The sequence below is a fragment of the Periplaneta americana genome, chromosome 8 (genome assembly GCF_040183065.1).
Source record: "Periplaneta americana isolate PAMFEO1 chromosome 8, P.americana_PAMFEO1_priV1, whole genome shotgun sequence".
In the NCBI taxonomy this organism is placed as follows: domain Eukaryota; kingdom Metazoa; phylum Arthropoda; class Insecta; order Blattodea; family Blattidae; genus Periplaneta; species Periplaneta americana.
The window spans coordinates 31,441,479-31,513,567 of NC_091124.1; the positions used below are offsets into that span (position 1 = coordinate 31,441,479).

General features: G+C 33.5%; 3 protein-coding genes across 4 annotated transcripts; 2 read left to right on the forward strand and 1 right to left on the reverse strand.

The window, feature by feature from the left end:
• The first annotated feature begins 8,518 nt into the window (after nucleotides 1-8,518).
• LOC138704289 (uncharacterized) lies at nucleotides 8,519-38,157 on the forward strand. Of its 2 annotated transcripts, XM_069832153.1 has the most exons (4): nucleotides 8,519-8,615; nucleotides 17,803-18,056; nucleotides 29,540-29,650; nucleotides 37,511-38,157. In XM_069832153.1, the coding sequence occupies exons 1-4, from the start codon at nucleotides 8,604-8,606 to the stop codon at nucleotides 37,761-37,763; spliced, it is 630 nt and encodes a 209-aa protein (XP_069688254.1). In that variant the 5' UTR covers nucleotides 8,519-8,603; the 3' UTR covers nucleotides 37,764-38,157. The 2 variants fall into 2 exon arrangements, with proteins under 2 accessions (XP_069688254.1, XP_069688255.1); XM_069832154.1 differs by lacking the exon at nucleotides 29,540-29,650 and having other exon boundaries at nucleotides 37,511-37,944.
• Nucleotides 38,158-39,239: 1,082 nt separating this feature from the next.
• On the reverse strand, nucleotides 39,240-45,181 carry LOC138704626 (uncharacterized). Its single transcript, XM_069832711.1, has 2 exons — nucleotides 45,088-45,181; nucleotides 39,240-39,974 (listed from the first exon to the last, which is right to left on the reverse strand). The coding sequence occupies exons 1-2, from the start codon at nucleotides 45,160-45,162 to the stop codon at nucleotides 39,312-39,314; spliced, it is 738 nt and encodes a 245-aa protein (XP_069688812.1). The 5' UTR covers nucleotides 45,163-45,181; the 3' UTR covers nucleotides 39,240-39,311.
• A 379-nt stretch (nucleotides 45,182-45,560) lies between these two features.
• Nucleotides 45,561-49,973, forward strand: LOC138704625 (zonadhesin-like). Its single transcript, XM_069832710.1, has 2 exons — nucleotides 45,561-45,607; nucleotides 47,767-49,973. The coding sequence occupies exons 1-2, from the start codon at nucleotides 45,596-45,598 to the stop codon at nucleotides 48,838-48,840; spliced, it is 1,086 nt and encodes a 361-aa protein (XP_069688811.1). The 5' UTR covers nucleotides 45,561-45,595; the 3' UTR covers nucleotides 48,841-49,973.
• Nucleotides 49,974-72,089: the final 22,116 nt, after the last annotated feature.

Here is a 72,089-nt window from a genome sequence, read left to right on the forward strand (position 1 = left end):
AAATCTCATTTCTGCCGCCGTTAATCTTTGTGAATCAATATTACGAATCGTCCAAGCTTCATTACCAAAACAGAGTATAGGTCTGGCCAATGTTTTATAAATTCTGGTGCGCGTGTGTTTTTGTACTAAGGTTGGTATGGATATCTGATTAATTATCCCCATTGCTCTGTTGAATTAATAATTTTCTCATTCAAATCCTTTTCTTCTTCATATGAAATTTGGTAACCGAGATAACTAAAATTTTTTACTTGTTCGATGATCTTATTATTGATGCAAATTTTGCTAAAAAAAAAAGCCATCACTTTAGATTTGTCAGTTGAAATTTCCATATTGAAACTTTCTGCCATTTGATTAAAGTTGTAAACCAAACGTTGTAAATTATCTTCTGAAGTTGCCATAAACACAATATCATCAGCAAATAATAAAGTATCTATTTGGGACAAACGACTTATCGGTATACTTCCATGTGGTTTCAATCTCCATTCCTTAATAATGTGATTCATGTGACACGGTACAGGTATATACTGAATAATAAGATTTAGAATTAATGTTACAGTCCCATAACTCGAGACCCTGACGTGCTATGATAAATCTGATTACAGATATGAAATTTCCTCAGTAGCAGACAAAAAGTTTTTTTAAGACCGACCAGTGTTATCACTTATCACTTCTCCCATGTTTTGAAAGCAGTAGTAGTGGGTAGTGGATAGTGCTAGTGGTTGTGGTAGTATTGGTGATAGTAGTAGTACAGGGACATCATTTTATTTTTACTAACATTTTTAATATTAACCTGGCTATACCTTTGTATCAACACCGCTTGCTACCCCTTCCACGACTGGAGTTTGATGATACTGGCGTAATATACAAACAAATCACTTTGCTAGGTATAGGAGGGAAGAAAAGTAGTTCATCCATTTACGTAAACTAGGAGATATCGCGCTTTTGAGTTTCATAATTTTCATTAGGTTTTTGTTTAATCAAAATACAGTACTGTATTAACAATGAGTGTTTTTACTCACGAACTGAGCTGTCCATGTGGACGTATTCATTATGCAGTGTATATTATACTGTCTAGAGCACATTAGCGTACAATGTAGAGAATGAAGTTAAATTGAAAAATAATCATAATATGAATATTTAAACACATTTTTGAAAATGGTGGCCGTTCATTTCGATACAGGCTTCAGTTGTAATGTGCATATTATCGCATTATAGACTATTGTACCTAATCCCAATTACCAGTTTCGTTCTTCGTACTAGTAACTCAAGTTGAAATAATTCTGTGCCGTCCACACCTGTGGAGTAACGGTTAGCAAGTCTGGCCGTGAAACCAGGTGACCCGGGTTCGATTCTCGGTCGGAGCAAGTTACCTGATTGAGGTTTTTTCCGGGGTTTTCCCTCAACCCAATATGAGCAAATGCTGGGTAACTTTCGGTGTTGGACCCCGGACTCATTTCACCGGCACTATCATCTTCATCTCATTCAGACGCTAAATAACCTAAGCTGTTGATAAAGCGTCGTAAAATAACCTACTAAAATAAAGAAAAAAAATCTTTACCTACTCTATAAAGGAGTACCTTACGTACTGTAAATTCAATCTTCACTTCTGCTCGATCCGAAAAGATAAAATTACTCAAACATACTATCTACTGTCCGTCCAAATGGTTATATCGTAGGGTCGTAGAAAGGGAAGAAATCACGTGACAATTAATTACTTAAGGAGGCCCTTTTATTTAAGTTATTTTAAACACTTTAATAATATTACGTAGACGTCCAATTCCTAACAGAAACTAATGTTTTCAGAAAAGAACTAAGACAGCCCAGCTACTAGACTTAACAGAGGGGCGAACAGAAGCAGGTGGGGGAAACCGGGATGCGACATAGGGAAACGGACGACAGTACCCGTACGAAAATATGATTCAATATTGAAAGCTCTTTCGTCACTGGAAAACGTGAACATATTTCTGAAACGTACTATACTCAGTAACTCAGTACTGCTTACGCGCCCTCGGCTCTGTGTCGTGAACGGTTGGAAGTTTACTAGTAGAAGGGGTGGGAGTGAAGTACATTCCAAAACTCAGGTACAATAAAAATTGAAGTAAAAATAAAATGATGTCCCTGTATTACTAAGCTCGTAGTAGTAGCAGTAGTAGTAGCAGCAGCAGTAGTAGTGTAGTATTTTCAACGACTGTTTCATCTTTGATGATTATTCAGTATGTAGTTCCCCTCGATAGTCATATAAGTCCTGAAACTTCTCGCAGGCTGCCATCACGACCCGTGCGCCATGCGTAAACACTTTCTACACTAGCCTATTCGTCAGCTGATGCTGATTTCGCGTATCGGACGTGCGAGTCTATCGCGTTTCACCTTATCGGTGGAGAAAATGACCCGCGTCACCAAACATTTCAATGTCGCACTGGGATCGTAACTTGAGAAGTTTTTAACGCTATAAGAAGCTTGGCTTATACAGGGACTTCATTTTATTTTTACTTCAATTTTTATTGTACCTGAGTTTTTGTATGTACTTCACTCCCACCCCTTCTACTAATGAAGTTCCAACTGTCCTCCACACAGAACCAAGATCGCATATGAAGAGTTCGCGGGAAAAACGATGAATGTCACATTTCTGTTAAGGATTAGATAATGATCTAATTGAGTCTGTAACTGCAAGATGTAGTGCTGTTTCCATAGAAAATAAAGGAAAGGATTACTGTATTCGTGGTGGTAATTCTCCATTTTACCATTTTTCATAAGAACAACATTAAATTTCGCAGTGATCCAATGAATTAGATAATGACATCAACCTTAACAAAACTGTGACATTCATCGTTTTTCCCGCGAACTCTTCATATAGTACTGAGTTAGTGAGTATAGTACGTCTCAGAAATATGTTCGCATTTTTCAGTGACGAAAGAGCTTTCAATATTGAATCATATTTTTTCACAGGTACTGTCGTCCGTTTGCCTACGTCGCATCCCGATTTCTCCCACCTACTTTTACTCGCCCCTCTGTAAAGCTAGTGGCTGAGCTGTCTTGGCTCTTTTCCGAAAACATTGATTTCTGTTGTAATATTATAAAACTACTTAAAATAACTTAAATAAAAGGGCCTCGTTAAGTAATTAACTGTCACGTGATTTCCCCTCTTGCTATGATCCTGCGACATAACCACTTGGACGGACAGTAGATAGCATGTCTGAGTATTTTCGGATCGGGCAGAAGTGAAGATTGAATTTACAGTACGTAAGATATTCTTTTATAGACTAGGTACAGAATTTGTTCAGCATGAGTTACTAGTACGAAGGACGACACTGGTAATTGGAATTAATGCAATAGTCTATAGTGCGATAATATGCACAAAAAAACTGAAGCCTGTATCGAAATGAACGGCCGCCATTTTCAAAAATGTGTTTAAATATGCATATTATGATTATTTTTCAATTTAACTTCATTCTCTACATTGTACGTTAACGTGCTGTAGACAGTATAATATACACTGCATAATGAATACGTTCGCATGGATAGCTCAGTTCGTGAGTAAAAACACTAATTGTTAATACTGTACTGTATTTTGATTAAACAAAAACCTAATGAAAATTATCAAACTCAAACTTGCGACATTTCCTAGTTTACGTAAATGGAGAAAGTATTTTTCTCTCCTCCTATACCTAGTAAAGTGATTTGTTTGTATTTTACGTCAGTATCATCGAACTCCGTTCGTGGAAGGGGTAGCAAACAGTGTTTTCTGTTTTCAACCGTTAATCCAAAGGTATAGCCAGGTTAATATTAAAAATATTAGTAAAAATAAATTATGTCCCTGTATTACAGATTTTTTACTACGTTTCATCTAGTTTTAAGAATTATAGACTTACAACGTTTTATAAGCGGAAATTCGTTGCTATGGCGAAGATATTGGTAACAGGTGTATATAAAGACTCAATTAACAAAAAATGAAAAGGAGTATTGTGTTTTTCAACAAGATGTTGCAACCTACCATACATCCAACCAGAGTATGGACAGTATCAGCGAAGTGTTTATTGAAAACATGCTTATCAGAAAAAAAACCTATGGCCTCCACGATCGCCGAACTTAACATCCTGTGATTTTTATTTACGGGGAGCTCTGAAAGGCAAAGTGTATACTAACAACCCTAGGATGATAGACCAACTGAAAAAAAAGAAAACATTACAAAATAATGAGATAAATGACATCTCACTTCAAGAATTACACCATTTTAATCAGAAAATTGTCGTATGAGCGCAGCCATGGAGAGCACTTTTAGCATTTGTTACAAACCGGTAAGTCTGGCCTATGCCATAGGAAGTTGGTTGTGGAAGTAATATAACGTAATAGATTGACACATGCGAATGGCAATGAGACATACCGGTTTTATGGGGAGCACCCAGTAGAATAAAATAAAATAATTTTTTTAAATAATCGTGGCCAGTTATGTAACACTGATCTACACGTTAGCAATAATGTACAGAAAAAAATAAACTAAATAAATAGGGTAAAGGTGCCTAATTCCGTGATACCCCTAATCCCGTGAAAAAATTTCAATTGACTGTCATGGAGTTGTGGTCTCTGACTTTTAAGGCCCAATTGTATAAAACTCCCCGACTAAAGATCAACTTTGATCGAAGATCGAAAAGCAAACCGAGTTCAGACACTTCTTCTATAGTATAAAACTTTTCTGCGATCAAATTACCTTGGTTCAAATGCAATCTAAGTTCACGTGAAAAGGATTTAGCAACATCGCATAAACAGGTGAAATACGTGATGCGCGGACCATGTTATACAGGTTTGTTCAGTGTTGCCAACCTAGCGATTTTAACTCTTTTTCAACAACAATTTCTTTCAACTTTTATATTGCTTAAATAGGGATTTAGTGACCTTCTTAGCACCCCATAGTGACAAAATTTAATCTTTCTTTGTTGATAATGAGAAATCCAGCGACTTTACAACTACTTTTTCGCGACTTTCCGTATTACACTCTATTGGAGACACTGTTTTTTTTTTTTGCAATGTAAATAATGGCGGACAATAAGAAGAAGGTTGACTGTTCTCCAAGTTGTTATCATGTTATGGTGTTTGATACTGCTAAACATAATAAAGCTTTATAAAACGACAATTTTCGTTTAGTAATACAGTTAATTGAACATTTATGAATGTACCTATCATATCCATTAATAATTAATGGTTGTTATAAACATAATATAATTATAGGTTATGTTATTTGATACTGCTGAACACGATAGAGCCTTATAAAATATAAGAATGTTTGTGTATTAAAGCAAGAAATTGAAAGAAATATATATAAATGTGCCTAACATATCTATTAATATTAATAATAATGGATATTTTATTTGCACAATCTGTCACTCGTATATTTTAAACAGAAAAGAAATAACTGAACTTGGATCATCTAACTTAATCGGAGAAATTTCTTCAGTCAAAGTTGACTTTAGTTTGAGACAAATTAATCTCAGATTAGACTTTATACAACACAAAATTCCAAGTTCAGCTGAAACAAGGATCAATTTAACCTCTGATCTAAGATTAAATGGTTTATACAATCGGTCTTTGAAATACCTAACAAATGCCAGGAGATGTCTTCTTTTCAATTCTATTGACTACCCGCCTTTGGAATAGAAGCAGTCGACTGCAGAAGCTTTTGTTCAATGAAAGGTGGTTGACCAGTAAGTTTTTCTTTCTCTTGTGACCGCTCCTGAAGGAACATTTTATATTTGAGGTAAGAATTAACATAGCATTATAAAAATGATATATTACTGTAGGTTATAGTCAGCTGAATCAATGTGCATGATTATTTAAACATTGTGAGACAATAACAATGCTACAGGAGCTTTCCCATTTTCGGATTTATTTTCATATTTCTCCTTCCTGGCTCACTCGACCAGTGATGCCAACGCTAAATTGTGAAAATTAATGTCTATGAAAGCAAATAGTTCGTGTGAATAATAATAGAAATAAGTTATAGAAAACATCAATTATGATTATAATAAAATAATAGGGCATATATTTGACTTAATTACTGCTGTTGTTAGGAAGGTAAATAATGAGAAATAATTATATTATAATTCAATTTATTCAAAATTAATTTTGTATTGAATTTAAGTTTCAGTTTATTTTGTTTATGAAATATTAATATGTAATATGTATTCCTGTAGTTACACAAGTATTTTCTATGAAATTTGTCACTTAGGCTCCTTTTCTATTTTGTAATTTCTTGCTTAATCCATATTCAAACAATATACCATGACTTTAAAGTATTTTTCCAAATACACATTTGTTTTCTGAGCAGTTAATGAGGATTATTTTTGTATCACGGAATTAGGATATCACTCACGGAATTAGAAAACCACTATCACGGAATTTGGATCCCTGTCACGGATTTAGGAGTCACTGTATAACAATGAATAATCATATATTATATACCAAACTTGTGAAACTGTTGACACTGAATGTTGTAGAAACTGTAGTTAAAGGTCCAAATAACGTCATTTAGGTGTTATCTGAAAAATTTTACTACAATTTTGGCATAAATAAAGACTTTATTAAATATGTCACGGAATTAGGCGACCTTACCCTACTATTGATACTCTATATAAAACTCTAGTTAGGAGTAAGCTATAGTATGCGTCTGTAATATGGTCCCCTCAGTTCCAGTCCCATCAGATGCAAATAGAAAGGATACAGAAAAGATTTTTACGTTATTTATATTTTAAAAAAACATCACGTGTCGTCTTGTGACAAGCAAATTTCATATATTGTTACTTTTTTAATTTAATTATAAAACTTTAAAATCTCGACGATTAATAAATAGCCAAATTTTACTCTATAAGACTGTTAATGTTATATTGAATAACTGTGATTTTCTTAAATTCCTTCAGTTCAATGTAAAAAGAACGGAATTACGTCATAGGCAACCTTTTATTATTCCTGTTCCTAGAACTGTTTTCTTCAAGAACTCTCCATTGTTATGTGTAATACTTACAACTCTCTGTCTTTAAACTGTGATGCTGAACTAGATTTCAGTTTAACAGTTAAAAAATTTCATACAATATTAAAAAGAATTGTATTTCCTTAGATATTTAAATTATGAATAAGTGTATTATAATGTTTTTACTCTAGTTTTTAAATAATTTTGCATCATTATATTGACATTTGGCACTATATTAACTGCAATATTATATTCTAGCATCTATTACCGTTATGTATTTTCTTTGTTTCGTTTGTGTTGTTTGTTTTGTTTTTTTTTTTTAATTTATTTATTTTATGTCGCTTTAACTTAGGAAGTCCTATCGCGACAATACATAAACAATTCTTACAGTTTACATAGAGTTTACTGTATTACAATAATCATTTTAGATACATTTGTAAATGTTTATAGCTTTCAGAAATTTAATTAAGTTTGAACTGAATGGTGGGTTGTTTAGAACTGTTGATAAGTCTGTTGGTATATGGAATTGATCTCGATGAAGGTGATATAGTGGACATTCAGAAATTAAATGGCGTACAGAGATCCTACTGTGGCAATTGGTGCATGTTGGAGGAAGAATTCTGTCTAGAAGATTAGAATGTGTAATTTTGGTGTGGCCAACTCGAAATCTGGTGATTATTACTTGATCTTGACGTTTAAAATTCTGTAGTGGATATTTCATTCTGTAATGCTGTACTATTTCGTGAAGTTTGCTGGATGATGACTCTGTCCATGATGTTTGCCAATGGTTGTGCAGTTTTCTGGATATGTATTTAATGGCGTCTGTATGAGGAATAGACGTTAAAAAATGCAATGGAAGTCGTGTAGCTTCATTTTTTTTTTATAATTTTGTATTTTGTGTACATATCTATGTAAGCCACCTGTAATTGGAAGCCTGCTTCTGTTGGTGGTGGATTTAAATATATAAATAAATAAATAAATAAATAAATAAATAAATAAATAAATAAATAAATAAATAAATAAATAAATAAATAAATAAATAAATAAATAATTTAAAATATCTGTGAAACGGTATCTCATTATGTCCGATTTTGTGAATTTTAGCCTTAATCTGGCTATGAAAGAACAAACGAAGTTTCTTAACTAACGAATGTATTGCGAGTTGCATTGACGCAACTCCCATAAGGGGCGATGCTGAATTTTTTTAATGGTACACAGAGAACAGTTCGACGTTAAAAATTGAGAAACAAATAAATGGGGACGAAGGACAGACTGATGAGAGGAGAGCTGAAAGTGAGAATGAGGAAGAAGGATAACAATAAGAAGAAGGCCAAGAAAGAATGCAAACAAGGAAGTTGTAAAAGAGGCATGAAATAAAGATAAAAAAACAAAAGAAGGCAGAAGATTCGAGAGATGGAACAGGTCATGCCTCTGTACTCGATCTTCATTTCCCTTTTAAGGGGGCCCACGGCTCATCGGCATTGGTGTGGCGACGCGTGAAAGTGTCTCATCCATGCCAACACGATGCTCAGCACGTCGTGAAGAAAGCACGTGTATATAAGACGAAAACACTTTCTACGCGTGCCACTCCATTTAACACTGTAGCCTACGTCCAGGACCAACTGCCAACGATCGGACATTCGACATGGCCCACAGAGTAAGTCATTACAGAAGTGTTGATAGTGTAAGATACACAGATTGCATGACTAGCAAATTAAGTTCATTACTAAGACAAAAAAAAGACAACCTATGAAGTAAGGAGACGGAGGAAAGGTACTTGGCATGAAAACTACAACCAGTGGTGGTTCCTGTAGAGGAGAAGGTGGAAATATGGGCTACCATTTTTTCTGAATAATTTCAAGTTAGAAATATGGTCGAGCATAAAAAGTCGTATGAAACTTGCCTATAATAGTAATTAAGACGCTCGTATGAAAATTATGAAACGAGCGCAAGCGAGTTTCATAAACATACTCGCGTCTTAATTACTACCATTATAAGCTCGTTGCATAATGTACTATTAATCATTACTCTTTTGAAAAATTCTGTTCTATTAGAAGGCTTTAGAGCACGAGATTTCAAACCCCATTAGGTAGCTGACTTCCTTACATTTATTTATCTCATCTTTCTCTTCCTGGCTATGATTTAAGACATGTCAATTCCTGGCGTTTAACAGTTCGTTGGCACATGATATTGAATCAGTTTTTCTGCAATATTATTATTAAATGAATAACTAATAAATAGTTACCCTCATCTAAAGATTAAGGAGATTAAAATTGAGATAGAACCTAATAATCTTGTCCTTCTAGGGAGAAGATCTAAAAATATCAATATTCATGCACGTACAGAAGAATTATAGAAACATATACCTAGTGGTCAGTAAAAATAATAATGATAATAATAATAATACATTATTCAGCAGTGGCAATTAATGTTTCGGTAAAAACGTAATACGGCGAACGCTAAGCTCCGCCCACGACCCCTTTCCACTTTTCCCCTACAAGCTCATCAGACACTCTACGTGATAGGCTAGTGTTGTGTCGAATGTACATTTCATGTGGGTGGGGATAACTTCCCCTACTGGCGTTCGCAGTATTACGTTTTCACCAGTGTTTCTATATGCTGCTAATTGAACCGTTGAGCAAAGTAAACACATTACATTTTGTCCGACAGAACAACAAAAAAATTCTCCTTCTTATTCTTTACAAAACTACCTCTCACTGCTTGTAGAGACAGAGTTTGTAGAGGGACATGATACCGCCACTGCTTGGCTTCAGTACGTGAATGAAACACACAGCAATGTACAGGAAACTCCTCATACCCGTTTGAATGTCTGTGATTACACGATGTAATCACGACACCCGCTTTGGTCACAGCTGACGTAGACTAATGACATAATTAAATAAAATAAATAATATGAAAATAAAGGCGTTACATATAGGGGAGAGTCGGATAGTATCGGACATCGGGTAGTATCGGACATTGCGTTTCTTTCATCTACTACCATATGGTAGTACCTAAATGACATGGTTACGTTTCTCTATGTGACATCACAGAAACGTAACCATGTCAGTCAGGTACTATCATCGTGTGGTAGATGAAAGAAACTCATTGTCCGATATTACCCGATGTCCGATGCTACCCGACTCTCCCCTAGGCCTAAATGTGATATGACTAAATTATTTAGTTAATACGAAATTTAATGAAACAAAATATTATGTAAACATAGATTAAATCTGTTTCTTTTACATTCCGGAAATATGTAGAATCCAATATTTATTTTTTTGTTTCGTTTTTGTCAATGAATGTTTCTACTTTAGATTATCACCATACATACGAAATTTGTACCAAAACAGTAGATTTCAGTTCATTGCAGCGAGGAGTATAAAGGCCCATTCACAATGAAAATTAAACTGAACCGTAACATAAACACAGAAGTTTGCGGCCAGGTTACCAAATGGGATCATTCACAATGATTCACATAAACACTGACATTAACATTACCGTAAGACATTGACATGAAAATTTGCGAACTCCAAACTTTCAAGCTTATGCTTACGTGATTTGCAAACAGTACACAATCGTGGAGAGCTGAAGTATACGACAGAATATGAGGAAATGACGTCGTTGTTATGTTTCCATGGTTACCAAGTATCTTTGCGGTTATGTTTATGTTCCCATCTTGAATGATGATATGACTTCCGTAACGTTTACATTTTTAAGTTAACGCTTACGTTATGTTTAATTTTCATTGTAAATGAGCCTTAATTGTCACCCGCGCCTAGCCCTGCTCTCGCTCGCTACAGACGATAAGCAGTTCACATAAACAACGCATAGTATCATTCTGTTCAGCTGTTTAGAGTCGTGAATAGTTTGAAGAATGTTATTAATTTACAGGCCTATTAATATTTTAGATCCTGAACAAAGTGAGCTATTCTGTTATTGTTGTATCATTTACGTAATGTTAATATTATGCAGGATTCCAAAAAAGTAAACTCACCTGTTATTAAATAATTACGCAAACAGGAGTGTGTAACACGTTTATTTTTCCCCCGATTATTCTTCGTTAAATGTTAACGACTCGTGCTGCTATGCAGAAGATGCTCCTTTTTCCATTAAAACTTCCTTTGCCATTGCTATCCTCCTTTTGACTCCCTGGCAGTAGCTCATGTTACTGCTGTATTTGAAACTGTCCACTTGTTCTACTGCCTCATTTCTAGTTCGAATGTTTACCTTCTTCATTTGTCTTCGATGAACCATGGTCTTCGTCCTGTTTGCATTTGCCTTCATCCCATACTGCTCACAGCCGTCATTTAGCTCCAGTAGCATATTCTTTAGTATCATCTATTATTATTGTTATTATTATTATTATTATTATTATTATTATTAAGTTTATTTATACACGATTTAACATCTGTGGTCATATTGCGTGTTTAGGCTCTGTGGGTATACCAATACGCTGTTTTCTGTATTATTGAATTCCTGTTTCTCTAATATGTCGTAGATTGCTTATGTTCATGTTACTGATTAGTGATTAGAGAGTTTGATTAATGTTTATAATATTGGTTATTGAGGCGGTGATGAATTATGGTATATAAATTTCTAATCCGGTTTGAACCCGGGATCTTCCGAATACGAGTCTCAAGTGGTACCGTCTGATCCAACTCGCTCGGTTATTATTATTATTATTATTATTATTATTATTATTATTATTATTATTATTATTATTATTATTGAGTTTTCTATAATTTTCTTTCATTTCTAAGTGGCGATAATTTTTATGTGAGAAATATTTCTCAATTACTTTAACATTTATTATTATTATTATTATTATTATTATTATTATTATTATTATTATTATTATTATTACTGAGTTTTCTATAATTTTTTCATTTCTAAGTGGTGATAACTTTTATGTGAGAAATATTTCTCAATTACTTTAACACATATTATTATTATTATTATTATTATTATTATTATTATTATTATTATTATTATTATTATTATAGCATTAAAGTGCTTGCAATTCAATCCTGATTCTTTGTTCAGTAGCTTGTTAGCCTGCTGACCCAAAGTCCTGTGATGGATGGTTACAACATGCTTTAAGCAATTTTCAGACATGATTAGATAGAAATAATGAAAGATTATAAATATCGTCGTAGATTACCTTATGATACATGTCATTAACTCCACGAATGCTGTTGCAGCGCTCTTAGAAATGTCAGTAGCAGACCGAACAAGTTTACTATAAGAAACTGCCTGCAACGTCAAACCCATAATTACAGATTTGCTTAAGCGATATCGGCGTGAAGGACAGAGCTGCTTGCCGACGACCCTGTTCTCATTCGGTTCAGCGGTGTGACAGAGGCGCGTGTCGTTCACTCCCTTTCTGGAGCTTTGACATGCGAGTCGAACGCATTGAGTAGGCCTATTCTTAATTAGTTATTGAATACCTTGGGAAATAGGAGGTACACGTTCCTCGAGTAGGGGAGAGGGAGGCAGGTTGGCTCAAATTTTACGTTTCATTTTTTTTTCCCCCGTAATTTGTATAACATTTTATGAAATCCTCAAAGATGGTCGTTCTACGTGGTTCTTTGGTTATGTGGAGAGATATTTGAATTTAGATTTCACCTCGATTTAAATTTGAAATTTTGTATTATTCTGAAACGTGCAGATTGAGTCAACTTACCCCGCCCTGGAGGCAGATTGACACATGGTATAGGGCAAATTGGCTACATGTTAAATAAAGGCAAACTGCATATAAGATTATATATTTTTTTTTATTTAAAATTTATTTCTTTACTAGCCGTACCCGTGCGGTCCGCTGCACCTGTTAGAAATAAATATAAAGTAATTACATAATTAAAATAGGACGTTTGATCCAGGGAACAACTTTTACAACACCGCAAGATAATCTGCTTCGCTCATTACCCATTTTTTTGCATTACATTTATTGCATATATATTTTATGTATTTTAACACGATTCAATTGAGCATAGTTAAAATTTGAATTATAAAATAATGGATTGCTAAACTAACGTACTATTACTGCATACTAAATCAATACACTCTCGTTGTTCGTTAATTCTCTGAGATTAAAATGAGTGTACATAAATATTATTTTAAGAAATACAGAAAACGAATGTACAAAATAGCCTATCAAATTTTCTGTGAATAAGAAGCTATTTAAATCTTACCTGTCCTCGATTTACTCAGACGTTACTGTAATAACATTATAGCATTATGTCCATCTAGAGAAACTACACTTTCCAATGGTGAAATAATAATTAATTATACAAATCGGTTAATTTAGCTTCTGATATTACTTCATACAAACACAGAAACATTCTCTGTAGGCTATGTTTAATAGCTTTCGATTGTTGATGTCCAAGGCCCCTGTTTCGATTGTTGTTGTCCAAGGCCCCTTATAGACGAAGTCTTAATTCATTGCACCGTCTTAGATGGCGTTATTTTAATTTTAAAACTCATTTATCTCATTAAATATCAGTCCTATCAAAATTTTGTAAAGAACAAAACTTATCGGAAATAATTTTTAAAGAAACTTTTGTTATGTAACATTTTTCACAAAAATCAATAATAAGCGAGATATTTCGATTTAATTCAGGCCCCCTTATAACCCCCTTTTAAATGAAGTATTTTGAATGCCATATAGCCTAAAATCTAAGTTACAACGAACTTAATTTATATTCCAATTTTCATATAAATCGGTTCAGCCATTATCGCTTGAAAAGGTAACAAACATACAGACAGACAGACATACAAACAAAAATTTCAAAAATGCGATTTTCGGTTTCAGGGTGGTTAATTATATATGTTAGGACCAGTTATTTTTGGAAAATCGAAAATTACCAGAAAAACTTCGGCTACAGATTTATTATTAGTATAGATACAGGCAAATGATTCAATATGATAGACGCACATAAATATATACCCATGGAGTTAAACGCTCAGATAAAAAAAAAAACTGAATCCTAGAAAAGCAAGGCAAAAAAAAATAAATTTTGAACTTGTAAATGACTACATATTATCATATTGTCTTATTAAAAATATCTGAGAAGGAGTTTATGCATACAAAGTTTCTGTTTCCATCTGTAAAATTTTTATGTACCATAACTTACATTCCAGGAACTGTCACCTGGTGCACATCTGAATAAGATTTAACACAATACAGGCAACATGTCTCTCTGTCTTCTTCGTTACTTTCTCTTCTTGAATTATTCTTTGTCTTTCGACTGGTCTTAAGATTCCTTTTCTCACTACTAAAGTCTCCTCTTGTATTTTTGCTGAACAAATTCATTATCCTTTTTCGATATCTTCTCCTCTAGTGCTTTCTTAACTGGAGAGTCAGTAAATATCGCAGTAGACAATTTTCCCCTATGTCCTTATCCTTAGCTTACCTATAATACCGAGTGGGGGTCTGGAATTGGATATTAAAATCCTTGGCCCCTTGGCCACATTTCTGTTTTCTAACTTTACAGCACTGACTGCTCGTAACGTCATATCATCAGTAGAAGTAATTGCTCTATCAGTTTTTTAAAGCCCTCATTTTCTCATTCACTGCAATGGAAATATATGTTTTATATTTACAATCAGTTAAATTGAACTTATATAATAACAAATTGTATGAATAAGTAAATTATGTATTGTATAATTTATATAATCATTTAAAGTAACACAGCGGGGTAGGTTAAACACCGTGCCAATCTGCCCCCTAACAACTGTGCCAACTTGCTTCTCGTGTAGATATTTGATTTGTGTTAAAATTACGAATTAGAGTAATGAATGATCGAAATGAAATTAACACGAAACAGAGCCAATTGATTGCACTTTCCAACGATGTATTTAAAGTTCATCTAATATTACATATGTACCTTGTAAAAAATAATCACGAGATGGTGAAAATTTTCTTATCTTACTGCGAAAACAACTTTATGGCTTCCTTCTTCTACCGCTTGCCACAAAAGTCTGACACTTCCGTGGAGCATGCTTTATAAAGCAGGGATCATATTGTCTGTATGGTGCTGCAATCCATCGCATAAACACTGGAATAAAACTTGCGTGCCAACGTGCCTCTGTAGCCAACCTGCCTCCATTTCCCCTATGTTTCAAAAGATACTCATTATCTCTGAGTTATACTTCAAACCTGTGTGGGCCAATTATCTTTGGATGGGACCAGATGAGGCTTTCAAATTTAATTCGCGGGTCGGAATGATATAATAATAAAAATTGTTATTTTACAGGTTCTACCAGAAGTTTAAGGACACCCCTTTGAAAGAGATGTTGCACTCCTGTCCTTATACTTATGTGAAACCCCCTGATGTTTATAAAGGGACCAAATGCCTCTGAAAAATGAAGTTTTTACAGCAAACGTACACTCTCTATCTTTGAAACTTTGTATTACATAACAATTTTTCTGTTATGAAAACTTACTGAAAATATTATTTATTACAAAAACTGCCCCCCATTGAGGGTAGCCTTTACGAACTCAGTATATTCTCAAAAAAAAAAAAAAAAATATATATATATATATATATATATACAGCGTGATTCACGAGGAAAGGTAAAAAATTTAGGATACGATATCTTAGGTCATTTTAAGTGAAAAAGTTCATATGAACGATGGCGGAGCTAGATGCATTTTTTAGGTAAAACGTCTCGCCCCAATGTGAATCAGACGTTACCTTATGCTGCTTAGTGAGAAAGTGAGACAAGGTCACCGATCGCAATGAATGATGTAACATTGGAATCTGCATTATGGGCGATGTAGATAAGAGAAGTTCATTCACCTCACAAACCGGGTGATGGGGCATTGCAAATGTCCAATCGCCTGCCCTTGTCTGATGTAATGACACAGAACCAGCACATAACACAAGTCCACTATCACTTATCAGTTCACAACAGTTCAGTCAGCTACCTACAGTACAGTAGTTATACAGGTACAGTTATCGGAAGTGTTAAGTTGTGTTTTTCAAGATACCTTATACATTTTCTACAACAGAATACGCCTATATGTACGTTTATGGTTTGTGCGATGGAAGTTCCTTGCGTGCCGTCGCTGAATATGAACGACGCTTTCCGAATAGAAGGGTACTATGTCGAAGAGTATTTACTGTCTATGGGGTTGGATGAAAGACTTGGTATAGCAAAGGAAGGGGGAAACGAGAGAGACGTTAATCGACCGTATTTTGACTGCTGCATAAAGAACAGCCACTAGCAACTCTCCCGAGCGACGAGCGCGATTCACGCCCGAGCGTAACAGTGCATTGAAGCAGATGGAGGTACCTTTGAAAATGTGCATAAACATCGACCCCGACGTTCAGAATGTTAGTTTTGTATGCATACGCGAATATAAACTTCAAACTTGTTCGTTATCTGTCTCTAAATGCGAGTTAGTACAATGGAATTTCAGAAGTTTTGTGAAATCAAAGAGCCATATCTCCGTAACCGTTCGAAACCAAACCCATATTCATATGAACTTTTTAACTCAGAATGACTTCAGAATTCACATCCTAAATTTTTTACCTTTCCTCTTGAATCACCCTGTATAAACATAGTTATTAAATGTAAAAAAAGAAACAAGGAAAAGGTCATGAAAAATTACAATTGCTATTAATGTGGCACCATGCGATTAATCAGGATTTGACAGGATTTTAACACAATTATCACAATGTCTTCCCTCAGAGATGTTGGCAGAGCAAACTGCCGTCGAAATTCTTCGAAAAAAGCTGGTATAGTCCCTCGAGCACCTATGAGCAAGCCGAATACCTGAACGTGAATTAAGGCATATTTCAGCTTGAAATAGTTGACTGTAGGCTCATAGATCGACTTCTTCTCAAGGTGGATCTCGGCTGACTGATGACATCCTACTTCAAAACGTATGGTGGGGTCCACAATGATGCCCTGTTTAGTGTCACCATTATACGCTAAAATATCTACTCGTCTCGTTGACCCATTTTACAGCTAGACAGGAGATTTCTCCTTTTACTATCCAGCCCTTATTTCTTAATGCGGCAGCAATTTTGGAACTTGTAAGACGATGTCTAGAGTTCCTCAAGAGCAATCCCTGTTCACAGAACCCCAAGACGTGTGCTAAAGTTTCAATCTCCGGGCAGCCATGCCTGCACCGGGTACCGTCAAGAGATCTGCCGGGAACGGAACGAACAGCTGCTAAATTTGCTGTCATTTTCAGGCTAGATATCCATTCACTAGTCGAAAGTCCTTTCTTGTTTGCAATCCAACTGTTGGCGGCTGTTACTTCCCTGTACATCTCAACACCTTTTCCCCGTCCTGAAAGGGTCTTCCATGATTCATATTCACGACCTCGCAATTCTTCTCTAAAATTTCGAATTGTAGCTTTAGTAAAGTCTTCGGAAAAAGAAAGGCGGAGGGAATCGCATGACGATTTGGTTCGACATCTGTCTCATCAGTTAACTGTATTGAATCAGGAGGATCACATTTTAAACAAAAATCTTCAGTAATTTATATTTGTTAAATGATTGTGCAATTACATCCATGTATTAATTTTTATTTGTCGTATGTACCTACAGTTCTACAGCATTAATTTGATTTTTGTTAACTAATTATGGTTTATTAAAATAATAAATTATAACTGAGTCACAAGTTAAGTAAAAAGTGTGGTGATAAAGTAGTTTTAAAATAAAAATAATTAACACTCTGTATCTTGTGAACAATTGATATCTGATCATTGGTTTCCTAACTGTAATTGTCCAGTTTGGGTGTCTTTATAACTTCTGGAAGTTTGTCGGTTGAATTTAAACTCACCCTGTACTCTAGTCTCGCAGTTCAGCATTATTTCCTCCTGGCAGGTATGCAATTTGGTTGTGTTGTTGCTGACACTGGCAACAATTGGAGCTCAGATAACAACGTTCGGACCTTTTGGAGCTTCGCTTGCTGACAGTCAACAACAGCAGCTGCAGCAGCTCCAACATCAGCAACAACAGCTGTTTCAATCAGCGGGCACTCCAGTTCAGGGCTTGCGTTTGCAGTTGAACAATCCTGCTGGCTACAACCTGTTCCAGAGTGTTCAGACAGGCACCAGGGCTGCGGACTTCAACCAGAAGTAAGCTTACAAGAAACACTTAATCTAGTGCAATCACTTATTGGCGTAATATTACATGCTATATTTTACTTCTACGAGTATATCTTTCTTTTATACAGAGTGTTAGACACTAATTGCAGTGATTTGACACATGAAAAATAAAGTCAATACGAATTGAGACTTATGTTGCTACTTCGTATTTACTCTAACGACTAATGTAATAAATAACAATATATCGCCTCAATAAAATCAAGAAACTGATGTAACTAGAGACACAATATGAAGACAATTTTGCAAAAATATTAAATTTATTTTGGAGAAGTATAAAAATATGAAATAGCAGAGTCCGTATAGGTCAGTTTCTGTCAGATACTTTTCCAACTCACTGCGGGCTAAAGCATGGAGATGCACCATCACCTTTACTTTTTAACTTTGCTCTGGAGTATGCCATTACGAAAGTCCAGGATAACAGAGAGGGTTTGGAATTGAACGGGTTACATCAGCTGCTTGTCTATGCGGATGAGAAAATCCACAAACGATTAGGGAAAATACGGAAATTTTACTCGAAGCAAGTAAAGAGATAGGTTTGGAAGTAAATCCCGAAAAGACAAAGTATATGATTATGTCTTGTGACGAGAATATTGTACGAAATGGAAATATAAAAATTGGAAATTTATCCTTTGAAGAGGTGGAAAAATTCAAATACCTGGGAGCAACAGTAACAAATATAAATGATACTCGGGAGGAAATTAAACACAGAATAAATATGGGAAATGCCTGTTATTATTCGGTTGAGAAACTTTTATCATCCAGTCTGCTGTCAAAAAATCTGAAATTTAGAATTTATAAAACAGGTTATATTACCGATTGTTCTGTATGGTTGTGAAACTTGGACTCTCAATTTGAGAGAGGAACATAGGTTAAGGGTGTTTGAGAATAAGGTGCTTAGGAAAATATTTGGGGTTAAGAGAGATGAAGTTACAGGAGAATGGAGAAAGTTACACAACACAGAACTGCACGCATTGTATTCTTCACCTGACATAATTAGGAACATTAAATTCAGACGTTTGAGATGGGCAGGGCATGTAGCACGTATGGGCGCATCCAGAAATGCATATAGAGTGTTAGTTGGGAGTCCGGAGGGAAAAAGACCTTTGGAGAGGCCGAGACGTAGATGGGGAGATAATATTAAAATGGATTTGAGGAAGGTGGGATATGATGGTAGAGACTGAATTAAACTTGCTGAGGATAGGGACCAATGGCGGGCTTATGTGAGGGAGGCAATGAACGTCCGGGTTCCTTAAAAGCCAGTAAGTAAGTAAGTATAAAAATATGTAATAAATAGCCTATTTCAATGTAAAAATATTTTCATTCTTAAATCATTTGGGACAGGTTTTCATAATTATTTACAAAATAAGTCTTTAGAAATTAATAGTTTTGTCAATATCTAATATACAGGCGCTGCGGTCGTGTAGTGGCTAGACCACTAAACCTACAATCTTGTGGAACCGGGTTTGATCCCTGGTGTATCACCAATTTATGACTTGTGTTGGGCAAGCTCGTGATCCAGGTAACGCAGGTATTTTCTCCTGGAGCTCCGGTTCCCCTCTGACATCCCAAAAAATCTGTCTCATCTCATCTCATCTCATCTCATCTCATCTCATCTCATCTCATCTCATCTCATCTCATCTCATCTCATCTCATCTCATCTCATCTCATCTCATCCCATCCCATCCCATCCCATCCCATCCCATCCCATCCCATCCCATCCCATCCCATCCCATCCCATCCCATCCCATCCCATCTCATCTCATCTCATCTCATCTCATCTCATCTCATCTCATCTCATCTCATCTCATCTCATCTCATCTCATCTCATCTCATCTCGGATGTAGCGAAGAGCAGCATCCTATGGCATACCTGAGCAATGACTCTGTCGATAAATTGGTCTACACAACTTACCTCATATGGGTGAATGACGAGCATACAAGTAAGTATCTGCCATTAGTGAAAAAATGATATACTACCAAATATAATATATTGAGTCTGTATAATTAAACACTTTTTCAGCATCATCAAATAATTACCTGAATGCAAGAAGTAGGTAGGCTAACTGAATTTTTTTACAATGAAGAGAAAAACATTTGTTACATTGATTGGATTCAACACTGGTTAGAATACAACACAAGTAACTTTTCTAGATTTTCCGGCAAAGGATTACATCTTCTGTCAGTTAATAATGTTTTGTACGATGAAAAACCCATCAGGCTGCAAAAAGATGAGAAATTAAGTAGATATCAAAATTGATTATAGATATTCGTTTAAAACATTAATGTACAGTAGTGGCAAAAAAACCGGACCGACCCTTGTAGCTGATTTCAGAGTCACAGATTCAAATTTTGCTAGTCACAAAACACATCCATCTTGTATAATTAATTGTAACAATGAAATTTATTGCATTTGTTCGATTCTTACCGTCTTTTGTTTCCTTCAGTGCCTCAAACTTACAGACGAGAGAGTTTTATTTCCATCTGGCATCAATATTACATTTCTACCTCTATTCGGCAAAGATAACTGCGTATTTTTACATTAAATAGCAGTACATACCTCTGGCTTCACTATCCATATTGAAATTACCACAGTTTGACACAATACACAGCACAGGATTCTTTTGTATCAGCTACAAGGGTCGGTCCGCTTTTTTTTTTTTTTGCCACTACAGTACATGTGCGTAAGTAGATATGGAAACATTGAAAATATTTTCACTGTTTTCGAAGAAATGAGCAAAAGTGGAATAGGACCGTTTATTTCGTTTTGGCTCCTCGAATTCATTGACACTACGAGTTCAATGACTATAAAGGGAAATTTAGAGATTTCATTTTCCCTTGGAAATCCCGGAATGGGTGGCTTGGGTTTTTCAAGTATTTCCTGGAAAACATCTCTAGACTCACCTTATAATGTCTTGAAAGTTTAGTTCAGTGGCGGTTATTAAAATATTAAGGACAAAATTGGAAGATTTTAAAGAAATTTGAAAAATTTTCCTATCTATACTAATAATAAATCTGTAGCCGAAATTTTTCTGGTAATTTTCGATTTTCCAAAAATAATTGGTCCTAACATAATATATAATAACCGAAAATCGCTTTTTTGAAATTTTTGTTTGTAGGGGAGAGTCGGGTAGTATCGGACATCGGGTAGTATCGGACAGTGCGTTTCTTTCATCTACCACCATATGGTAGTACCTGAATGACATGGTTACGTTTCTCTATGCGACATCACAGAAACGTAACCATGCCAATCAGGTACTATCATCGTGTGGTAGATGAAAGAAACTCACTGTCCGATATTACCCGATGTCCGATACTACCCGACTCTCCCCTATGTCTTTCTGTCTGTCTGGATGTTTGTTACCTTTTCATGCGATAATGGCTGAACCGATTTATATGAAAATTGGAATATAAATTAAGTTCGTTGTAACTTAGAATTTAGGCTATATGGCATTCAAAATATTTTATTTAAAAGGGGGGTTATAAGGGGGCTTGAATGAAATAAATCGAAATATCTCCCTTATTATTAATTTTCATGAAAAATATTACATAACAAAAGTTTCTTTCAAAATAATTTCCGATAAATTTTATTCCATGAAAAATTTTGATAGGACTAATATTTAATGAGATAAATGAGTTTCAAAATTACAATAACAACGCCATCTAAGGCGGTGTAATGAAATAAAAAACAAATGAATTCGTCTATAACGGGCCTTGGACAACAACAATCGAAAGCTATGAAACATACGGTAGCCTACAGAGAATGTTTCTGTGTTTGTGAGAAGTAATATCGGAAGCTAAATTAACCGATTTGTATAATTAATTATTGATTCACCATTGGAAAGTGTAGTTTCTCTAGATGGACATAATGCTATAATGTTATTACAGTAACTTCTGAGTGATTAAAATAGCTTCTCATGCACAGAAAACTTGATAGGCATTCGTTTCCTGTATTTCCTAAAATAATTTTTATGACCAAATGAGTGGTCTCTGGATCAAAATGATCGCATTTTAAGTTTTTTAATACAATTTAAATTAAGTAACATAAATGATTTATCCTTCTATCAAACACGAATGTTCCCTGAATCAAATGTCCTATTTTAATTATGTAATTACTTTATATTTATTTCTAACGGGTTCAGCGGAGCTAGTAATATTATAAAATATGAAACTATTTTGGCATTAACTGTATTCTACACTTCGTGAAATGTGGACATCCTTGTTTTCATACCGCTAGTAGGTAGGCTATAGTTTGGAATACGAAATTTCATATTTTTGCCTGTTATAACACTTGAAGGGTAAAAGGAAAAAACAGGTACCTTAAGTCAATTTCTTTTTCCAATATCCAGTTAGTAGTGTCATTCGATCCGTGATGAAGAGACAGAGGTATGAAATGGGGAAAGAAACAGTTTGGTCAAGAGTATTTGCTTTCAGAATTTTGATGTACTGGGCAAAAACCAGGTAAGACAAACGAAACAATGAAAGAACCAGGAAAGACAGGCGATTTACTGCTATCACTAGACCGCACGACATAATTTGTAGCACTCTGGGAAATTTTGTTATAATTATCTTATCGATTTCACTTATTCGGGCGGAAATACTTGAATTCTCAAAGAAGCGTATAAGCATTTCCAATCCCTTGGTTTGATAATTATCTGTCATGAAGCCCAAAATCATCTTTAGACTTCTTTTGCAAATCCTGTTTTTTTTTTCTTTTCCCTACAATATGTATTTCTTTCTTCTAAACTTCACATTTTTTCAGTGGCGGTATGCTAAGTGAAGCTTGCTTTCCATAAATCTAATCCACTCATGTAAATGGAAAGACGAAATATGATGATAAGATGATGATAATGTTACGTCTCGTATTACTTTAAAGCTTTAAATATGATGATAAGGTGATGGCAACGTTACGTCTCGTATTACTTTGAAGCTTTAAATATTATGATAAGGTGATGACAACGTTACGTCTCGTATTACTTTGAAGCTTTAAATATTATGATAAGGTGATGACAACGTTACGTCTCGTATTACTTTAAAGCTTTAAATATGATGATAAGGTGATGACAACGTTACGTCTCGTATTACTTTAAAGCTTTAAATATGATGATAAGGTGATGACAACGTTGCGTCTCGTATTACTTTAAAGCTTTAAATATGATGATAAGGTGATGACAACGTTACGTCTCGTATTACTTTAAAGCTTTAAATATGATGATAAGGTGATGACAACGTTACGTCTCGTATTACTTTAAAGCTTTAAATATTATGATGATAACGTTACGTCTCGCACTACTTTAAAGCTTCTACTTGACTGGAAGCGTCCACATCTCACAGACAAGGAAACGACCAATCATAGCCTATCCTCATTACGTTTCTGCGCTTGCACGGTAGATGGCGCAGCAATGCTCTTTCAAGTATGACAGAACAAATCTCGGGGAAATATTCTATCGATTGCGCTTTGCGTTATAGAAATGTATACAATTCTTCGCATTATACGTCGTTATTTATGTATACCTTTAGGCCGGACATTCTGTATACTAAGAGTTTATTATAAAAACAATTAAAACAATAAATGATTATAATTACTTTTCTCATATTATAAATATAACTGTGATAAAATCTCCGCAAGTTTTGTTAGTTGACGTAGTCTGGTTCTCGTCTCTTTTAGATGACTTACCTGATTTTTTCCTAAGGTGGTAGTCTCAACTGTTTTTCGGCTTTCCTTAATAATAATATTAATAATAATAATAATAATAATAATAATAATAATAATAATAAATTTTATTTTACCTGGCAGAGTTAAGGCCTTAAGGCCTTCTTTTACACTCAACCAGATCTACAATAAATACAAGTGTATTAATAATAATAATAATAATAATAATAATAATAATAATTTATTTTATTTTACCTGGCACAGTTAAGGCCTGAAGGCCTTCTGTTACACTCAACCAGATCTACAATTAATACAAGTGCATAAATAATAATAATAATAATAATAATAATAATAATAATAATAATAATATATTTTATTTTACCTGGCACAGTTAAGGCCTGAAGGCCTTCTGTTACACTCAACCAGATCTACAATTAATACAAGTGCATAAATAATAATAATAATAATAATAATAATAATAATAATAATAATTTATTTTATTTTACCTGGCACAGTTAAGGCCTGAAGGCCTTCTGTTACACTCAACCAGATCTACAATTAATACAAGTGCATAATAATAATAATAATAATAATAATAATAATAATAATAACGATAATAATAATAATAATAATAATAATAATAATAATATATTTTATTTTACCTGGCACAGTTAAGGCCTGAAGGCCTTCTGTTACACTCAACCAGATCTACAATTAATACAAGTGCATAAATAATAATAATAATAATAATAATAATAATAATAATAAAAACAATAATAATTTATTTTATGTTACCTGGCACAGTTAAGGCCTGTAGGCCTTCTGTAACACTCAACCAGATCTACAATTTAATACAAGTGCATAAATAATAATAATAATAATAATAATAATAATAATAATAATAATAATAATGGTAATAATAATTTATTTCATTTTACCTAGCACAGTTAAGGCCTTAAGGCCTTCTGTTACAAGCAACAGTATCTACAATTAACACAAGTGCATTAATAATAATAATAATAATAATAATAATAATAATAATAATAATAATAATAATGATAATAATGAAATACTGTTACTGAAACTTATCTAAGTTACCAGTTAATCTGAATACATAAGAAATGTAAAGATATTTACTTTGGACTACCATTTATGAAGTAAAAATACAATTATTTAGATATTTAAATATAATCATTGTTCAACATATGAAGAGAAAATCAATTCATTAAACTAGTCTGAAAAAAACTCAAATTATTAATTATTCTTTACGAGTATTACATTTAAGACGGAATATAATTTACTATGTCTGTTGAATTAGGTAACTGTGCATTTTAATTTTGAAAGACGATACTGTCCGACAGGTTATAATATCGGCTAGAGGAAGATTCCAGTTTCGGGAGGTGTAGATTGTGAACGATTGAGAATAACAGCATGCTCTGTGCTTAGGTATAAGAATAATAGTTTCTTCGGGATGTGTATTATATGTCTTTCTCGTGTTAAATTCTATCGTACCTGGTTAACACGTTTCGGCTTTGTATGGGCCTTCTTCAGAACTTCTGAAGAAGGTCCATACAAGGCCGAAACATGTTAACCAAGTACGATAATAGTAATATGCGTTACAAGAGCGGTATGTTGAACTTTTCATGTTCAAGGAAAAGTTTGAAAAAGCGAAACGTAGTTGAGCTTTTTAAATTTCCGAGAATTGAAAGAAAACATACCGCTCGTGTATCGTACATTATTTTGTGCGAATTAATTTCAATGAAATCTCCATCTTTGTTTCTGTTCAATGACGGCAAATTTGGAAAACAAAAATATCTGTCTTCAACATTGTTGCTTTAAAATGCTTTCTGTGTTTACTATACTCCAGCAGGCCGCGTTATACGTCTGTCTTTTTTTCCCCCTAGTCTATAAATGCGAACTTAAAACAAACGGTAAGGTTAGGTAATGATTTAGAGTTTACTAAATTTTTGCAAATATTTAAAAACAATAATGAACAGTGCAGTTTACTAGGTGAAATTGCAGTGGTAAGTTTCCAATTTATAATTATTACTATATTGAACGTCTCTAAAAATAATATGTTAAAAGCCTAAAGCAGTACAATCAATATGTCACTTAATAATAATAATAATAATAATAATAATAATAATTATTATTATTATTATTTATTTTAGCTGGCAGAGTTAAGGCCGTAAGGCCTTCTCTTCCACTCAACCAGCAAAAAGTGTATATACATATGCATGAACTTACAAAGAATTCAACAATTTGATTTAGATGAGAGTTACATGTATACAAGAGTTATTTTCGAATTAAACAACAAAATACTATGAACTATTAATTGAACACTGAAATAAACTGTGTAGCAGAATTAAACTAAAATACATAGAATGTTAATATATTTCAAATAATATTAGTTAATAGAAAGACATTATTATGAGACAATTTTGAAAATACAGCACAATCAGGATGATGTCTAAAGAAAAAAGTAACAATATAGTCAGTGTAGCAGTAAGAAGAGGGAAATTGTTATGTGTGTTAGGTTGGGAATACTGAATGTGGAATTTTAGACTTACCGCGGATTGGTTTTGTGGGGAAACCAAGCAAATACGCACGATCTCGCACAAACTTTAATACGAGAAAGGCAACAAACATTCCGTAGTGATACAGTGTTAAAAGTTGTGTTATCAAGATGTAGAATAGTATCTTGTTGAGACCGGATGCCAAAGTTGTAAAGAGATGAGAGATTCTGAAACCGACATGACAGGTAATATGGGCAAGAAGTGTGCATGATTTGATCACAGTCTAGTATATACAGTCGCGAAGCTCAATACGTAGTAAACATGCAAACATTAGATAGTTGCTCACCACTAGGATCGCTAATATCGCCTCATTACAGGCAATGCAAAATAGAATCGTCACAGTCTATTGTTTCTAGCACCCTCAATACTCAAGCTTCGTGACTGTATATAGTAGACTCCGATTTGATGTTGATGAAATGCCGGACTTCATGTACTACATTTGAAACTTCATTTATTCAATGTGACGAATGTTTTAATAGAGTTTTGCCTGTTGTTACTACGGGATTGTTTACGTTGCTATGTTATTTCGTAAATAAAATTGCTGATGTTTGCGGTTTTCCACAAATTTACATAAATTAATGCAAGAATTAGAAGGAATGGGGCTACCGATGAGCTGTGTAACTTTTGTATGATGTTGCGATATTATACTCGAAACCAGAGAGTGAAATTACATTGTTGAAAACGTTTTTTTTTCTAAAAAAAATATGCTGAAATCAAGGACTGAACAAATGAAAGCGTGGCGTAAAAGAAAACATGCAAATTAATCGTCGAAAAAAAAGCAAAAAAAAAAACGAAAAAGAGTAGATTTGAACGACTGTGAGAGAATGCAGGGCAATGAAAAAAAAAAAAGCATTTTCTAATGTATTTTCTTCTTAGAGCAAAATCATTGTTGCGAATTAATTGACAAAGCAGTGTCCAATCATGTAGGTACCCCTATGAGCTACACACATGATAAGGTTACGCCATTGATTTTTCCCCCATTGCTTTCATATATCTTTCCTTCTTACATCGTTTGACGTGAAAGATCTTTACTCGGTCTACAATATCAGACGAGCGAGAGCCGAAAGTTCGCAAAAGTCTTATACAACCCTTCACTGAGCTATACTTATTGTCCGCGCAACTTATCTAGGCATTTGGGTTCCCTAGTGCTCTCTCGCTGCCCCTCTCCTTCCCTCTCCTACGACGCTACCGTTACAAGCAACCTCGCTACACCCCGCATCCCCGCTCTTTTAGCTGCCCAGATAAGTTGCGCGAAGAGTATGTGCCCTGCTCGTCTCAGTCGGGAAAGGTGGAGTCGTGAGTTAACGGGAAATCTGTAGTGCCTCAATTGAGGCGTGCATTAAAGGTTTTTCTGTAAATTCTGGTGTCACTCGTAATACACAGTGAAAATTGTTTAGATCCCAAAAGTTGTAAATGTCCACCTTTGAAAGAAGCCACGTATGTCAAATATCTGGGTATCATTATTGATCAGAATTTAAAATGGCCTCATCACATTACTTATCTTTGTAAGAGGCTTCGTAAAACAATTTATAAATTCGTTAATCTTCGATGCTACTTACCTATTAGAGTTCTACGAAATGTTTATTTGGCCATTATTCAGTCTATCATTCAATATGGTATAATTGTTTGGGGTGGAAGTACAAAAATTAATCTTAGTCCGTTAAATTTACTACAAAAACGAATAATTAAAATTTGTTTGAAGAAACGTTTCGATTATCCAGCTAAATTAATTTATTCTGAATTTAATGTATTTAATATTGAACAAATTTATAAGTATATGCTGTTAAAATTTTATCATAAAAATCGTAATAAGTTTGTATTACAGACACACAATTATGACACAAGACGAAATATTAATTCAACATTAGTAGAACCTAAATGTCTCACATCTGCTGGTCAAAAGCATAGCATAAATTTTGGCCCTCGGTTGTACAATGCTTTAACTAAATTACACCCAGAACTTCTAACATGTAACCCACTAACATATAACAAGAAAATTAGAAACGTGTTAATATCTTCAATTTGATTAAATAAATTTATAGCCTATGTGTATGAATTCATCAACCTATATTATATTTGTATTCTATAATTTTGAAATATATATTAGTCCTACTTTTCACGTGCGATATTATTCTTCTATAGTGTTAATATTATATTATATAATTCCATTGCCGCTGTAATTATATTTTAGTTCCTATTTTATTTTACTTATTTATTTATATTATTATTTTTTATTTTAATATTATATCTGAACAGCGACCGAGCACGAGCGCTGCTCATTCGGTCTCAAATTTTGTTAATACTACTGTATCTTCTTTTTATATTGCTTGTATTATTTTATTTGTATTTCTCTTTGTTTGTTTTGTAATTATATTTCTTTATTCTGTATATTTGAAATAAATAAAATTGAAAATTGAAATTGAAACTCGTAACATTTAAACAGACGAGTAAGATGAACTTCTTGCCTCGTGCTTTTCCATGCGGTTTGTTTAGCTCCAATCTCTATTTAACAGTATAGCTCGAAGTATTTCACAAAGTGGAGTGAGACTAGTGGCAAACAGACTTGGAGCTCACATAAATACTTTTTTTCAGCCCCAGATTTCCTTGAAAAGACGCGCGATCGATTACATTTAAATTGTTTCTCCTCCCATTTCCCCTCCTATCTTTTGCGACTCATTCATTGCGGTGTTTTCTACACGGTCCGTCTCGCTCCAATATCTAATAGGCTATGTTGGAATGCTGGATAAGATGTTGGCACAGTCTAGTATATATAGTCACGAAGCTCAATACGTAGATAATATACATCCATAGATAGTTGCTAACCACTAGGATCGCTACTATCGCCTCATCACAGACAATGCGAAATAGTACCTGCACAGTCTATTGTTCCTAGTACCCTCAACAACTCAAGCTTCGTGATTGTATATACTAGACTGTGGTGTTGGTTTAATCATTCTCGTTATGATGATGATATTTATTCCTTAGATCCCTCCTTATTTAACCTAAAAATTACATAATCAAGAATAAAGAATTTTATAAACTCCGTGTCACTTTTTTCATCTATGTATTTTCTTTTTGTTTTTCCGCTTTTTTCGATTTCTTCAACGTATCACATTAAGTCGAGAAGATGTCGTAATGGAATGTCAAATATTAAGTAGAGTAATAACTAATAAGTAACATTTTTAGATGATTGGAAAGATTTTGATTGTTTGATCCGTGTTGTTCAAGGTACATTCTTCAAATAAAAGTAAAGCCAACGGCTGACAGGATATTAAAATACGAGGCCCACTTAGTTCCGGCAAAAAGCCCCGTCAGCAGCCGGGAAGCTGTTGTGAACAGGTTAGTAGACAAAAAAAGTGCCAAATCTCGGAGATAAGTAGATTCTTAATTGACAATTCTTATGAAACTTCATTTTGAACTACATAAACGTTGAGTTTATAACATTTCAACGGAAAAATTATCCAGTCAGAATCAAAATCGATTCAGAGAAGACCTTCTCGTACACTGTTTGGTAAATTTCTCTGGCGGATTCGGGATTTAAAGCGAAAAAGACGAAGCCATTGTCATCTATTGAAGCCGAGACTTCAGTTCTAAAGCTGAAGTGTAGTCACAGGTTTAAAATAGAATGTCCGGAATCTTTAATCTCATACAAGTTTAGAAGCATGGAAAAATGTCAGCCTTATTTCGCTCTTGGGAAAAATTTCTTTCGGAATCTCACTATATTCCCAGATATCTTTACCCCCGGGACTTGTATGTATGTATATATGTATGTATGTATGTATGTATGTATGTATGTATGTATGTATGTATGTATGTATGTATGTATGTATGTATGTATGTATATACAATACATTTTTTTTTGTATTTATTAAAAAACGGCATGTTCCATTACACTGAGTAATGCTACATGCACTGAGCTCTCTTATAACATTACAATTATTTACAATCATCTATAACAATTCAAAGTTTACAATCTAATTTGAAGATCAGTTGATTTTGTTTTTGCCATTCACTTATTTCTCTCGAAATATATGCTGCATTTATATTGATTTTCTGCAATTTGAAATTTACAATCTTATTTGGATTATTTTCTTTTCCACAATTTTCTCTTATTTTTCTCTATAAAAATGTTCTAAAGTCGCAATTAATTATAGCTATCTACCGTTTATAGTTTATAATCTACTGTTAGACTCTGATGTTATTGCAGATTCTAAAATTATTGTTTTTTTATGATACGGTACTCTAGTTTTACAATTATTTACAATTTCTACCATTTACAGTTAACATTATTTACAATTTTATTTTGTTTTGTTTTTTTTCTACAACTGGCTAATTTTCTCAAAAGGTATATCATTTACAAATTGTATAAGTTTCCTAGTATATTTTTTTATGAAGTCGTCTTTTTTAGGTGGCCAGTTTTCATTTCTTAATACAGCCGCGATTAAAGCATCTCTTTCCTGATCTAATAGTTTGCAATCGAACAATAAGTGGTCTACCGTTTGGTGGCTAATTTGACATGGGCATGTTGGATTATTTATAATTTTAAATCTATGTAGGTACGCTCTGGTTTTGCCGTGTCCTGTTAACATTGCTGTTAGGTTAGGGGTTACACTGAATTTCAGTTTGAGTCTGTCTGCAATATTTGGGAAGAATGATTTTGTGACTGCACCTTTCTCAGTTACATTCCAGTCACTTTGCCAGTTGGTTTTACTTAGTTCACTGAGTTCACTTAGTAAAGCACTTCTGAGTATCCTGTTGTAGCACTCGTGGAGGTCCTTGCTTGTCGCCGTCTCCTTTGCAAGTTGGTTTGCCAGCACGTTACCCTGGTTCCCTACGTGTGCTTTAACCCAGCAGAATTGTATCCTCCAGTCTTGTTCCTCCATTGTCACCACCTTGTTCCTTATTTCTTCTATGAGATAAGTGTGATTTTTTTCTATTTTTAAGTGCTTCGAGTGTTATCCGGCTATCCGTGTATATTGCAATTGTTCGTTCTTCTATTTCCAGTGATTCGATGTATTCTAAGGCTTTCAGGATTGCCAGCTGCTCTGCCTGGTTGTTGGAACATCTTTCATTCAGTATGTATGTATGAATGTATGTATGCATGTATATATATATATATATATATACTTATATATTCCTGATGTCAACGACCTGAATATTCCACCTGTGAAACTGAATAAAACAATCATCCCGTTTAACTTTACCGTAAAAAAGCTCGGAGTTCATTTCGAATCTAATCTCAATTGGGATACACACATTAAATATACATGTAAGAAGGCTTTCTCTATTCTCTATTCACTAAAAATATTGTATCATTATCCATCTAAATTAAAACAGACGCTGGTACAGACACTCATTCTATTTCACTTCGATTATTGCGACGTTTTGTTCAGTAATCTCAGGATTGATTCCGCTCAGAAACTACAGCGTGTTCATAACGCTTGCGTCCGCTTCATTTGTAATGTTCGACACTATGATCATATCTCACCTTCTTTCGAGAAGTTATCATGGCTTAGGTTACATGAGAGGAGAAATCTGCACTCGCTTTCTCTCTGATATCGAATTATGCACACTTCACCCCCTCTTATTTCGCGGGTTCTCGTGTAAAGGGGGTTAAGTCAAATTGCAAGGAATGTAACCTTCTCTCCTTTGGTACTGACCAAAACCCCTTTGTCACAAACTATGGAGCACTGTAACTGCATCATAGATGGAAGAATGACTTAACCCCTTTAACACAAGGGAAAAGTAATTGTGGATAGTTCAAATTTGTACTTATTCCAGTTTAACCAAATCAACTTAACCCCCTTTACACGAGCACCCGCGATTTATTCGCTCATTTTCATACTCTCGCTCGCTATCATAATATTAATACTCGACCACAACGTGATAACACGCTAGAAATTCCACTCCACACATCATCTCTGTATTCCTCATCTTTCACTGTTGCTACTTCTCGTCACTGGAACTCTCTTCCGCCTGAAGTCAAGGGCTGCCGAACATTGAAATCTTTCAAATCCAAGTTAGAATAGTACATTATGCAACGAGCCTATAATGAAGGTAATTAAGAAGTGAGTATGGATATTTATGAAACGAGCGCAAGCGAGTTTCATAATTTTCATACGAGCTTCTTAATTACCATTATAGGCGAGTTTTTTAACACTTTTTATGCTCGACCATATTTCTAACTTGATATTATTAATTTTATTGTATCTGACCTGGAGCAATGTTCCGTATGTTGTGAGATGTGCGCAGACGCGAAAGTATTGATTTTTTCCGAGGAACAGATGTGCACATTGTCCTTGCTAGGCCATAAGTACCTACAGAGATAACATTGAAATTAAATTAGACATTGAAAAACGAGATGACAAATTGAATTTATTTGAATATTATTTACAATTAACGCTAATTATTATAGTAACAGAACATAACCTTCTGCGACAATATTGGATTTCCAGCCTCCGTGACTTTTCGCTAATTCTCTTTCGATTGCATATCCGAGAATAATCGATACTTGCGGTTTTATAACGGTAGAAAGCTGACCTGTCATTGGCTGAACAGTTGTAACCTGAGTCATCATTGGCTGAAAGACCTGACCTTTAATGAGTAGGTGTACTTTAATGACATGCATTAAAGGTTTGCTACCAGGTGTATAATTACTACATTTCGGCATGGTCGAGCATAAAATTATCTTATGAAGAGTTGCCAAACTAACTTCCTGTTATGACAAGTGTTGTATTGTACGTTTCCACGTGTTCACTGCATTTTTTATATTCTAGTGATATTTAACTTATTTTATCTTTTCGTTTTCATCATATTTCCCGATAATGGTATATCTATAATGTGATAACTTCAGCTATATATAATCATAATTTTCATTACTATGTGTACTTAAAAATATTGTGTTCATTGTATGCTTTGTACTTCACTATTTTATTATTATTACTTACTTACTTACAAATGGCTTTTAACGAACCCAGAGGTTCATTGCCGCACTCACATAAACCCGCCATCGGTCCCTATCCTGTGCAAGATTAATCCAGTCTCTATCATCATATCCCACCTCCTTCAAATCGATTTTAATATTATCTATTATTACTATAACTATTATTATTATTATAAATATTACTATTGTCTTAGGCTATATCTTTATACTTGGTATGTCTCATTTATTTTGAACTACTGTTCACAGTTTATTATGCATTTTCTTTTCATTCTATATGTTATATATTAAGTCTGATTTCTACTGACTTCCTGTTTACATTATATTGTGATTATCTACTTCAGTTTTGTGTGTAAAATTGTAGTGTACTTTACTTTGTAAATTTGTAGCGTTTTTATATCGCAGTTTCAGTCCTGGTTGAGTATTAGAGAAGGCAGTATGACCTTAACTCTGCCAGGTTAAATAAACTATTATTATTATTGTTATTATTATTATTATTATTATTATTATTATTACCATCATCAATATCAGCCTTCGTATTCCTACAAAGGGCTTAAGATTTCAAAAAAAATTTTACAACAGAAATTCAAAATCTCTTTCTCCACTCTGAAGATGCATAAAATATGCCAATTTGCATGGGAACAATTTAGATCCTTTTAAAGTATAGTTTCGTTTATTAGTATTTACTGTCCTTATTCTCAATTTTATTTATGTATGTTTTTCTTGATTTAAAATATTATTTTATTTATTTTTGCACCTATGTATCTTCTGTTTGTATATTGTGCTTAACTATAATGTTCAGCACATAAATAAATAAAATAAATAAATGTATTATTATTATTATTATTATTATTATTATTATTATTATTATTATTATTATTATTAGGGTGGAAATCAAATAACCCTGCAGATTGAAAGAGATGATAAGGTACCATACACGTAAACGAATAGAAAACCTATATTACGTTTTGTGATTAAATGCACATTTAATTAGAAAATTAATTTTGAAGTGTCTGCAGTCTGGCAACGTCTCGCTAAGAAACTCTACTCGTATACAGATATAAGAGGTCAACGAACTCTGTGAGTCTCCGTACGTAAGCTGCCAAGCAGCACAGACGTTGCCACGCGTTCGCTTCGTGCAGTGGTTTAAATTTAGGGGTTTTTAAAATTAAATTTACACGAAAACCTTGTACGCCAGAAGGATAAATTATTCTTTATTAGATTTCCTATCGATATGGACAAAAATCACGATTCTACTCGCAATAGTTACTGAATAAGAGATTGTTAAAACTGTGGGGAAAGAAAAAAAAAAACATTTTTTTTCTGAAAAAAAAACTGTTAACTTTCTCCCCAATATGATATTATAATAATTTGGTATTCCATTTTTCTTCTTATTTCTTCATTATGCACTTCATCCAATTTTGAGCATAGAGCAGACTTGAGAAATCTATTTCTGTGGATTCCCGTTTAGATTTAAATTTTGAATTTAATACCCACACTTGCCACACTTCGAACTAATGATATGTATATATTTATTTACTTTTTTGCTTTAAAGATTTGTTTGTCCCATAGGATTCCGTTTAATCTTCTTTTTAGACAGTCGTTTCATAATGACGACTTTTCGAATCTCATTTTAATATCGAAAAGTTATTGATTTCCGCATCCATAAATTAACGTCCTTAAAAGTAAACTTTCGTGCCTAAAGATACTTTTAAGCACGTTAATTAAAAATACTGAAAACAATTTCCAACTATTTAGTTATTATAAATATTCACAACACAATTATTTAAATTTGAAATTACAATATTTGGAGATTTCATACATACATTATTCACTTCCGAATCCCTCATTTTCCTAATTATATTTATCACTTTCGTTATAATTGTATAGTCCAAAATTACATGAAAAGCAGAACATCAATTAAACAACTTCCTAATAACCAGCACAACAATCATCATAGCCTACTACATATCCGAAGGCCGTGAAATCGGTTTTCATACGAATGCAATACCACAGTCTACCATATGCAGTCACGAAGCTTGAGTTGTTGAGGGTACTAGGAACAATAGACTGTGCCGGTACTATTTCGCATTGTCTGTAATGAGGCGATAGTAGCGAACCTAGTGGTTAGCAACTATCTATGGATGCATATTCCCTACGTATTGAGCTTCATGACTGTATATACTAGACTGTGGTAATACTCTTTCATCTTTAACATCGGAATTTCGCCATTACGAGAGAACGAATCAACAATTTTATTCTCTTTAATATATATATATATATATACACACACACACACATTAGGGATTCTCGAGCGACTGTCTGAAAATCTTGTATGAAACGTAAGAAACTAGCGTTTTAAGCACTCTTCACTTCTCGTGCTTAAAACACTATCATTTCGCAACTTGTTGCATAAATAGCTATTATCATTGATCTTCCTTTTAAAATCATTTCTCTAATTTCAGTTTATATTCGGTCATTAGTAATATTAGTTCCTAAATATTTTGAATTCATCACATCCTATAATCAATTCTATTTTTCTATTTTCTTCCAAAACTAAATCATTTACTTCTTTAGTTCCAATATTGTAAGTACAGTAGTGGCAAAAAAAACCGGACCGACCCTTGTAGCTGATTTCAGAGTCACAGATTCAAATTTTGCTAGTCACAAAACACATCCATCTTGTATAATTAATTGTAGCAATGAAATTTATTGCATTTGTTCGATTCTTACCGTATTTTGTTTCCTTCAGTGCCTCAAACTTACAGACGAAAAAACTTTGAGAGTTTTATTTTCATCTGGCATCAATATTACATTTCTACCTCTATTCGACAAAGATAACTGCGTATTTTTACATTAAATGGCAGTACATACCTCTGGCTTCAATATCCATATTGAAATTACCACAGTTTGACACAGTACACAGCACAGGATTCTTTTATATCAGCTACAAGGGTCGGTCCGGTTTTTTTGCCATTACTGTACAATATAGGCTAATTAGTTCTCTGCATATTTACTGTTAGTCCCCAGTTACTGTATTCTTCTGATACTTTGAATATCTAAATTGAATATGCTTTAAATTACATATTATGATATTAAAACAAAGAGTAAGTCGGCTAAATGTTAACAGGATGAAAGGAGGTAAGATTTCCTGTGCTTTTTTTTTTTATCTTGGCAGTGATTGTGTATGCGCAGAAACGCTGTAAATCGGCAGCCTACGTATATGACGGTTACTATAGTTACGTAACCGACCACATCTATATATATAATTTGAACTGGTAATGGAAATTACGGGAAAACGGCTGAACGGATTTTAATAAATGACCCCTCATTTTGAAGCTTGGAACTCGAAGCTTTTCAGAAAAATAGTAGTTTTCAGTAAAATGTCAATTTTTCAACATAATTTTCCTATTTTCCAAAATCCATCTGTCGTCAGTTTTGAGAACTAGCTAATTGCATTTCAGAATAAAACAAAACACACATTACAGTAAACAATATTACACGAAGGCCATGATCTGCAAGAATGCTGATATATTTAGAGCTCAAATTAAATTGGTTATTAAAAACTTAACTTACTAAAAATAATTTACAGGTTCGATTCAGTGGTGTGTAATTTTCTGGGTACAGCTGTGTATTGGATATTAAAAACTACAAAACTTGAGGTGGTTTGATGACATTATAACCATTAGAAATGAAATATTATTGTAGTTAATGCCGTGATGTGACTATTTTTCATTATTTATTATACATATTAATGCTATATTGATGACATGAAAGTGAAACGCTTTGGGGTTATATAAGTGCATGTAGAGAATAACTTAAATTATATTTTGATTTCTATATTTTACTGAGTGGCGGCTATATAGTATATATAGTACTCGTATATGTTACTGAAAGCTATAAAACTTACGTAAGATAATAATATTATTAAACATAAAATATTTTTATATTTTATTAATCAAGTGGGGTTGGGTCTTTTTCATATATTTAATGGCGGTGTGGTGTAGATATTTATATGCGTGGTTCTCTTCAGTATTGGCTCGAGAGAGAGTATCTTTCATTATTATGGAAGCAAATAACTTTCAGAATGTCTGGTATTCTTCATTGAAAATAAATCTGAAAAATGTTTATTTGAACGTCTAATGAACTTAGTTTGCAGCATTTGCTGCACAAGCCAATAATAGTATCTAAGTGCTTTACAAAATGCTCTCCCATGAAATGACATGTGTTTTCAGTCGCATTTCTATTTTTTTTTTCAGTGCATTTCCTGCGTCTGCGCAACCAGCTCTTTCTCCAGCGTTGCCACAGCAACCACTGCAGCTGTCGAATTCAGTATTGGCTTCTGCTGCCCAGTTTAGAAACAACATTGCCACCAGCGGAACGATCGCGGGACCCACAAGGACGGCAGGACAACCAGTACCGACCACGGGCGTGCTGGGGGTGGCTTTCTCCCCGGCCTCAGACGTTTCGCAGCTTAGATTCAGTGGCAGTTTTGCCAACTACTCTTATTAAATACAATGATTTCTATGTTAATTTTTTAAACCACCAGAACTTCCTTATAAATTATTATACACTCTTCAAGTTGATTAAAGATATTGTGTTTGAAATTGTAATATATTTTATATTATACCTAATCTTAAAAACGAAAGAGAAACCACTAGGATACATGATAGCAATGTTAGTGGTGCAGTCAGTTATAGCCAATGAGCTTTATTCTATCGGAACGTTTGTGTGAAGGTGTCATCTTTGTGTTGATTACTTAGAAACTACAGTTTTGTACAGTATTTTAATGTCACATTGTATTTATTTCTGTGCTGGACTTGTTAAGTATACCTACTTATGGCTTTTAAGGACTCCGGAGGTTCATTGCCGCCCTCACATAAGCCCGCCATCGGTCCCTATCCTGAGCAAGATTAATCCAGTCTCTATCATCATATCCCACTTCCCTCATATCCATTTTAATATTATCCTCCCATCTACGTCTCGGCCTCCCCAAAGGTCTTATTCCCTCCGGCCTCCCAATTAACACTCTATATGCATTTCTGGATTCGTTCATACGCGCTACATGCCCTGCCCATCTGAAATGTCTGGATTTAATGTTCCTAAATATGTCAGGTGAAGAATACAATGCGTGCAGTTCTGCGTTTCTCCATTCTCCTGTAACTTCATCCCTTTTAGCTCCAAATACTTTCCTAAGCACCTTATTCTCAAACACCCTTAATCTCTGTTCCTCCCTCAAAGTGAGAGTCCAAGTTTCACAATCATAAAGAACAACCGGTAATATAACTGTTTTGTAAATTCTAACTTTCAGCTTTGTGAGAGCAGACTGGATGACAAAAGCTTTTCAACCGAATAATAACAGGCATTTCCCATATTTATTCCGTGTTTAATTTCCTCCCGATTGTCATTTATATTTGAAGAGTCCGCTGCAAGAATGATGGATGTCATTTGGAATACATTTTTCAGGAGAAGCAATTGAAAGTTTGAAATGCTTAGCGCTCGAAGCTTAACTGTGATTTTCCGATCATTACTGGACAATTACTATCAGTGTTAATGCCATATAACTCTCTATGTACGTTCTATACGCCTTAAGCTATGCATTGACAGTCTTGGTTCATTTTCGGCAAGAAAGTGACATCCATCATTCTTGCAGTGGACTCTTCATTTGTTACTGTTGCTCCAAGATATTTGAATTTTTCCATGTCTGCAAAGGATAAATTTCCAATTTTTATGTTTCGATTTCGTACAATATTCTGGTCACGATACATAATCATATACTTTATCTTTTTGGGATTTACTTCCAAACTTATCTCTTTACTTACTTCAAGTAAAATTCCCGTGTTTTCCCTAATAGTTAGTGGATTTTCTCCTAACATAATCACGTCATCCGCATAAACAAGGAGCTGATGTAACCCGTTCAATTCGTACATAATAAATTGTACCTTTATAAAGTAAACTTGTTAAGTATAGAAGTGAAAAATCAAGGTGTTATGTTTTCAGTAATAATTTATTCAAAATCCCACATAGTTTATAAATAATTACAATGTCTTCTGTTGTCCTCTAAACTGGTATGGGATTCACAACTGGTAACACGTCCTTTGAGTAAGACGTGTTGTCTTTCACAATTTCACTTGCACTTGAAACAGGAGTTGCAGCTGCGGAAACTCCTTTGAAATTGTTATTGGCTGAGAAATGACTGCGAACTGGGAACTCTGGGTAGAATTCTTCAACAACAGGCTGAGCGACGTATTCCACGGGTTGGTAGACGGGCGCTGAGACATACGGCACGCCGTACTGATATTCTGCAGGGAAGGAATATGGATATTCAACAGCGGGGCTGTAGTAAGGAGAGATATAAGAACTGGGGTAGAAGTCATTTCTTTCTGGGAACTTGTATTCCAGAGGAGAGGCAAAACGAGGGTATGAGATCTCGCTGGGGTAGACTTTCTCAACTGGGAAGCTGTAGTAAGGCTGTATTGGTTCTATGGCTTTGAGAGCAACTGGTTCAGAGATGGCCGTGGCGATGTCCTTGGTGCCTTCGGCAGCGTTGGAGTGCGTTGTGGACAGATGACGGACTTTTGATTCATCTTTGGCGAATGAATTTCGGTTGTAGAAGTTGCCGATATTTAGGTTCTCGACTCCACTGCTGGCGATGTTTTGGCTGGGAGGCAATGGAAAAGGGGCGATGTCAGCTGATACTGTTGCCAAGACTACCAAAAGGATCTGAAAATAAGATGACGTGCTATTCAAATAGAAACACATTAAAAAAATGAATGCAGAATATAAAAGAAAAAAAAGAAAAAAGTGACAGATGATTCATAAAATCCCTGTAATTGCGCCAAACATATACACAGTGGACCAAAAAAAAAGACACAAAATTTAAATGATTATATTCCAGTAGCTAATGATTTCATTTCAAAGTTTATTTCACAGGCAAATTTCACAGTCCTTGTCAGTGGCGTAGCGTCAATGTAAGCTAAAAAGCTCAGCTTCCCCAGTTAATAATAATTTCATAACAAACCTGCAGTTTATGAACAAAATTATTTATTAATTTCTATACAATTTATATTTACGCGTTAAATATTGTGATGCGGCAGCTTAGGATGATTTGTGATGCAGCAGTAAACATGAAGCCTGCACACACCAGCTTCCAATCCCCTCATTCTTCTGTGTAACCCACCCCGCAGATTTTCCATCTCTTTCTAACAAAACTGCCCTGGTCGCAAGGCTCGCAAGAAGCTAGCTTTAACATTGAAAATAATTTAGTTTCCGAGTTATCCCTTTCGTGAGTTGTGTTTAGTTGAAGTGTTAGTGTGCATTGTGGCTGATATAATAAATAATGAGTGAAATAACAGTTTCTGACACCAATTTACTGAATGTTTAAGACAATTACATTTTCAAGACTGACTTACGAACAAAAGTGTGATTTAAAAAACGACCGACTCCCTTGCTGTCAGTGAAGGACACAACCAAGACAGACGCATACTTACGTAATTAATTACTAATACTGTATTTATTGACCGTTAATATTGTGCTTTCTCTAAAATATATCACAGTAAGTTAATGTTAAATTATACTTATACGTGTCTATTTCTTAGAGATATGTGTAAACCATGAAATCATAATTTACTACGTACTATTTGAGGTCATGTCTTATTGGTGTTATTTACGAGGTTCCAACCAATCTTCGGACTGCTGACATTGACTACTATTTATTTTAAGACTATATTTTTGCAATACGTTTTCTCATATGTACAGTAGGGAGGAAAAAACTGGACCGACCCTTGTAGCTGATTTCAGAGCCTTGTTCACTCCAGAGCACGATAGACTGGTAACTAAGACTTTCGTGGTTCGAATCCTGCCTGGGAAGGAAACTTTTTTTGTCCCTTATTCAAATTTATTCCCAATACTTTTCGATTGCTGGTAAAATTCATGTTCTGGGAATAATAAGTTGATTAAGCAGTAAAATATCGCTACAATCGAAAAGAATTGGGAATAAATTTGAATAAGGAACAAAAAAAAAAGTTCCCTTCCCAGGCAGGATTCGAACTACGAAAGTCTTAGTTACCAGTCTATCGTACTCTGAGTGAACAAGGCTCTGAAATCAACTACAAGGGTCGGTCCGGTTATTTTTTTTGCCACTACTGTACATGGAAGACAATTTGAGTTAGCTTCCCCTGCTCAAAATTTCATGCTACGCCACTGGTCCTTGTAGACCGGAAAAGTACTGTAATATTTAACTTTTTACCATTTATTAAACATTATTTTTTATTTTTTGTAAGGCAGTGCAAAAATCGATCGTTTATGCCGAACTAAGCATTATGGTCTTACGAGTTCAGCAGGCCAAGCCGTTTGTTGTGCTATCATCATTTGTTTTCTTCCGTTTTGAGTTCTCATTTTGTGAATAATGGATCGCTTAACGAAGGAAGACAAGATTTTCATTAAAAATTTGCACCAATATGATAATTTATCAGCCCGTCAAATTGTAAGGAACTGCGCTCAGCGAGAATGGTCTGTTTCAAGTGTACAACGATTGATTAGCAAGATATGGACATGATATCCCTCCTGAGAGATTATTGCGTGAAATATCCCATTTCTCAGATTCTCTGATGGTTTCCGCTGGAGTTTCAAACGAGATCTTAATCCTATGGACTATTTTGTATGGAGTCAACTACAAAAAGCAGTTTACTACAAAACAGGAATTCGTAATATTGAACATTTAAGACAACGCCTTCTTGAATGTTGGGACCGGCTTGATCAAAGACAGATATCAGGTGCTATTGGACAATGGAGAAGACGCCTACAAATGGTTGTGCGGGCAAATGGCAGTCACATAGAGCATCATTTTTAATTTTGATTATTTGAAATATCACTAATTATTATTAATTTATGTTTCTGCATTTTGAAGTAATAAATTTCTTCAAAAACCACATTTTTGGCATCATAATAAAAAGTCCTCCTCATCTTTAAAGTCTGTTCTTTCCAACAGTGTATTCATTATAAACTAATGTTATGTATTTCCGAAAATAGAGTATTTCTCAGTTTGAGCCGTTTTTTTGGCCCCCTGTGTATATTCTCGGTTGGGTAAACTGTATTATGATATTTAGATTTTTAGTTAATTGGTTAATTGTTATTGTGAGTCTTTTTTTCAAAACAACTATCATCATGACTTCAGGCCGGTATGATATGAAGGAAATTTTACCAAAACATAAAATTTATTTTCACAAAAAATGAAAATATGAAATAAATATTTCATTGCTCAAATACTTCTGTTCCTAAACCATTTTCAAGCAGGTTTACACCATTATTTACAAAATAAGCATTTAGATATTAATATTTTTGTCTATGTGAAATGAATTCTTTTAAAAACGTGCAAGTCATCATTTCTGACATTTTAATTTTTATCGTAGTTTCGAAAGTAGGCTATCAATTTTCGGTGCAAGAGAAATGTTATTCCTTTAACATATTTATAAATTAGTCATGAATACATTCTTCAATAAGTCATTATAAACCAATGTGAATACAGCGTGAATTCTGGCCTTATTGTGTATAATTATTTACGTACATAAAAATGAAAATTAAAATAAAAGCATAATTTTAAAATATAGGAAACAAACATGATTAATGTTCTTAATGGTCTTGGGATAGGAAGAATAATAAAACATGTATGAAATGGAAATTACGTATCAGTGAATCAATATCTCTGGCCCACTCTTACTTATCCCTTACAGTGTGCTCCACTCTACCAAATCAAAACCAAATTTCTTAATGATTTAGATAAAGTTACCAGAGGAGCATGCAAAGAGCTTATTGGTCTTCCTCATGACTGCCCTGACGGAATGATTTACTCCCCTAAAAAATATCGTGGCCTTTCATTAATGAAAGCATTTTGGGAAGCTTATGTGCAACACATAAATATCTGTAATACTCTTCTTCGTGTTGATGACTCCCATCTCCACATTGTTAGGGACCTTGTAAGCGAAAAAGTTTCTGCTCTGTCAAAATTGAATATCACAACTATTGATGCTATCAACTGGTCAGGTCGTAAAATTCGTAAACACTTAAGAAATGACGCATTCCAAACTTGGACAAACCATACCTTGCGTGATAAAGGAGTTATTGTTTATAGTGATCTCCCCAAGGCTAACTCATGGGTAAGCAATCGAAAGGGCCTATCTTCCTCAGAATGGACCAATGCTTTAAAAATGTCAAGCAATATTTCGGCTGTTCACGCAATACCGGGCAGAACTCTAAGCACAACCCGCTGCCGTCATCCAGTCTGTAGCGAGCTTGAAACACTTGGACACGTGCTTGGACAATGCCCTAAAGGCGAGCTGCTGATCAATGCTAGACATCATCGTGTACGACATGCTTTGGCGACATCGTTAAAAACTTTAAATTGGGAGATTTATGAGGAAGTACATTCTGTATCATCAGATGGTTCTTTTAGACGGGCAGACATTATTGCTATCAACGGACGCTTAAAACGGGCTCTTATTCTTGACCCTACTATCCGTTTCGAAAGGAACCTAAATCAGGCCACCGAAGTTGATATTGAGAAGAAGTCCATATATGAACCTTGTCTGTCTTATCTTTCTCGAAAGTACAACGTCCCTCTTAAACAATGGTCTGTCATTGGTTTGCTGTTTGGAATTATCTTAAGGAACTTCACATTCCTTTTGATTATGTAATGTCTATTCTTATAGATATTATCAAGGATTCTCTTCATTAATTGATTAGCTAGCGGACTTACTCGTGTTAATTATGTAAGATTTGTACGGCTTACAGCTGTTTCAGTGCTTCACGCACCATCCTCAGAGCCTACTAGATCTCGGCGTCATCTTGAACTTCTCTGCCTGTTATGTGGGTATGTTTGATTGTTGAAAGGTGTTGAAGAGTGGAGTCAAATAGTGTGTGTGTACTGAAATTGATCTGTGTATTGAGAATTTGATCGGGGTGTGTGTGTGATCAAATTGACTCCACTCTTCATCACCTTTCAACAATCAAACACACCCACATAACAGGCAGAGAAGTTCGAGATGACGCCGAGATCTAGTAGGCTCTGAGGATGGTGCGTGAAGCACTGAAACAGCTGTAAGCCGCACAAATCTTACATAATTAATACGAGTAAGTCCGCTAGCTAATCAATTAATTATATTCAAGTGTTAAAAGTAGTGTACGCAAGATTCCAAATGGATTCTCTTCAAATATTAGGTAGTTTCCTAGTACCCGGTACTTGTTACATAGGTCGTTTTTGTGTTTACATAGTGGCTTCTTTCTGAAAAGAATTTTAATAGGTTGTTACTAGATGTGATTCTAGTCAGTTTGTAATATATTTTTGGTCCAGGGAAAATATACATTTTTTTATTATTATACAACAATGACTGACTTAACAGCTTATGTAACGAGTACCGGGTACTAGGAAACTTCCAAATATTACATCATCATCTCTATTTCAATTAATCCACTTATATTATTTGCCTTCAACAATTAACTTTCTTTTTTCTTTAATGTTTCAAATATCACATTGTATTGTACATGTGTATTGTATTCAGGACCCTTGTGGTCATTCAAATTCTTTGAGCTCATGATGATGAATAAATAAAACAGTAAGTAGAACATGTAAGCAATGAAAATGCCTGTCTTATGGAATAATTAATGTAGAGTATTTTGTTTTATGTTATAAATGTGTCATTCTGGTTTAATAAGCTTCTAGCAGTATGTAACATTTTAATTTCATGATTCTTAAGTTTTAGTTGGGAATGATGAAGACTATTAATATGACAGTTCTGCTGACGTTCCTAGTTTATTCACTTTACAAGTCAGATTTACTTACTGCAAGCTCCATAGTAGAAAATGCTGATTCGGTCTTGATTGTAGGAACTGGAGCTGTGTTGTGACGTGACCGCATGGAACCTGACACCAATATATACCAAAGTCTGAATCCGATGTTTACGTTGATATCACGGGACAGACTTTTCCACCACAACTGATTCCTAACAATGTTCATATTCAGACATACGCTATTTACTAACACAGGTAAGTATCTTTAAACAAACTAGCTGTAATAAACATTACCTATTATAGATATATACGCTATGAAATGCAGCATGCGTGATTCATTTGGAAACAAACATTGAGCAGAGCATCATGGGAACTCGTAAACAATGCTACTCTTCCGCATGCAATATTGTAGCTTGGAGTCATGAATTTCTGTAAAAGAAACAACTGTGAGTCTTTAGCGTGTAGAGCGCGAAAAGATCTTCTATATAAATAACCTAACATCTTAGTCTGTACCTACTTTCACATCACTTCTGTACATCACAGCAGTAGTCACGGCGAAAATGGCGTTCGCAGTAAGTTCGTACCTGACAAATGACAATCAAAAACGACTATGACGTAGCACAAAAAAGAACATTATTGCAGTTTTACGAAAAGGGGGTTTACATTTTTTTTACGAAGCCCAATTTCATGTCAATCTTTCCATAAATATTTTTTTATAATTTACTGGAAAAAAATTAATAATATTTTTTTCTTGTTTTGTGAAGTGACTATTTCATTTCAGTTCAATATACAAGGTAATAAATGTAATATAACATGTTCCAGCTGTCTTCCCTTACTATAACGAAAAGATTGTCTTTGACATAGGTCTACCTGTTTATAGCGTAGTCTCCGTAACTGTTGGACAGAAACTTGTTCATATTGACTATCTATTTCACAAAACAATATTGCACGTTAATTAATTAATTATTTAATAGAAAATTACAAATATTACGCATATCAATACATTGATAAGTTAACGTAGATTTATAAATACATATAACAATAGCTATTCAATAAATATACAATAAAGGTACATGATGTAGACAATAAATTTTTGTTTATTTTATTGGGTTATTTTACGACGCTGTATCAACATCTAGGTTATTTAGCGTCTGAATGATATGAAGGTGATAATGCCGGTGAAATGAGTCCGGAGTCCAGCACCGAAAGTTATCCAGCATTTGCTCATATTGGGTTGAGGAAAAACCCCGGAAAAACCTCAACCAGGTAACTTTCCCCGGCCGGGATTCGAACCCGGACTACCTGGTTTCGCGGCCAGATGCGCTGACCGTTACTCCAAAAAAAATTAAGAAACAGAAGTTGAAAAATCCAAAATTCGTTTAATATTAATCTTAATACAATAAAATGTAATATAAGCTTTATCATTTTAAAAAATATCAAAGGAGTGTTTGAACTGTTTAAAATTCATTATAAACTATTTCTCCCTTGTAAGTAGGAATAACTCTGTAAATAGGAGAATAGAAATGTGAATTTGTATTTACTTTTGGAATAAGGAAAATATTACGAGATTTGTAAGAAGACAAAATAAAATATTTTATAATGTATACTAACAACACTGACAAATAGCATCATATATATATATATATATCACATTGCGGATAACAATTAAAATTTATTTTGAAGTTGTTCAAGCAAATTTGTAGGCATGTTTAATTGGCACTAGATTCCAAGTCATCGAGAAGCATTCTAATTTTAAAATTTTAACCTAAGTAATACACTAGAACTATTTTATAAGGTAGATATGTCTCTATTTAAACATTTGGAGTTATGAAAGATTAAATCCTGCATTTTATGTATATCTAATATAATATTAGTAATGTCTTTAGATAAATTGATGTCCTTAATGAAAAATACTCATGAAATACCATTCTTACTCTTCAATAAAAAGTAACACGCAATTGTGTAAAAATATTTTTAAAAGATTTGTGTGGAGACGGGTTTCTAGTGACAGTTCAGTAAGTCTGTTTTTATGTATGCTCAAATATTTAAAGATATAATAATTTACATATAAAAAAACTATTTTACTATTTATAGTTCGAAGTTATTATTCGGTTGAGTAGATTTTGTCATCTAGTCTGCTGTCAAAAGATCTGAAAGTTAGAATTTATAAAACGTGGACTCTCACTTTGAGAGAGGAACAGAGATTAAGAGTGTTTGAGAATAAGGTTCTTAGGAAAATATTTGGAGCTAAGAAGGATGAAGTTACAGGATAATGGAAAAAGTTACATAATGCAAATTATTCTTCACCGGACATAATTAGGAACATTAAATCCAGACATTTCAGCATGTAGCACGCATGGGCGAATCCAAAAATGTATATAGAGTGTTAGTTGGGAGACCGGAGGGAAAAAGACCTTTGGGGAGGCCGAGACTAGATGGAAGGATAATATTAAAATGGATTTGAGGGAGGTGGGATATGATGATAGAGACTGGATTAATCTTGCACAGGATAGGGATCGATGGCGGGCTTATGTGAGGGCGGTAATGAACCTGCGGGTTCCTTAAAAGCCATTTGTAAGCAAGTAAGTAATTAAGTAAGTAATAGTTCCAAGTTATACAGTTTTCAGTGTAGAAATAAAAGTATTTCCTTACTGCAAAGTTTCACACATAAAAATATAACTTTTTATGTAATTGTGTGCAGAAAAGCAGTTGATGGCTTGTCTATTTCCAGGTGCTGCCAGTGTTTCTGTGCGCTCTGGCACTCGCAAATTGCGTGCCTGTCTTCCCGAGTTTCAACTCCGCTTCAGGCTTCGCAGAGAAGGAAACTTCTGGTAACTACTACAATCAGAAGTTTTTCTCGAGGGATGACTCCAAAATCCGCCACATGTCTACCACACTCCTCAGCAACGCGGCATCCTCCAGCGAATTTGCCTCAGCCGTATCGAAGCCCCAACTAGTTGAAAACGTGGCCTTCGTTGAACCTCTTTTGCCTGTAGTGGAATCCGCCTACCCCTATTATGAAGCTCCTGTCATTGAACCAATTTTCCCTGTTGCTGAACCTCTACTTCCTGTTATTGAACCTGTAAGTCCTATCATTGAAACTGGATATTCTATTTCTGAACCAATATTTTCTCTCTATGAACCTCTATTTCCAGTTGTTGAACCTGCAGTTCCAATTGTTGAACCTGTATATCCAATTGTTGAACCTGTATATCCAATTGCTGAACCTGTATATCCAATTGTTGAACCTGTATATCCAATTGTTGAGCCTGTTTATCCAATTGTTGAGCCTCTATATCCAGTTGCGGAATCAGTATATCCTTTTCTTGAGTCCGTATATCCAATTGCTGAACCTATCTTTCCCATTTCAGAATCGATCGTTTCTATTCCTGAACCTGTACTTCCTATAGTAGAACCTGCATATCCATTTGCTGAACTGTCTGCCCCCTACTATCGTTATCCTTATGTTGAATCTATAGGTAAACCAGTTTTAAGTGAATTCTTCTATCCAGAACCTGTTGTTTCCTCATATCCAGTTTCTGAATCTGCATTTCCCTTCGGAATAGAGTCAGTTGGTCCATTCTATGGTCCTCATTTTGGAGTCGAATCCAAATCCTTCTTCAATAAGCCCATAGTCGAACCTATTCGTCCGTATTTCCCTGTTCCTCCAATTGAACCAACATTTCCTCTCTATAAGAGCTCCTTTGGTGGATATGGCGAGGCATTTCCTCTGAAATTTCCTGGTTACTACCCACCCTCATTTGGTGGCTTAAAATTCCCTTCATCATTGAAGTATAAATTGTGATTTAAGTATTCTTTAGCTCAATCCACTGTACTATAGGGAAATTTAACTTTTCATGTGCAAGTTATACTATTATATGGGTCGAACTATAAGGTATACATCTACTAATAGGATAAAAATTCACGTTTCTTCCTTAATATCTTTCACAATTTGGTGACTGATTCTTGGGAGTATAATTCATACTTGAAAATCGAGTTTGGGGCCCAAAGAACATTCTTTTTGGAAAAAGTTAATACAATTTTGGACCAATCTAACGCCATTACAAATTGACTTAGGATAAAACGTCTTTCGCAAAAATGATCCCCTACTTATGGAGAATGCCACTAACTAAAATTATTTGTTTATCTTGAATAATTCAAAAGATATGCCGCATTATAGATCTATAAGCACTTTAGAAAAACATGTATGTATATTTGTATATTTTTGGGATAAAATAATTGAAGAGTCCACTGCAAGAATGATGGATGTCACTTTCTTGTCGAAAATGAACCAAGACTGTCAATGCATAGCTTAAGACATATAGAATGTACATACAGAGTTATATGGCATTAACACTGATAGTCATTGTCCAGTAATGATCGGAAAATCAAGTTAAGCTTTGAGCGCCAAGCATTTCAAACTTTCAATTGCTTCTCCTGCAAAATGTATTCCAAATGACATCCATCATTCTTGCAGTGGACTCTTCAATTATAATCGGTTGAAAATAATAATTTTTGTTTACAACACAGCTACATATTTAAGCTTTAATTTGGTACCTCAGTGAAACCTTTTGTCCAACTGGAAGGTTACTTTTTGTCCGTCGGAAGTATAACTTAATAAATATCGGAAAATGTGAAATAGGAGAAAACAGACACTGGAGATGGCGTTTAAATTATAAAATATGTCCAAATAATTATGAAATTATTGAGATTATGGGTAAAAGTTATATATATTTGAAAACTAGAAGAAATGAGCTTCCATATGAGGCATTACCAAAATTTTGAAGAAATCTAACATTTCTAAGAGTCGATGTATATCTCAGGCATCCTCTTACGACTTTGCAACGATGGGAAGGACTTCGACACTGTCTAGAATTAAATTATTTACTCTGTATATGACAAATATGAAAAATAAATGAGACATTATTGTATGTAGTATTTATGGTTGTGAACAGGAAGTTTATTTATTTTTAATGCAACATAACTATATTTTAACTTCAATAAAAATAATATGATGCGTCATTTAATCTTAACCTCTTATAATGATGGATTAATTTTTAGATCCCAAAAGCACTGCACCCATTGAAGGCGTATTGCATTCCTATAATTTCTCTACTACCTTTCCTTCTTTGTCCGTCAGAGTTTCTACTATCTCACAAGACGTTATTCTGAAAATAATTGTCCCTTATCGCTTTTATTCACTTCTCCAATGAGAAGTTCACCTCACGAGATATTTGGCACTGGTAAACAAGTAGGAATATCAGTTCTACATACAGACTGCTTTTACCCATAAAGATTTAACCCTAATATTAATTTTAGTTAGAGATTCAATGAATCTGAAGATTATAGAGCGGCAGGAAAGATTAAATCATTGGAGAAAATCCAAGAGTCCATTTGGAAGCGGACCCACGACCTTCCGGCTTGCAACGCAACGCCTTAACCTCAGAGGTATTGCGCTTATCAGTTTATTCAGAAAAAACAGCCCATGGAGGGCTAAGATCCACCAGATGACTGCTAATTTCACGTCCGTCAACGATCATTCAACTATACCAGCCGCCACATAATAATAATAATAATAATAATAATAATAATAATAATAATACTTACTTAATTACTTTTAAGGAACTCGAAGGTTCATTGCCGCCCTCACATAAGCCCGCCATCGGTCCCTATCCTGTGCAAGATTAATCCACTCTCTAACATCATATCCCATCTCCCTCAAATCCATTTTAATATTATCCTCCCATCTACGTCTGGGCCTCCCCAAAGGTCTTTTTCCCTCCAGCCTCCCAACTAACACTCTATATGCATTCCTGGATTTGCCCATACGTGCTACATGCCCTGTCCATCTCAAACATCTGGATTTAACGTTCCTAATTATGTCAGATGAAGAATACAATGCGTGCAGTTTTGCGTTGTGTAACTTTCTCCATTCTCCTGCAACTTCATCCCTCTTAGCCCCAAATATTTTCCTAAGAACCTTATTCTCAAACACTCTTAATCTCTGTTCCTCTCTCAAAGTAAGAGTCCAAGTTTCACAACCATACAGAACAACCGGTAATATAACTGTTTTATAAATTCAAACTTTCAGATTTTTTGACAGCAGACTAGATGACAAAAGTTTCTCAACCGAATAATAACACGCATTTCCCATATTTATTCTGCGTTTAATTTCCTCCCGAGTGTCATTTAATAATAATAATAATAATAATAATAATAATAATAATAATAATAATAATAATAATAATAATATTTATTTATTCTGGCAGAGTTAAGGCCATCAGGATGATTTCATAACGATAGTTCAAGAAATGACATCTTAGACCACGCAAATATGTTGTGGAACCTTTCGTGAAAAGCCATTACCTAATACAGTAGGGTAAAGTTGCCTAATTCCGTGATACTCCTAATCCTGTGATACTTTTTTAAAAATTGAATGTCGGTCAAAGCTTTGCCATTCGACTATAGCGCCAGACATCTTTCTCCATAGAGTGCATTTTTCGCCTACTTTTGAGACATCGGTGAACTTCCTAGCAAGATACCCAATCCCGTGACATTCAGTGAAAGAAAAACATCACGGAATTAGGGATATCACGGAATTAGGCAACTTTACCCTATATTGGTTCTTTATTGACACTGTGTCAAATGAGATGTTTTCTGGCTTCGGTGTAATTAATTGTGATAGCGATTTTCCTGAGCTTACTTGACAGTCATCTTACAAATTATAGATAACATGATAACAAGTCTCATCAAGTGGGAGTGGACTAAAACCGTTACCAAACTCAGAAGAAATTAGAGTGAATTGTCTGTGTCGAGAATCGAAGCTCACATCTACCAACACTTCGTTATTCTCCGTCTTCTTCTGTCGTTTAGAGGAATCTCACTCACATCTTGAAGAGAAGTGGCTAGGATACAATGTTTTTTTTTTTTTTTTCCGCGAGGCAAAGTTGCAGAATTGCAAGGAATAAAAGAGATGAGACGTGATTATACAGGAATACAATTGCACAGTAAGTGACCTAAAAGTTGGAAAATCCTTGTGGTTGCTAGGGACCAAAACAAAAGCAGAACGTAAATGGAAAGAAAAATAACAAATATACATAAGATGCTTTATAAATACAGTACCATGCCTTCAGTTGCTCCTCATACTCATCCTCTTTCACAATAGCCCTGCCAAGACTCTGGAATTCGCTACCTGCTAGCATCAGGGACTGTCGAAATAAAATTGAATTCAAACGAAAACTTACTAGGCACTTGGTCAGTAATTGATTACTTGTAAATAGTTTCTTTAATCTATCACAAAATATTTCAATATTCAGTAATTTCATCACTATACAATTTTGTTTTTCTAGATTTAATTTGTAATTCAGTAAATATAAAATATTCTTTGTTTCTCTATGATAAATTATCTAGCTTTAATTATTCAGGTAATCTTTTCGTACTTTGATTTTATTGTAATTGTAAATTTAATACTAATTGTAATATTATTTGTAATTGTAATTGTAAATTTAATACTAACTTAATTGTAATTTTATTGTTGATATTGTAGTTGGAATCTCCTGGTAGAGGGGCAGAGAAGGCCTGACGGCCTTATCTCTACCAGGTTAAATAAATAAATACTACTACTAATACTACTACTAAGAGATGAACTGCTGGAATGTGAGCATCCAGACCAAGGTAAAACAGTGAAGGTTACTGCAATGTTGTCATTTTCTGAACAAAATAAAAATAGTCGTAAAAATAGATGAAGCGACGGGCAACTGCAGAAGAATATAATATACAGTACTAAGCCGATAATGACGCAAAAATATACGAACAAAAATACCAAGGTTATAAAAATTCTTTTCGGCAAACTTTATAATTCAAAAGTTGGAAAACTGAGATTAAAAATTTCAAAATTTTAAAATTTAAAAAATTCAAAATATCAAACAATTCAAAATCTTAAAAACTCAAAATTTCAAAATCTAAGAAAATCAATGTTTGATAACATTAAAAATTTAAAAAAAATCAAAATAAAAAAAAAATCAAAATTTTTCAAAATTTCAAAAATTGAAAATTATATAGTTAGGAAACTTTATAACACATTATTAAGTCAATGTGGTAACCGCGGCCTTCGGTTTCTTCACTACGGAGGCCATGATAAACCGGACCCTGACAGACGAGAACCAGAAGCTCCGTCACTTATTGACATAGCCTACTTACCATTGATACCACCACAAGATAAAAGGCATATGACTGTGTTAAGAGGGAAGTTTTATATAATACTTTTATTGAATTTGGTATTCCCAAGAAACTAGTTCGATTAATTAAAATGTGTCTCAGTGAAACGTACAGCAGAGTCGGTATAGGCCAATTTCTGTCTGGTGCTTTTCCAATTCACTGTGGGCTAAAGCAAGGAGATGCACTATCACCTTTACTTTTCAACTTTGATTTAGAACAGCGGTGACCAAAGCGGGTGTCGTGATTACATCGTGTAATCACAGAAATCCAAACGGGTACGAGGAGTTTCCTGTACATTGCTATGTGTTTCATTCACGTACTGAAGGCAAGCAGTGGCGGTATCATGTCGCTCTAGAAACTGTTTCTATAAGCAGTGAGAGGTAGTTTTGTAAAGAATGAGAAGGACAACGTTTTTGTTGTTCTGTCGGACAAAATGTAATATGTTTACTTTTCTCAGCGGTTCAATTAGAAGTATATAGAAACATTAATTGCCACGCTGAATAATTTTTATTATTATTATTACCGACCACTAGGTATGTGTTTTTATAATTCTTCTGTACTTGCATGAATATTGATATTTTTAGATCTTCTCCCTAGAAGGACAAGATTATTAGGTTTTATCTCAATTTTAATCTTCTTAATCTTTAGATGAGGGTAACTATTTATTAATTATTAATTTAATAATAATATTGTAGAAAAACTGATTCAATGTCATGTGCCAACGAACTGTAAACGACAGGAATTGACATGTCTTAAATCTTAGCCAGGAATAGAAAGATGGCATAAATAAATGTAAGGAAGTCAGCTACCTAATGGGGTTTAAAATATCTCGTGCTCTAAAGTAAAGCCTTCTAATAGAACAGAATTTTTCAAAAGAGTAATGATTAAAATAGCTTATATAACTTGTCCATAAGAAGTTTTAATTTTGAAAAACTACGAATTTCTCGACCAAGTATCGAGAGAAGAATTTAGAAAATTCCTGATTATATTCAAGAGGAAGGTTAAAAAAAGAAGCAAGAAAAATCTTATATTATTCACTGGCTCTTGATGACAGCAGTGACATTACTGATACAGGAAAGCTTGAGATTTTTATCAGCGGGATTGTTCAAGATGTTAGTACAGGAACCACCACTGGTTGTAGTTTTCATGCCAAGTATCTTTCCTCCGTCTCCTTACTTCATAGGCTGTCTGTCGCATGTAATCACTGCAGTTCGAGTTTTGGTCACCGCTGCTCTAGAATATACCATTAGGAAAGTTCAGGATAACAGAGAGGGTTTGGAATTGAACGGGTTACATCAGCTTCTTGTCTATGCGGATGACGTGAATATGTTAGGAGAACATCCACAAACGATTGGGAAAACACGGGAATTTTACTTGAAGCAAGTAAAGAGATAGGATTGGAAGTAAATCCCGAAAAGACAAAGTATATGATTATTTCTCGTGACCAGAATATTGTACGAAGTGGAAATATAAAAATAAAAGGTGTTTGCAGTTTCTAAGTTTGGTTATCCGAATAGTAAATAGTGGGTCCCAATAAATTTGTACTGTACTGAAATATTACTTGGCAGAAATTGATCGAAAATTAATCGCTTAAGATATGAAAATAAAGGTACAGACGCTACTCTTACTAGGTTATGTTATAAAATTTTAAACGCTTTTATTATTATTATTATTATTATTATTATTATTATTATTATTATTATTATTATTTATTTATTTTGTTTAAGAATATGTCTGTAAATTAACTTCTTGGTTTTGAACTGCATAATCTTTTCAACCATCACTGCACTGTTTGTTTACACTAAATTTTCAGTACTTTTGGAACAGGAGTGTACTGACTGAATAATTTATTCCTTTATTGATATGTGATACATATATGTTAAAAATATATACAGGAAGTTTTGTTGGATGTGATACACATAAGTAATGGAATATGACTTTTGTGCGAGATCGCGCGTATTTGCTTGGTTTCCGCACAAAACCAATCCGCGGAAAGTATAAAATTCCACATTCAGTATTCCCAACCTAACACACATAACAATTTCCCTCTTCTTACCGCTTAAGTGACATATTGATTTTACTGCTTTAGGCTTTTAACATATTATTTTTAGAGACGTTCAATATAGTAATAATTATAAACTGTGATGTTACTATTATAACGTGTGGTATACACATTTGGGGCAATGGTGCAAATGTTGACAAAATTCTTGTTCCCCAAAAGAAGGCCTTACGTATTGTTTACGGTTCTTGTTACGTAGCACATTATAGCTCTTTATTCAAAGATCTTAATATTCTACAGTTGTTAATCAGCACATATTGAATTCTGTTATACTTAGTGAAATTAATTTAAACAATTTGGACTTACAGTCTCAATTCCATAGTTATCCAACCTGGAATAATCACCTTTTAGTTGGTTCCTCCCCATGGTAGACTTAATAAAGGTAAAAAGTATTTTTTATCGATGCAATTTATATGTTCATTAAATTACCAAAGATGTCCATACTATGAACCTAAGTAAATTTAAATCTGTTATTAAAATACGGTTTCTTGATAATCCGTTTTACATTATTAATGAGTTTGTAAATTCTGATGTAAATCTTGTCTATTAATTCCTGTCTTATAACTTCAGGCGTCTGAAATTCTTGACAATAAACTGATTCAAATTGATACGTAAAATTTAATTAAAATGAATGATCCCGTAATTATGAGGGACATTTATTTGTAGTAAATTAAGTTGAATTAAATTAGACAGACATTAATTAAGGACGTTTAAATAAATTAAATAACACTACATTAAAGTAACTGAAGTTATACCAAATTAAATTACATGAAAGCGAATTAAATTTAATTAAGCTAAATAAAATAATGAATGAATGCATGAATGAATGAATGAATGAATGAATGAATGAATCCACTGTGTCCCATGAAGGGCTAGGGCCTCCTACAGGAGTGGAAGCTCGGTTGGTATGGTTCACATGATGAGCTATTTCACGTGAACAATATTTACATTCACATTCACTATGTGAGATACACTAGAGTTTGTCAAATTTTAATTCTATATGGGTTTGTTCACTATCTGTCTCCACTCGTTCCTGTTGCGGGCGATGGTTGACCAGTTCCCTCCCAGCTGCTGCTTGAATGTATCTGCCCATCTTCTTCTTGGCCTGCCTTGTGTTCTCCTTCCTATGTACGGGTCCCACATGGTGGTTTCTCGCGCCCGTCTGTCTTGTTGCTGCCTTGCTACATGACCACCCCACTTCCATTTCGTTATGAGGGCTTTTTGTGTGATGTTCTCAGAAGCTGTAATTAAATTAAATAATATGTTATATTAAATGTTATGTTAAATAAATTAATTAAGCCTATTAGGCATATTATATAATACTGTATATTGAATTTATTAACATAGTGTTATATTTACTCTGTAATTTGCCAATTATAGCTACATTTTACATTTTTGGCTATGGTATCTATACTTAACTCTTTTTAATTTTATTTTATTTGGTATTTTTCATCATATATCTATATCTGTGTCTTTTATTTAGGTAGTATCTATTTGTTTTTTTTTTTTTAATTTTTAATTTTCAATTTGTAATTACACTCTTATCTTGCATTTGTATCTGTTTTAACTCTTTTTTCATGTTATATGCAATTTTATGTTCTTTTAACAAATATCTGAACTGTCTATTGTAATTGGGGCTTTGCCTGTTATAGACATAAATAAATAAATAAATAAATAAATAAATAAATAAATAAATAAATAAATAAATAAATAAATAAATAAATAAATAAATGAATAAAAATAAATAAATAAAATTACATTAAATTAAGTTAAAAATTAAAATTAATAACGCTGAATAAAAAATAAATAAATTACGCTACATAAATTCCTCCAAAATGAAATTACGGTAAATAAAATTGTCCTTAATTACATTGCGGCAAGTTAAATAAAATTATTTAAATTAAACTAAATTGCGCTAATTTAAATTAATTTACGCCAAATTAAATTAAATTAAGCTGAATTAAAAAATCATGCTAAATTTGCGCTGAATTAAATGAAGTCAAATTGCGCTACATTAAATTCAATTACGCTCAATTAAATTAATTTACCATAAATTGGATTAAATTAAATATTGCTAAATTAGATTAAATTAATTTACGCAATATTAGATGATATTAAATTACGAGAAAATAGGTTGAATTAAATTAAATTAAGTAACACTGGATTAAATTATATTACAACAACAAAAATTAGTCACCACGGTGGTCTAGTGGCTAGAACGCTGGACCCGGGTTCGATCCTCGGGCAAGCCCGTGGTTTTCTCCGGGAGCTACTATTCCCCTGTGGCATCACAACAAATTTCCATAATAATTTCGTCTCAGTCCGGGTGTAGTGTAGACCATCTCCTATGGCGCACCTGGACAACGACTCTGTAGGTAAATTAGTCTACATAACTGGCTGCATATGAGTGAATGACGTTCGCCATTAGTAAAAAAAAACGCTAAATTAATATTAACTGAATTATACTGTTATAATTTAATTAACCTAAATTTAAGGAAAATAAATTAAGCTAAGTTACATTAAACTGAGCCAAATTGAATTAAATTACGTTAAATTTAATTAAATTAAGCAAAATTAAATTAAACTACATTAACTATATTTAACTAAATTATGGTAAGCTAAATATAATTAAATTACGCTTAATTACATAAATTTACACTACGATAAATTAAATTAAATTGCGAAAAATCAAGCATAATTAAATTACACAAATTTAATCGATTTCTTGTGAGTCAAATGGCGAAAGAATTTTGCGAATATCTTAAAAACGGACTGAGTTATATCAATTTGATTTAAGAAAAGGACAATGTAATTACACTACTACTAATAGCAGCTTTGTAGAGATTTTTAAAAAGTTATATAATGTTTTACCCGGCAATATTAGACATTTAAGCTTGAGGCTTTTTAAGAAAGAAATTAAAAATAAATTAATAATCTTGTCACTATATAATATTGGTGAGTATTTTAACTCTATATAGCTGTATACCTTTTAAGGAGAATTGTCCATATGATATTACATAATGTGATTATTTCCTTGTATGTAACTTATGAACACATTGCTTACTTATAAATCATGACATTTTCCTATGCTGCATTGTACAGTCTTTGGAATGAAATAAATAAATAAAATAAATAAATACCTATGCGAGGGACTGTTTTTGTTAAAACTGCCCCCCTCCTTTAATTTTAAAACATTTTTGGCAGTGGATTTAGCCAAAGGTTCCACTTACTTAACTGTGTCGTATCAAAAATATTTTAAAATATTAAACAAGTAACAAAGAAATTAAAAATGTCACAATCTTCTCTTCTTAAATTACGCTAAATTATTAAAATTCATTTACGCAAAATTAAATTAAATCGAATTAAATTGTGCACAATAAATTCAGTTACGAGTGACGCAAAATTAAATTAAATTACGTTCATTCAAATTAAATAAAACTGTACTAAATTATATTAAAGTGCGTTGAAATAAGTTAAATTAGGCTAAACAACATTGAAGTTGAACTACGCTAAAGTAAATCACGTTTTATTAGGTTACATTACATTACGCAAGATTTTGTTAAATTGCGCTGCCTATATATTCCCATAGCAACGACAGGCAATTCATGTCTTTAGCTGCACTGTTTTATTCCCAATACTCTTTTAATATTCTAATTAATATTGATAATTTACATCGTCTAAAAAAATAGTATGCAATACACATACATTAAATGCTTAACAGAATCTCGGAAACTGAAAAAACTCGGCTACGTCTCGATTCTGTTTACCCGATTCTATTATAATGTACTTACCACGCTTGTATCGCAACATACTATTACGAAATTCTTGAAAACGTAACGTAGAAAATTAATGGAAACAATACATCAAAACATAATCACGGTTTTCCACGTTGTACTTCTAAGTTTACAGTACGCCACTGCACAGGAGAAATATAACCACCCCTCAACCCCTCTACTTCAGTTCTGATCTTCTCGCGTCTGTTTACTACAAACAAAATGTAAATTTTGCCGAGACTGAGAGAGCTCAGAGCATAAATGGTATAACTCCATATGAGATAGTTCTGTGTAACATGAATATTTATGGAAGTGAGTACTTCTACAGAACACTGAGTAAATAAATAAACTGTTAAAACCTGAGCATTGTGATAACTTGTATATGTATTTTCTTGTATCATTGAAAACTATTGATATTCTTGCTACAAAACACGTTAGTAACTTCAATCTCATGAAAAGTGGAGATACACCGTTAATGCTCTGACCCCTTCAAATACGGACTCAGTTCTATCTGAATGAATGAATCCCCCACTCCAGTCTGTGCGATGGGGACATTTGGTTTCTGCGCATTTTTTTAACGCATGTGCCGGACTATAAATTGAGTGTCACAGATCCATTTTTACTACATTCTATTGTGGTGCTGATACAGTAGCAATAACTTCAGTTGGTCGTCGATCTTCGAGTGCTAACAAGTGATCAAGATTCATAGTGTACATGCTAGGAAGTGTTTATCAATTAATTCGAACATAGTGAATTGAGTGAATAGATATGTGACAAATTTATGAGTCAGTTTAGGGGATTTTAAGTGATGTGTGGTTGTGCATCGAGTCGAAATGGTCACTATCAACAATAACAAACAACAGCTGATAAGTAAGTACAACACATCAACATTAACTACATAATTATGATTTGTTAATGAAGTAGAAATTAATACACGTTTAAAATATTTCTATATCAGATCATAAAAGCACCATTGAGAAAGCAGTGTTGTGAATATTTCAGTATAAACACAGTTCCTATATGTAACAATAAACAATGACTTTATTCATGATGTTTCCCTTGCTGCTATCAGAGGATTGCTTGCCGTTTAAATCACCATCTGTTCTTTGTTTCGTAACTAGAGTGAAGTTTTGTTTGAATGTTTACTCTATTTGTTTTTATATTCTACTATCTTTCCTGTTCTTAATTTTAATTTTTTGTTCCATTACTATGTTTTTATTTTGTAGTCTTTTCTGTTTCTTTTCTCTAATTTCAATTTTGATTTCACACTTTGTGTTAATGTTTAATTTATTTGTTTAGTATGCTTATTTTCTTTCCTGTTCTTAATTTTAGTTTTTTTTTTTTTTGCTTTCCTATGTTTTTATTTTGTAGTGTTTTCTGTTTTTTTCTATAATTTCAATTTTGATTTCACACTGTGTGTTAATGTTTAATTTATTTGTTTAGTATGCTTATTTCTTTCCTGTTCTTAATTTTAGTTTTTTTTTTTTGCTTTCCTGTGTTTTTATTTTGTAGTGTTTTCTGTTTCTTTTCTCTAATTTCAATTTTGATTTCACACTTTGTGTTAATGTTTAATTTATTTGTTTAGTATGCTTATTTTCTTTCCTGTTCTTAATTTTAGTTTTTTTTTTTTTTTTTTGCTTTCCTGTGTTTTTATTTTGTAGTGTTTTCTGTTTTTTTTTTCTCTAATTTCAATTTTGATTTCACACTGTGTGTTAATGTTTAATTTCTTTGTTTAGTATGTTTATTTTCTTTCCTGTTCTTAATTTTCATTTTTTTTTTGTTGCTTTCCTATGTTTTTATTTTGTAGTGTTTTCTGTTTTTTTTTTCTCTAATTTCAATTTTGATTTCACACTGTGTGTTAATGTTTAATTTATTTGTTTAGTATGTTTATTTTCTTTCCTGTTCTTAATTTTCATTTTTTTTTTGTTGCTTTCCTATGTTTTTATTTTGTAGTGTTTTCTGTTTTTTTTTCTCTAATTTCAATTTTGATTTCACACTGTGTGTTAATGTTTAATTTATTTGTTTAGTATGCTTATTTTCTTTTCTGTTCTTAATTTTTTTTTTTTTTTTTTTTTTTTTTTTTTTTTGTTCCTTTCCTATGTTTATATTTTGTGATCTTTCCTGTCTAATTTCAGTTTTGTTTTCGTTGTGTGTGTTCTGTGCTTCGTCTAATGAGACAGACCTGTTATTGGGGAAGCTGAAAGATTGTCTTTCTAAATAAAAATTAATTAATACAAATAAGAAATTAAAAATTAATTAATACGTTTTGGTCTCTCCCCTTATTAAATTATATGTATAGTCTATTTTACCATACTTGATTAAACAAGTCACTCGATTACGCAACAAATCTTTTTTGTTCCGATTTTAATGTTTTCAAAGTTGAGCTATATAAATATACATTATTAAAATATTTTCATAAAAACCGTCTGAAATATAAAGAAGAACAACATGTTTATCCTACTAGAAGAAACATTTGAAATGTTCTTTAGCTGAATCTAAATGTTACACAACCTCTGGAATAAATCATAGTCAGAATTACGGGCCAAAGTTATACAACTCTATTTTGATAATAAATCCTGACTTAAATTATTTTGAGTTAATAAAATTAAGCAGATTATTTAGCCCCCTTTTCCTTTTTTCTTTTCTTAATTTCAATATACTATTTATTCATTCCAACTTATATTCTGTTCTTGACTTTATTCTCTACTTTCATCTTCGTAATTATCCCTGTTTTGTAATAATTACATTGGTTTTGTAATTTTATTGAATCTTTGTTATGTTCCATTTAGTACAAAATATGAAGCACCGCCAACACGAGCTTTCTCAAACGGGTGTGCTCTACGTCAGCAATATGTGTTTATTTTGTATTTTATGTAGCAATAAATACTAAATACTAATACATAGGAATGGAAATAGCATATGCAATTACGCAATATATAATGCACAACATACCATACATAGCCCAATGAATAACATTAAAACCATGTTCTTTAGATTCTTAACTATGTTTAGCTAACTACATATAAGATACATGTGGACATATCGTACATAGATAGGAAGATTGAGTCAAAGTCACCAACTTAAAATCTGATGGAACACCTTTGAAGTTGCTGAACTATACTTTTCGGTTATGATATGTTGGATATAAACCATATTTATTAGTGAAATGTTGAATTCTCCGTCTTTTGAGTTCACTAATGTAATCAAAACACCTGGAATACCATGTAATTTAGCCTACTTTGATATATTATAACAAATTCAAGTGAAAAAAAAATCTGAAAAAAACTTAGAATACTATAAAATTCGCTATAAAGCGGAATAATAATAATAATAATAATAATTCGCGAATGTGTTCGTATTTCATTATTAGAAGTATATTTCACGATTGTTTTATCCGCATATTATTGTTCAGAATCACTTAATTCGTAAAGATTAGTAAAAATCTATTGTGTATTTATTATGTCATGATTTTCACGATCTCCATAAATACTTGGCCCTGTTATCATAAACTAGAAAGTGTAAAAAGAAAACTGACTTAAGTCCTTTGACCACGCACCAAAAAATTATGAATATAAAAAAATACATATTTTACTTTATACGCTGAACTTTAGACTTTCTGCGGCTCGGTAAAAAATATAATTAAGACCTGGCTCTTTTTTTCTGCATATAGTTGAGGCCACAAGACAGCTTTCGTACACTCTTAACATTTGAATTTCTTAATTTTTTAGATACAACAAGCAGAATCAACTGGTGTACAACTTCCGTGCCACAGATGGTCCGTACAAGAATTTGATTGCCTGCCCAACGCTGTGCATTTCATCACGTGGACCTAGAGCTGTGACCGAGACTGGCGGAGTTCTTCATCATAGCGTACAGTGCTGTGAGTGTTACAATGTCTTATCAGAAAGTTACTTCTTTGTTCTATTGAAATCTTCGTCGTAACTGGCCAAATATGATGTACCGGATTTATTTTGTTACCCCTAAAGTAGGACCGCAGAATCAACTGGTGTACAGGGCGTCTAACCAGCCGTTCATAAATTGTTCTAACCATCACGCGCAACACGACTATGGTAGAGGTTTTTCGTTGTTGAAATTCTCTAACTCGCAGCGCTTGTATTTTTAGTTTTGATAATAATTGATAACGGCTAAAATAATAAATAGATATAAGCGGGTTGACTGATTAATATATTGAATCATACGATGCTTTTGAGCAAAGAAACCTTAATTTCTAATACGCAGATCTCTAAAGTAGTTTGGCTCTCAGCTGCAGAAATGAGTTCTATGAATATTTTAACTGCTTGTGAGGGTTCGATTTCTAGTTCTTCTTTTCGTACTGTTTAATGTCGAACTCCAACAGTACGTGATTGTAGAATGTTCTAGTTAATACTAATTTAAAACGTAAATACGTAATCTACGAAACATCCAATGAACCAAAATGTTCCAGAGCAGTGACTATAAAAACTTGAATCTTGCCTTCGTTAATCATTCACGGTTCGAAACTAGGTTCTAGTTAATACTAATTTAAAACGTAAATACGTAATCTATGAAACATCTTATGAACCAAAATGTTCCAGCGCAGTGACTACAAAAACTTGAATCTTGCCTTTGTTAATCATTCACTGTTCGAAACTAGGTTCCAGTTAATACTAATTTAAAACGTAAATAAGTAATCTATGAAACGTCTTATGAACCAAAATTTTGCAGAGCAGTAGCTATAAAAACTTGAATCTTGCCTTCGTTAATCATTCACGATTCGAAACTAGGTTCCAGTTAATGCTAATTTAAAACGTAAATAAGTAATCTATGAAACATCTTATGAACCAAAATATTCCAGAGCAGTAGCTATAAAAACTTGAATCTTGCCTTTGTTAATCATTCACGGTTCGAAACTAGGTTCTAGTTAATACTAATTCAAAACATAAATAAGTAATCTATGAAACATCTTATGAACCAAAATTTTGCTGAGCAGTAGCTATAAAAACTTGAATCTTGCCTTCGTTAATCATTCACGGTTCGAAACTAGCTTCTAGTTAATGCTAATTTATACCGCAAATACGTAATCTATGAAAGATATTATGAACCAAAATGTACCAGAGTAGTAGCTATAAAAACTTGAATCTTGCCTTCGTTAATCATTCACGGTTAGAAACTAGGTTCCAGTTAATACTAATTTAAAACGCAAATACGTAATCTATGAAAGATATTATGAACCAAAATGTACCAGAGTAGTAGCTATAAAAACTTGAATCTTGCCTTCGTTAATCATTCACGGTCAGAAACTAGGTTCTAGTTAATACTAATTTAAAACATAAATAAGTAATCCATGAAACATCTTATGAACCAAAATTTTGCAGAGCAGTAGCTATAAAAACTTGAATCTTGCCTTCGTTAATCATTCACGGTTAGAAACTAGGTTCTAGTTAATACTAATTTAAAACGTCAATACGTAATCTATGAAACATATTATGAAACGAAATGCTCCAGATTAGTGACTATAAAAACTTGAATCTTGCCTTCGTTAATTATTCACGGTTAGAAACTCATATATTCGTGGCAGAAAAGGCGAATGATAGCGTCAGAATAATTGAATATAAGATATTCCAACAAGCAGTATACGTCTACATGATCCAACTCCATGCAAAAAAATTAAATTATGATTTACAGTATTTAACGACGCTCGCAACTGCCGAGGTTATATCAGCGTCGCTGGTGTGTTGGAATTTTCGTTGTCCTTGATCTCGTATGTCGTAGACCATTTGGTTTCTCGTAGTCTGAATCCAACGTTTTTCTTGGTCTGCCCAGGTTGTGACGTTCTCGTGGTAATGTCGCTAGATGTGACATACTCAAAATATTTCTAAATAAATAAATAAATAGTGTTAAAACTCTACGCGGTCTGGTCTTCACAGTTACCTTCTTATTATGTCCGTTATATATTCCGAATGAAACAAAACAAACTAATTTAGGGTTTGGAGATAACGTATGTATTACCTAAGATTTTTCTGAAATAATAATAATAAGAATGTTTTACGTGAAGCATGAGTAAAGAGATAGTTTTGGAAGTAAATCCCGAAAAGACAAAGTATATCTTTATGTCTCGTGACCAGAATATTGTACGAAATACAAATATAAAAATTGGAAATTTATCCTTCGGAGAGGTGAAAAAATTCAAACATCTTGGAGCAACAGTAACAAATAAAAATGACACTCGGGATGAAATTAAACGCAGAATAAATATGGGAAATGCGTGTTATTATTCGGTTGAGAAGTTTTTATTCTTCACCTGACATAATTAGGAACATTAAATCCAGACGTTTGAGATGACCAGGGCATGTAGTACGTATGGGCGAATCCAGAAATGAATATAGAGTGTTAGTTGGGAGACCGGAGGGAAAATAGAGCTTTGGGGAGGCCGAGACATAGAGTTAGTTAGTGGGGTTTAAAAAGGGCGCGTCACCGACAAGACGTAGATGGGAGGATAATATTAAAATGGATTTTAGGGAGGTGGGATATGATGAGAGAGTCTGGATTAATCTTGCACAGGATAGAGACCGATGGCGGGCTTATGTGAGGGCGGCAATGAACCTCCGGGTTCCTTAAAAGCCGTTTGTAAGTAAGTCACGTGACGATGTCAGTGGACGTTATACACACCCGTAATTCCTCCTGCGAAGCCATTAAATACCTCCCACATGTCTGGGCTAATATTTGGGCTGCCTAAGCAAAAATGAACTGCTCCAATCAGACATCTTGTACAACCTGGACGAGGTTTTCGATAGTACGTGACACTGAATTTTTTTTTAAGTAAAAAGTAGGAAAATGGTCCAATTTGCGTAGGAAAGTTTGTTTGGATTGTGAAGAAAGTTGACTTGAAAACATATAAAAGAAATAGATAATAATCGGAAAGAAGTGACCTATATAAGGAAGCTAAAAGTGATTTTACACGTGAGATAAGAAGTAAAACCAGTGGCGATCGATTGGCTGAGGAAAGTGAGGCCAGACCTCAGTCACCGTCTTAAATGAACTCAAATGTTTTGTTTTTATATACGTAACATATTACTATGTATTTGAATGGTGCATGTAGCATTGTAGAAGTATTTGAAAACTTTGTGATGTATATAAACCTGTCTTGCAGTAAAATTTGTCCCTGAGGCCAGGATGTGGCTTCTACATTTCGTATGTTTTCGCGGATTTTGAGGTTGCACTTGAAATGCTGCAACCGAGGCCCAATTCTTCTGGCCTGGCAGGTGTCCACCCACCCACCCACCCACCATTCTTTTTGTCCCAAAGACCGGGCTCTTGTCAACGGTCATCTGAGGGGTGGGAAGGGATGTGGATGAGAAAGTTGAAGAAGCACTGTTGGCTTGTCTTCCTAAATTAGACAAAACTAACATAAAAATTCTCACGTCTAGCAGGCGCGAGCCCACACTGTTCCCTTCTCTGGTGTCTCACTTTATGACTTACGGAGGATGTTGTAGGCCTATTGTTGTACTTCACGACCAGTACAGTAGTGAGCGATCCAATGTTATTGTGTATTCGGGGAAAATGGACACTGAAACAGATGCGAGTAATAGTGGTGATAACAAATGGATATGAGGTATACGAAGGAGCGCAGGGCCAATCTGTTGTATAAACACGAGTAGCAACTTATTTGGCGAGTGATATTTTATTTGTCATTTATTTTATTTATGTATTTATTTATTTATTTACTTATTCTTCCTTTCTTTCTTTCTTCCTTTCTTTCTTTCTTTCTTTCTTTCTTTCTTTCTTTATTTCTTTATTTCTTTCTTTCTTTCTTTTCTTTCTTTCTTTTCTTTCTTTCTTTTCTTTTCTTTCTTTCTTTTCTTTCTTTTCTTTCTTTTCTTTCTTTTCTTTCTTTTCTTTTCTTTTCTTTCTTTCTTTCTTTTCTTTCTTTCTTTCTTTTCTTTCTTTCTTTCTTTTCTTTACTTCTTTCTTTTATTTCTTTACTTCTTTCTTTTATTTCTTTACTTCTTTATTCATTTCTTTTATTTCTTTCTTTATTTCTTTATTTCTTTTTTTCTTTCTTTATTTCTTTACTTATTTCTTTATTTCCTTTTTATTTATTTCTTTCTTTCTTTCTTTTTTCTTTCTTTTATTTCTTTATTTCTTTCTTTATTTATTTCTGTCTTTATTTCTTTCTTTAGTTCTTTATTTCTTTATTTCTTTATTTCTTTATTTATTTCTTTATTTATTTCTTTATTTATTTCTTTATTTATTTCTTTCTTTATTTATTTCTTTCTTTATTTCTTTCTTTCTTTCTTTCTTTCTTTCTTTATTTCTTTCTTTCTTCATTTATTTATTTACTTACTTACTTACTCATTCATTCAATTATTTATTTATTTATTTATTTACTTCTTTATTTATTTATTTACTTCTTTATTTATTACTTCTTTATTTATTTATTACTTCTTTATTTATTTATTTACTTACTTACTTACTCATTCATTCAATTCTTTATTTATTTATTTATTTATTTACTTCTTTATTTATTTATTTACTTCTTTATTTATTTATTTACTTATTTATTTATTACTTCTTTATTTATTTATTACTTCTTTATTTATTTATTTACTTACTTACTTACATTTAATGTGCTGTACAACAGCCAGTGGCCAATTACAGTTCAGCACAAAGACAATATAACAAAAACATTAGCAATGATATAAATTACAATAAAAGTACAATGGAAGAATTATTAAAATAATGACAATTAAATAAGATGATAATTGAGGGCTGGGTGCAAGAAGGGCATTTTAGAGGATGTGCCCTTTTTGAGTAAAACGCTTTATTGTCTTCTCTGATCTCTTATGCAAATGATCACCAAGTTGTAGTTCAATACTGTGATCATAGAGGTCAGGAGTACCCAAAATGTAAAGGCGAGCATAGATAACATTATGACGTTTTGGATTTTCAACATCAATTTTCTCAAAACTTGCGTTTGAGAGAAGTGCCTTTCTTGCACCCAGCCCCTCAATTACAAATGAAATAATGGAATCATATAATCATATAAATAGTATTACAGAGATATACAAGATGATGAGAATACTATAACACATGTCTAAACAAAAGGCATAAATTAATAACAACTGACATAAAACTCAATAAGTATACACTACACATTAAATGGATCCAAGTTCAATTCATGAAAATTAGCATATTTTATACATCTGCAGACCAGAGAGAGAGAGATTCAGAATTTCTATTACCGTATAAAAAATTTTATGAAATCTTAAACCCTTAGCAGGAATACGAAGACTGATATTGCTTAAGAAGGATTCGCAGTCAATATCACCCTTAATGACTTTACAAAAAGAAAAATAAATAATCAAGATCTTGACGTCTGGTAAATAAACTACAGCAATTAAAATATTTGCAGTTAATCTCATATTTACAATCGGAATTTGATAAAAAAAAATCAATAAGAACACAAGGAAATAAATTTTCTTTGAATATTCTCCAATGTAGCAGAGTCAGTGGAAGTAATGGAGTTCCATACAACAGATTCATATTCAAGCTTGGATCTAACCAATGTATAGTATAAAATTAATAAACACATAGGAGTAGAAAAAGAATAAGTTATTGATCTAATTAGACCAAGCATTCTTAATGAACGGGTATAAATATATTGCACATGATCATGGAAATATAATTTAGAATCAAGTAAGACACCAAGATCTCCAGTACAATCTTTCTTAGTAATTATGACATTACTAAGAGAATTATTAAATTTTAGGGAAGTATTTTTCCGTGAGAAGGAAATGACAGAAGTTTTGGATTGATTAATTTTCATTACATTTTCAACAGACCATCGTAAAATTGAATTAATGTCATTTTGTAGAATTTGACAGTCAACCAAACTATTAATTTTACGAAAGATTTTGAGGTCATCCGTAAATAAAAGGCAGCTAGGGCTTATTCTTTTATTTGTATCATTTATAAATAATAAAAATAAGTCCCATAATAATAATACTAATACTAATAATAATAATATAATAATAATAATAATAATAATAATAATAATAATAATAATAATTCAATCAATTTCACTATACTGCTATCTAGCGACTGCAAAAGAAGTCGCGTTACAACCCTTATGGAATTGCGTCACAATCTAAAAGGCTCGTCTCCACTATTAAATATTTAACGACAAAATTTTAAATATAACATGTTGAATTTAACATGTATATGGACAATTCAATTCTCAATTGACTTAACATGTTGACTGAGTATGTTGAAGTTAACACGTTTACATCTTGGCATGTTTTCCAGCAGCAATGGAAAACATGTCAATTCATTTGCTCGTGCAGCGTCGGTACAGTTCGGCAAAGTTCGTACAGTTTCCATAGCAACAACTAACTTCCGATTTTGTGGCGCGTATCTTAATTTTTTTTATACTATCATTGGTCTTTGATGTTGGCTGTAAGTTGTTCGAAGTAATGGAGTGGACAAAAGAAAGTACGTTAGAATAAAATTAATGCACTGATGGAAAGGCCTTGTTTGTGGAATGTGTCTGCAAAAGAATACAGAGACAAAACAAAGAAGGCCGACTTGTTTATTGTTCTCGAAAATACAATAGAGAATTTTCGCACTCTCGTCGTACGCTAAACGTTAATGCTATGTTGACGTCGGTAATGATCGTATTTGGTGACGTATGTTAACGTTCGTAAAATTTCGGAAAAAATAATTATACGATATTATCCGCTCCTTTAACATCTATAATATCGTAGGTCCTATGATAGTCAATCAATCGCGCTGTAATTTTTTTTTTTTAATTGAGATGAAATGGCTGCTCTTAAATTGAGTCTTTCTTTGATGTAACAAAAATTATTTTTGCAGCACTATATTAAAATCGTGTTCTGACATTCTCAGCAAGATTTTGAATCCAAATTGATCTTAATCTTTAAGCTCGTTTAGAAGTCTTCTAGATGGTGTCTTTTACTAAGATATTGTCGCACCCACATTCTCATTTTCTTCCTTTTCAAGACCTTGTAACAGCAATAGAGGCAATTACAAAATTCAAATCATCATCTGAGTCCATTGTCCAAGGTTTGAAAATAAGACTGTTTATGGTGGACTACGCAAAGAAAGTAAAGTTTAACATGTTTAACAGTGTGGACAAAGTGTTAAATGAAATTATCATTAACATATTCAATCAACAATTTGGGATATTAACAGTAAGCAATTTAACATTTAACATGTTGTTGTTAAATGTTTAATAGTGGAGAAGAGCGTTTTATATACAGTCGCGCAACTCCAACTTTTTTTTCTTCCAGCATTCGACAGCTTGTGCCTATAAAGAAGACATGTGACGCAAATCAAGATTTCAGGTATAACTCCCTGTAAAGTTGATTTGAATAATTTCGAGGGAAAAATTGTTCCGGAGCCGGGTATCGAACCCGGGACCTTTGGTTTAACGTACCAGTACGTTAAACCAAAGGTCCCGGGTTCGATACCCGGCTCCGGAACAATTTTTCCCTCGAAATTATTCAAGACATGTGACGATAATGACGTTTTAATAATGTCTCTTAATTAAGGAAATGTGTGCAGTGCTGTAAATTGTGTAACAACAAACTGAAATCTCTGAATCTGCAGTTATTCTGATTCCCTAAAGATCAAAAGAAATTATAAAGTCAAAACTCATAACCATAACCATCATGGTAGTACTGTGTTCTATAAAACACTTATTGGTTATTAGTTACCTATTCACGTCAGAAAGAATAGTTTAAATATATATGGAAAAAGACGTACAATCGGTGTAATATTATTTTTAAAGTAACACAGGTTACACTGCGTAAAAAAATTTAGCTTTTTTTTTTTTTTGCGCTGGGCATGTGATACATGTTTTCTATATAATTTGAGCCTCCTGAATACGAATATGACAATAAAAACAGTTGTTGGTTACGGTTTTTTGCGAAATTTTAGAATTTATATCTATTCAAAATACTAATTTACATAATGACAATAACATTAAATATTCACTGTTCAGAAGATTACAGCTTTCTTTTTCTGCATTTTTTTAACATACTGAGTATCAGGTTAGGTTTCGTAACAAGCTGTTTTTTTTACGGTGATGGGTTGTTGTCTATGCGGATGACGTGAATATGTTAGGGAAAACGCGGAAATTCTACTTGAATCAAGTAAAGCGATAGGGTTGGAAGTAAATCCCGAAAAGACTAAGTATATGATTATGTCTCGTGATCAGAATATTGTACGAAATGGAAATATAAAAATTGGAGATTTATCCTTCGAAGAGGTGGAAAAATTCAAATATCTTGGACCAACAGTAACAAATATAAATGACACTAGGGAGGAAATTAAACACAGAATAAATATGGGAAATGCGTGTTACTATTCGATCGAGAATCTTTTGTCATCTAGACTGCTGTCAAAAAATCTGAACATTAGAATTTATAAACACAGTTATATTATCGGTTGTTCTGTATGGTTGTGAAACTTGGACTCTCACTTCGAGAGAGGAACAGAGATTAAGGGTGTATGACAATTAGGTTCTTAAGAAAATATTTGGGGCTAAGAGGGATGAAGTTGCAGGAGAAAGGAGAAAGTTACACAACGCAGAACTGCACGCATTGTATTCTTCACCTGACATAATTAGGAACATTAAATCCAGACGTTTGAGATGGGCAGAGCATGTAGCACATATGGGCGAATCCAGAAATGCATATAGAGTGTTAGTTGGGAGGCCGGTGGAAAAAAAGACCTTTGGGGAGGTCGAGACGTAGATGGGAAGATATTAAAATGGATTTGAGGGAGGTGGGATATGATGATAGAGACTGGATTAATCTTGCTCAGGATAGGGACCAATGGCGGGCTTATGTGAGGGCGGCAATGAACCTCCGGGTTTCTTAAAAGCCATAAGTAAGTATTGTCTGTGACTATTAACACTTATAATTGTGCTCGCGATCGGCCACTTAATCCTAGGACTCTGTAAAACTCGGTTTTAACGTTATTAAGTGAGGGGGGGGGGGAACT

Coding starts and splice junctions, on each gene's coding strand:
- LOC138704289 (XM_069832153.1), top strand. Junction 18,057..29,539: donor GCTGCGGACTTCAACCAGAA/GTAAGCTTACAA, acceptor GTGTTGTTCAAG/GTACATTCTTCAAATAAAAG. Junction 29,651..37,510: donor CGGGAAGCTGTTGTGAACAG/GTTAGTAGACAA, acceptor TTTTTTTTTCAG/TGCATTTCCTGCGTCTGCGC.
- LOC138704626 (XM_069832711.1), bottom strand. CDS start 45,162: ATGCGGTCACGTCACAACACAGCTCCAGTTCCTACAATCAAGACCGAA. Junction 39,975..45,087: donor TTTCTACTATGGAGCTTGCA/GTAAGTAAATCT, acceptor TCTTATTTTCAG/ATCCTTTTGGTAGTCTTGGC.